The sequence below is a fragment of the Arachis ipaensis genome, chromosome B7 (genome assembly GCF_059453495.1).
Source record: "Arachis ipaensis isolate K30076 ecotype BB chromosome B7, ASM5945349v1, whole genome shotgun sequence".
Taxonomy (NCBI): domain Eukaryota; kingdom Viridiplantae; phylum Streptophyta; class Magnoliopsida; order Fabales; family Fabaceae; genus Arachis; species Arachis ipaensis.
The window spans coordinates 120,787,458-120,859,546 of record NC_142442.1 but is presented as its reverse complement, the minus strand read 5'-3'; the positions used below and the strand labels follow the sequence as shown (position 1 = coordinate 120,859,546).

Below are 72,089 nucleotides of genomic sequence, written 5' to 3'. Positions count from 1 at the left end.
CCTTAAAACCAAAAGGCAAGGGTAATAAAAAGGATCCAAGGCTTTGAGCATCAGTGGATAGGAGGGCCTAAAGGAATCAAATTCTGGCCTAAGCGGCTAAACTAGGATGTCCCTAACCATGTGCTTGTGGCGTGAAGGTGTCAAGTGAAAACTTGAGACTGAGCGGTTAAAGTCAAGGTCCAAAGCAAAAAGAAGAGTGTGCTTAAGAACCCTGGACACCTCTAATTGGAGACTTTAGCAAAGCTGAGTCACAATCTGAAAAGGTTCACTCAATTAGGTATCTGTGGCATTTATGTATCCGGTGGTAATACTGGAAAACAAAGTGCTTAGGGCCACAGCCAAGACTCATAAAGTAGCTGTGTTCAAGAATCAACATACTGAACTAGGAGAATCAATAACACTATCTGAATTCTAAGTTCCTATAGATACCAATCATTCTGAGCTTCAATGGATAAAGTGAGATGCCAAAACTGTTCGGAAGCAAAAAAAGCTACTAGTCCCGCTCATCTAATTAGAATCTGAGCTTCACTCAAAACTCTGAGATATTATTACTTCTTGACTCATTTGTATTCTATTTTATTTGTTTAGTTACTTGGGGACAAGCAACAGTTTAAGTTTGGTGTTGTGATGAGCGGATATTTTATACGCTTTTTGGGGTTAATTTTATGTAGTTTTTAGTATATTTTAGTTAGTTTTTAGTATATTTTCATTAGTTTCTAGGAAAAGATCATATTTCTGGACTTTACTATGAGTTTGTGTGTTTTTCTATAATTTCAGGTATTTTCTGGCTGAAATTGAGGGAGCTGAGCAAAAATCTGATTCAGGATGAAAAAGGACTGCTGATGCTGCTGGATTCTGACCTCCCTGCACTCGGAATGGATTTTTTGGAGTTACAGAAGTCCAATTGGCGCGCTCTCAATTGCGTTGGAAAGTAGACATCCAGAGCTTTCCAGCAATATATAACAGTTCATACTTTACTCAAGGATTGATGACGTAAACTGGCGTTCAACGCCAGTTCCATGTTGCATTCTGGCGTTAAACGCCAGAAACAAGTTACAAGTTGGAGTTGAACGCCAGAAACAGGTTACAACCTGGCGTTCAACTCTGGAAACAGCCTAGGCACGTGTAAAGCTCAAGTCTCAGCTCCAGCACACACCAAGTGGGCTCTAGAAGTGGATTTCTGCACTATCTATCTTAGTTTAGTCATTTTCTGTAAACCTAGGTTACTAGTTTAGTATTTAAACAAATTTTAGAGATTTATTTTGTACCACATGACATTTTTAGATCTGAACTTTGTACTCTTTGACGGCATGAGTCTCTAAACTCCATTGTTGGGGGTGAGGAGCTCTGCTGTGTCTCAATGAATTAATGCAATTATTTCTGTTTTCTATTCAAACACGCTTGTTTCTATCTAAGATGTTCATTCGCACTTCAATATGATGAATGTGATGATCCGTGACACTCATCACCATTCTCAATCTATGAACGCGTGCCTGAAAACCACTCTTGTTCTACCTTCGATTGAATGAGTATCTCTTGGATTCCTTAATCAGGATCTTCGTGGTATAAGCTAGAATCCATTGGTAGCATTCTTGAGAATCCGGAAAGTCTAAACCTTGTCTGTGGTATTCCGAGTAGGATTCAGGGATTGAATGACTATGACGAGCTTCAAACTCACAAGGGTTGGGCGTAGTGACAGACGCAAAAGGATCAATGGATCTTATTCCAGCATGAGTGAGAACCGACAGATGATTAGTCGGGTTGTGACAGCGCACCTGCACCATTTCACTGAGAGGACGGATGGTAGCCATTGACAACGATGATCCACCAACACACAGCTTGCCATAGGAGGAACCTTGCGTGCGTGAAGAAGAAGACAAGGGAAAAGCAGAGATTCAGAAGATAAAGCATCTCCAAAACTCCAACATATTCTCCATTACTGCTTAACAAGTATTTATTTCATGCTCTTTTATTTTTCGCAATTCAAACTGATAATCATAATTAATCTCCTGACTAAGATTTACAAGGTAACCATAGATTGCTTCAAGCCAACAATCTCCATGGGATCGACCCTTACTCACGTAAGGTATTACTTGGACGACCCAGTGCACTTGCTGGTTAGTTGTGCGGGGTTGTGAAAAGTGTGAATCACAATTTCGTGCACCATTAAGACCCGTTGTTGTCGTTGCCATTTCCCTCATCCTTTGTCCCGTCATCTCCATGGCCACATTGTCCACCACTCCGATAGCTTCCTTCATTTTATTCTCCGAACCAATGTTCAGTAATCGCTTCAGTTTTCATATGGGTAGCGACAACGACATTACTCGTTGTACTAATAGCTTTGATGCAAGGTCAAAACTGTCTGCTAGCTTGGATTCTAGGAGAGATAGAATGAAGCACTCGGGATCCATTGCAAATGAGAATTTGCATATGATGTCAAAGGAGAATTTTCTCATGATGTTCTAATATCCAACAATCTATATTGCTTGCCGAAGAGTGGAGAAAGGCGTGCCCTTGGGATAGTTATAGAACTTGGTCTTGAGGATGTGGTGGACGTTGTTAGGGTTGGAGGTGATACTGTTATTGAGGACGTGAAGGTAGATTCTTATGGTGGGTGAAGTGCGAAGGAAGTGGGTGTGCCAATCACAAAGATTTGGGAAGTATGTTGTCCATGACATGTTGAGATAGGTGCGACACACGTGACAATTACACCATGGCTTGATCTTGGAGCTGAAGAGGAGGAAGGAGAAGATGAAGAAGAAGACTGTGAAGGTGAAGAAGGAGAGTATGAATGTTAGGGTTATGCAAGATATGATGGAAATTGGGGGAGAATGGTGTCATTTTCGAACAGAGGGGCAGGGACCATTTTGTCCCCCGTTAGAGTTGGTAGGGACTATTTTGTCCTCCGTAAGAGTTGATGGGGCAAAGGACCTAAGTGACTGACGGATGTAGTTTGAAGGTTGTAGAAGGCTTAGAGAAGGGGGGTTGAATCTATGACCTTCTTTTATGTTACTGAATTAACCCTTTAAAACAAACTTTCAATTCTGATTCTGTTTGAACTCAGCAGCAAAAATTTATGAGACAATTTCATTTTGTCTCATGAATATCAAAAAATAGAATAGAGCAGAGAAGAGAAAAGCTAACACCATCATGTATCCTGGATTCGGTTGCCCTTGTGCAATGCAACCTACGTCCAGTCTCCACCACAACAGTGGTGGAATTTCCACTATAGTTAAAGTATTACATACACCAATTCCACAGGATTGACACAATCCTTTCACACTCAAGTTCTTACCTAACTTAAGATTTGGCTATGCTAATACCTAACTCTTCACTCTTAGTGCTCACCTAACTAAGAAAGGGGTACCTCACAGGTACAAGATACAAGACACAGACTTACCTAAAGAAATCTGAAATAACTCTAGGCTTTTCTCTCAAGTGTATCACTCAGACTCTTTCCACTCCTTGGCTTTTACTTGAGCTCTCTCAATATGCCTTTTCACTCAAGAAATTACAGAAAGATAAAAATTGAAAAGTAAATTACAATTTGTAAAACATGAAGGAGATTGACTTCATCAACAGCCTCTTTGCTATGTGATAAACCAGATTTGCATGTCTCTGATTCAGTTCTTCATTTTTGGCGGAATGCTTCTTTGAAAGAAAGTACTGTCCAAGTATATGAACTTCTTCAGAGAGCTTCTTCACAGAACAAAAACCTCAATACACTGGGTTATCTCTCCTTGTCTTCTGAATGAACAAAAATCTTCTTTTATCTCCTTGTATGTTGCTCGGTTGCTCTCCCTAGGTCAACTTCTTGAGCCTTGTGCTTCACTAACCCACTATCTCATTTTTTCCCATTTATCCTCAGAATAGAAACTTTTGCTCTGACCTTCTTTTGTTGACCGAAAGCCATAGGAAGGCAAACAGAAAAGGTCTTTCAATGGTAAACCCAGATCTTGGCCATTGAGAAGCTATTTGGTCCCCAAGACTTACTTGTGACCGTGGATACACAGCAGTGAAGAATAGACAACATCTTTCCCATGTATCCCAATATGGACTTGGCAGAGAGTTGAAGATGAAGAGAAGAAATGAGATGCATGTAGAAGGAAATAAAATCACCTTTAGCTTCTGACTTCTTCTTAATACTGATTGATGTGGGTGATTAGACTTCTACCATTTGCTTAACTTTCTCTTTCTTGCTTCTTTGGTGAATAGCTTAGGAAGAAGCTCTCTCTCTCTTTTTCTAAATTCTGACCATAAGGGAACATGTGAACGTTGCTTTTGGATGAGAGCAAATTAGAAAGATTTGAATGAGAGAGGCAACCGGGTTTGGATCGAATCTTTTTCATTCAGCCCGTTGCCTTCTATTCTTTGTTTCTTTTGGGCTTCCTTTGCATTATACCCTACCAGCCTTGTTCTAATTTCATCCAATTGTGCTGCTGAATTGATTTGTGGCCTGCAATGCTTAATTTTAAGTAATTAACATTAGTTAGATAATTTCCTAAAAATAATGTTTGTCATCATTAATTAATTTAGTTAATTTCTTAACTCAACATAATTGTTAGGGACCAATTGAGTAATTAATTTTAGTTGAGGACTAAAGTGTCTGATTCGAAATTCTTTTATAATTATGTAAAATTTAATTATTTTAATTTATTTATAAGGTATATTTTAATAAAAATTAAAGACAATGGCTATAAATACAATGACTATTAAATGTATTTTCTCTCATGAATTTAATGACTATATTAAATGCATTGTTTGTATATTATTTGTTTAGACTGGCATTTGAACCACATATTTCATTATCTTGTTCAATTTCTTGAGTCCAGAGACTAGAGCAACCAATTCGTATTCATAATCAGCAAGACCAATTCATAAACCAATTCAACAATTAACAAAATCAGCATATTCATAGTCAGCAAAACTAATCCCTAACCTAATTCAACAATAAAATTAACAACAATAACATTTAAACCATTTTAACATTTTAAGTTCAACCTCTTCCATATTCTAATCAAATTCATAAATCATATCTTAATTAATGAATCAAATATTAAAAATTAATATAGAATTTAGAATAACTAAAAAAACTTACATGTTGATTGTTGTTGTAGCTGCAAAATCGAGCAGTGCAGTGCATGCAGCAACACCCGCAGAAGAGAGGCAAGGGAAGGATGGGGACGCGGCGAGACACGAGCACTCACCAGGTGTTGGGTGTAGTGATGGTGGATGAGCAAAATATGAGACAAAGGGAGCAAGACAGCTAGCGACAAGCACGTGAAGGATGACGAGCACGCGAGGGCTGACAAGCGAAGGAGACGCGATTCACGAGCACATAATGTGGTGGATCTGGCAAGAGGAGCGGCGATGGAGGCGAGCGTATGGTGGCGGTGAACTGAGGCAAGAGTGAGAGAGCTAGGGGAGAGGTGCTGGGGGCGGGGCTGTGCCTCTGTGTGTGGGAGTGGGAGTGGGAGTGAGAGAGAGTAATGCAAAAATGAAGGGGGAGGGTTTGCGATTTGAATTTAGGGTAAGATTACCGTCGGATTTACTATTGGATAAATCCGTCGGTAATTGACGAACGGATTTTTGCTAGTAAAGAATTTCACAAAAAACTCTCGTTGCTAGTATAGTTTCTAAACCAACAAAGAATCCTTTCATACAAAAAATTGTTTATCACTAAAGCAAACCCAATAAAATAAAACTGAAGTATTTAAACCTCGGGTTGTCTCTCAAGGAATTGCAGGGAGGTGTATTTATTATTGGTTATGGAAGATTATCTTTTTGGGGTTTTTGAATAAGGAACAAGAAAAATAAATTGCAAGAAAGTAAATTAATAATTAAGAAAACTCTTGGTAAGGTATGAGAACTGGACGTCCTATCCTAGTTATCCTTATCAATTATGATGAGAATTTTTCACTGCTCTCACTTAGTTAACCCTTACTAAATAAAGGAAAGTCAAGTGGACTAATCAATTTGATTCCTCAAGTTCTAGTCAACTCCTAAGGAAAGACTAGCTTTAAAGGGATCCAAATCAACCAGCAAATTTCAATTATCAATCAACAAAGGAGTTTGATAACTCAAGAGTCTCCAATTACTCAGTTCAAGCTAAGAATGTAAAAAGTTAAATTAAAATTATAAATATGACATACCTCAAATTGCATTAAATAAAGAAATCAAATCTAACACGGAGTTCATAAACCAAATTGGGAAAATAAATAAACTAGAATGCTAGAATAAATAAAAGTAGAAGAGAAACTAAATTAAAGGAACATTGAACCTGGAATTGAGAAGAAATAAACCTAAAACTAAGAGAAATCCTAAAACCTAGAGAGAGGAGAGAGCCTCTCTCTCTAGAAAACTACATCTAAAACCTAAATTATTGTGAATTGATGAATGAATGTTGTGTATCAATCCCTCTTGAGTCTCTGCTTGTACCCTGGCTTTAGTCTGCATTTCAGGGCCGAAAACTGGGTCCAAACTCAGCCCAAAATTGCTTCCAGCATTTTCTGCGATTTCTGCAGGTAGCGCATGTCACGCGTACGCGTCAGGCGCGCGCACGCGTTGCCGTGCGACTTTGTTTTTCACGCGTACTCATCAGGTATGCGCACGCGTCGTTTCTTGCTGGTCAACTCCTTGGTTTCTTGTGTTCCTTCCATTTTTGCAAGCTTCCTTTCCATCCTATAAGCCATTCCTACCCTATAAAACCTGAAAATACTTAACGCATAGATCACGGCATCAAATGGAATAAAGGAGAGTTAAAAATATACAGTTTAAAGGCTCAGAAAGCAAGTTTTCAATCATATAACAAAATTGGAAAGGAATTGTAAAATCATGCAAATTGTATGAATAAGTGTGCAAAGACTTGATAAAACCACTCAATTGAGCACAAGATAAACCATAAAATAGTGGTTTATCAATCTTCCCACACTTAAACATTAGCATGTCCTCATGCTAAGCTCAAGGAGATAAAAGAAATGAATGGGGGAAAGTAAGACTCATGAGATGCAACCTATGAATGCAACTATATGCTAAGATGATTCTATTTACTTGGTTAAAAGTAAACATGTTCTTCAAGACAAAAATAGACCAGATTCCACTAATTTAAATCATACAGTAAAAGACAAGTAAACTTGTAAAAAGATAGCTCATGAAAGCAGGGAACATAGAATCAAGCATTGAACCCTCACTGGTAGTGTATATGCACTCTAATCTCTCAAGTGTCTAGGGTTAATTCACTCTACTCTTCTCTAGTCATGCTTTCTAGACTTTGTTCTTTATCTAACCAATCAACAAAAATTTAGTATACTAATGTAAACATCATGAGGTCTTTTCAAGGTTGTAATGGGGCTAAGGTAAGGGTGAGGATATAAGTATGGCCAAATGAGCTGAAATATGAATCTTTGACTAACTTAAGCTCTTACCTAACACACACACACTCTAACTAACTCTAAAATCATGCCTAGCTACCCAAAATTTCCACTTTTGCATCACATACTCATGTGCATTGATCTTTTCATTAACTTAACATTGGGGTAATTTTGTCCCCTTATTTATTTGAATATTTTTGGTTTTTTTTAAATCATAAAAGCAACACATAACATATCAATGCACATGAGTCTTTAATTTTTTTTTCTGGTCTCACATGAGTATACACCCAAATTCCCAATATTTTGTCAATAGAACATTGTACACTTTCATCAACCCAAGTTCCCACAGTTCCCCACACTTAATTGATATATAATTTCTATCTTAAGCTAACCAAAGATTCAATTGGGGTAATTAATTATTTTTCCGCTTAAGGCTAGTGATGTGGTAAAATATAGAACAAAGGGGGATTAAAAGGCTCAAGGTGGCAAACAAAGGTGATTGAAAGGGTAAGCTATTTGGAATAAGTGAGCTAAAATCAAGTGATGGCCTCAATCATATGCAAGCATGTAAATACACTAAACAATGGACATATAGACTGGAACAAAATATAGATTACAATTATAGAGAAGGAAACACACAAGAATAAAATATTATGGTTAAATAATGTAACCATGTAATTAAGCTCAAATCTCACAGGTTATGTGTTCTTAGCTATAACATATGTTCCAAATTACAATCCTCAAACAAGTTTAACAAAAATTTTCAATTTAAATTAGTGAAATACTATAAAACAGGGTCTTGAAAAGAAAATATTACTTCAATCAAGTAGTGGTAAAATATGCACAAAATCAAACAAATATGCAATCAAGCATGCAAATGCAACAACTAACAAATTAACATTGGTGTTTGAAAAAGGAAGTAACTAACCCACGGAAGTCGGTATCGACCTCCCCACACTTAAAGATTGCACCGTCCTCAGTGCATGCTAAGATGTGCAAGTGGACGGGTTGCTCCAACTGACGCTTTTCTACATAGATTGTGCAGATGGACTTGTCTGTCGCCCCATTGAGAAGCTTCTCGTTTCCCTTCTCGGTGGCCATCCTGAAAGAAGAGGAAAAAAAAGAAAAGTAACTCAGAAATAAAGATAAGAAAATAAATAAAGTGTGGGTGGGTTAATGCCAAATAATGAGGGTCTCAATTATATGGTAGCTACAACATGCATGTGAGAAAACAGTAAAAGCAAATGGCAGATCAGTAGTGCGAAAATTGCAACAATGGGAGAGAGGGTGTGGGTAATGCAAGATAGTATAAATATATATCAATGCAAATGAAATGCAAGTATCATAAAAGAATAGCATTGACTTATGAATAATAATACCCAGTCAAAATAAAATAAGTCATGAAGCACCAGAATAATTCAAGAAAAGATGTAACAGTTAAATAAGAAAATTTAATACCAATGGAAAAATAAAAACATGCACACAATTGAAATACAATGAATGAAAGTATGCAGATAAATTAAGTAAAATAGAATGGAAAAGGATAGGGATGAGAAGTTGAAGAAATGAAGAAGAAGAATGTAGGAAAAGAGGAGGGAAGAAGGAGAAAGGAGAGAAGAAAGAAGTAAGAATTTAAAAATACGGCACGACGCGCACGCGTACGTCACGCGTGCGCGTGAAAACTGAACCAGCCATGCGACGCGTAAGCGTTGCCCACGCGTACGCGTGGGTGGTCTGAAAGTGAAATGACGCGCACTCGTCAGGGGCGCGTACGCGTGGATGATTTTGTGCTTCTAGCACAGTTTCATCGCAAGGGTAGCACAACTCTCGGGTCAAACACCCATTTACACCGATTGTCTTATCCACACGTGCGCGTGCATAACGCGTACGCATGGATTTCCTAGGTTGCATGTGACGCACACCAGCCACACGATTCCATCACAACTTTCTGTTCGTTGGATGGGATAGCAAAATGTGGAATCGACGCCCACGCGTGGCCTACGCGCACGCGTGGGTTGCCTCCTTTTTTTATGCTGTATGCAGAATGCAAAATGCAGATGCTGATACAGACATTATGAATGAACACTAAAAAAAATAGAATAAAATAAAACTAAGAATAAAACAAAACAAAATAAAACCAAGACTGAAAAAAAGGATCATACCATGGTGGGTTGTCTCCCACCTAGCACTTTTAGTTAAAGTCCTTAAGTTGGACGTTTGGTGAGCTCCTTGTTATGGAGGCTTGTGCTTGAACTCATCCAGGAATCCCTACCAGTGTTTGTAATTCCAATAGCCTCTGGGATCCCACACTAGTTGCATACAACCTTCAAGCAAGTTAAAGCAAGTGACAAGGCTCCAAGAGTGTTGATTGTTAGAATGAATTCCGGGGTCCCAAACCTTACTTTTGCACCCGTCTTCTTGTTGATCATCATTTTTCCACTTGGTTGGTGAGCAATTGGAATTCTCATGGAGACATCCGAACAACCTCCTAGACCCATTCAATTGAGACTTATACCAACCATTGCACTTAGACTTGGAGCGTGCAACTGTATATAACCTTGCATGACAACTCCTACCACTAACCATCTCCCTCTTACTCTTATAGCCACAAAGAGCTCTAAGTTGCCCATCCGTCTCAAGCAAAGCATATTCAAGTGGGCTAATTAAGCTTAGAGATGAAAGATTTACCCACTTGAATGAAGGAATGGATGGTGAAGGCTTTGGGAGGCGAGGCCTCCAACAACTTTGGCAGGTGATTTCAAGCTCCATTCCCTTGTGCTCTCCCTTGACATCTTCCACCTCTTTGCAAGCTTCTTCAACTTCAACCGCAACCTCATCAAATTATTCTAATTCTTCCTCGTCACTCAAATCATAAGTTGGGGGTTGAGAAAAGTCTACCTCCACGTCATTTTCAGATTCACTTGGAGAAGGTTCTTCAAACTCAAGGGGTTCAATTGCGGATGCAAGTTCATCACTAGGATGGCTTGATTCATGCTCATCATCACCAAGGGAACTCACCTCTTGATTTATTCCGTCCAATTCTTTATAAGGAACATGCCTTGGAGGTTGTGCACCATCCTCCTCAACATCAATTTCGATCTTATTGGAGGAATATTCTACAATCCTGGATTCCCATGGAGGTTCAGCATCTCCTAAGTCCTCAACCACTTCCTTTTCTTCTATATTTTCGGCTTTCTCCACTTGCTCTAGTACAAAATCCAGCTCCTCCTTGATGCCTTCCCTCACCAATTCTTCAGTTACTCCTTCATCCTCAAGCCGGTCCCTTCTCTCTTGTTCCGTATCAATAGCATAGGGTCATGTTGCTCTTGGATTGATGCATCCACACAGGATATAAGAGCTTGGATAGTAGAGGTTAGACTGGTGAGAGCAGAGGTAAGTGTGGTTTGAAGCTCTATTTCCCTTTGGCAAATAACATTAAGGATGTTGTCATCCAGTGGAGGTTGGGGTGGATAGGGGAGTTCATTATTTTGAAGAAAGGGTTCATAATAGGAAGGTGGTTCTTCTTGGTAAGGGTATGGAGATGGTGAATATTGAGGTGGTGGTTCTTGGGGGTAATTGCGTTGGAATAGGGGTGGGTCTATGTATGGTTCATACGGTTCATGTGGTGGTTGGTTGGGTGGAAAACGGTTAGGGTCATAAGGAGGTGAATGGTTGTAGGTGGTGATGACAAGTCATCTTAGCCTATTTTAACTAGTCTTTTTCTCTTGTTTTCATTAGAATTATGCACTTTCTTGAGCTACAAGGAAGCCAATTAGGTAGATTTTCATGTTTCCCTTGATTGAATCAACCATGTATGAATTCATGCCATTTCATGAGGTTTTATGCTAAAATTGTTGCATATTATGATAGAATGAATATCTCATGATTATGAGCATAGCTTTGATGAGTTTGGTTGATTAATTATAGGTGAAGAAAGCTTGGAGAAAGGTTGAAGCAAGAAGGAATAGCTAGGAGTAAAGAGAAGACAATGGAATAAGTGAAATTGAACCAGGAAGCAAAAAGCTGGACCTAAAGTTAGCATCAAACTTTTGCACAAACTTTTGATTGAAAAGTTAGCCCCAACGTTAGCCCCATAACTTGGAGGCTAACGTTGGAACTTAAAAATCATTCCCTGGGTACCAAAAGTTTGCGCCAACGTTAGCCCCCTAACTTTGAGGCTAACGTTGGCACATGAAATTTACCCCTGGGCACCAAAAGTTTGCGCCAACGTTAGCCCCCTAACTTTGAGGCTAACGTTGGCATGAAGAAATCCTCCCTGGGCACCAAAAGTTTGCGCCAACGTTAGCCCCCTAACTTTGAGGCTAACGTTGGCACATGAAAATCACAAAGAGGAGCAAAAGTTTGCGCCAACGTTAGCCCCCTAACTTGGTGGCTAACGTTGGCGCCACAAGCACACAAGGCAAGGCCAACGTTAGGGTCAAAGTTAGACCCCTAACGTTGTCACCAACGTTCATATCAGCAAATTTTGTGGGCTGCTATGAAAAGTTGGAGCAAAAGTTAGACCCCTAACTTTTGCTCAAACTTTTGGTCCAACTTTTGCAAAACTCAAACCTGGTTCAATTGGTTCACTTTGGTTCTTCTCCAAACTTCAAGAGCAACCAACCAAGGCCTCTTTCAACCCAATTCCACCAAGAGCAAAGGCCCAACTCAAGGCTTGAAGATCATTTGAAGAAAGTGTATAAATAGGATAGAATTCAAGTTCTTCGGGGAGCTTTCCTTTTAAATTTTCATAATAGTTTTCGGAGAGCTTTGGATATTGAGTGATCTTTAATTTCTTTGTCTTGGGGAAGGAGAATTCACTTCTCTTCCTCTTCATTTTATTGGTTTCTATTTCAATTGCAATTGTCTTGGATCTTGGGTTGGAGAATTGAAGAAATTCTGTTTCAATCTCATCCTTGGATCTCTCTGTTTATTTACTGCTTAATTGAATTTCCATTTTTGTTACTTGCTTCTCATCTAATTTCTTTGCAATTTACAATTTCCTTGCAATTGTTCTTGTTGGATCTAGGAAGGCATTGAGATCTAGACTTGATTTTCTAGTCTCTGGGTCCTGAGATCTGATTTCCTATTTCAATTCTCTGTTTACTGCTTTCCATGTTCATCTACTTTGCTGTTTCGGATCCGATTCAATCCCAATTCCCTTTTTCTCTTCTGTTTAATGCAATTTAACTTTTCCTTGTTTAATTTCTGCAAATCCAAGTCCCAATCCCCTTTACAATTCAAGTCATTTACATTCCTTGCACTTTAAGATTCCGCAATTTACATTTCTTGCACTCTAAGTTCCTGCCATTTAATTTCTTGTTCTTTAAGATTCAGCAATTTAATTTCCTGCTCTCTTTAATTCCATGCAATTTAAATTCTGCAAATCACCAATCAATCAACCAAATCTTGATTCGCTTGACTAAATCAACCACTAAACTAAAATTGCTCAATCCTTCAATCCCTGTGGGATCGACCTCACTCCCGTGAGTTTTTATTACTTGATGCGACCCGGTGCACTTGCCGGTTAGATTTGGGTGTTTTTGGGAGAGATTCATTTCTCCACCAAAATATCTCATCAAGTTTTTGGCGCCGTTGCCGGGGATTGATTAGATTGACAATGATTAAGTGAAGTGGTGATCTAGATCAAGCACTTTTTCTTTAATTTTCAACTAGCCCACTAACTGTTTGAAGTTTTGCCTGAGCTAATAGAAACCTCACTCTAGCAATAGAGTGAAATTTCCTTGGCTCATCCTGCTAAATATGATTTTCATAGCTTGAAAAAACAAACGAGAGGAGTGGTTTTCGTTCATTACTCTCTCAAGTTTGCCAACTGTTTGATACTTTGTGTCAACTGATCCTTCAATCATATCCTGGCCTGAATATGCTCTATCTTCACTTGAATTGGTCGTGACTGTGCAGATCATGGAAGGGAACTCAACAAATTCTAGCAATCATGAGAGTAATACCCCCACCTTGGATGATAATGTAACCCATAGTTCGAAGTAACTATCCATAGCCATGAATGATGTTGCCCAATGGTTTGAAGCTTTTCCACAAGGAAGCATTATCGGATGGGAAGAACTGATGAATGGACTCCTAGTCAAATTTAACCCATCACAAAAAGTTGTTAAGCAAGAGGCAGAAGTGCATCCATTAGAGAAAGAAATTGAAGGTGCTCGTGCAGTAATAAGCCAAAACAAGCAGATGCATCAGCAGACTCTACAACAATTAGATATGATGGCTAGAAAAATCACTGAGTTGAGACATGCTGTAGTACATACATACAACCTGACTCAAAGCTCATATGGGTGTAATCAAGCTGAACACAGCTTTGTGGCCATTAACCATGAGCAACAAAGCTATGAGCAACTACAAGCTCCAAGCAATCACTCTAGCATGCTCCAGAACAGGCATCAGAATGATGTGTACAATCCACCTTGGAGAACTCATTCTAATGGGAGGGGGATTGAGAACCAAAACCAAAGACCAAGGGACTTCAACTGCAACAATCCCAACTTCAAAAATCAACTTAAAACACACCCCCACAACAACAATCACACACACTTCCAACCCCGTCCTACCTCACCATTCACTCAAAATGACCTTCATCAACCACCACAATTGCCACAACCACTTCCACCCTTTCAAAGGATCTATATTCTAGAAATGCTGATGGAGAGGTCCATAAAAATTCAAGAAATGATGGCAATAGAGCGGGAAGAAATAAAGAAACATCAAGAGATGATAAGCAAGAACCAGGAGGCTTCACTCAGAAGACTTGAAAGGCAGATGGAACAACTTGTTCAAAACCTTGCTGAATTGAGAGAGAAGGAGGGGAATCTGAACCCAAAGAGCCATGAAAAGGATGCTGTGTTGAAAAAGAAGGGAGTCATGGAGGAAAGTAAGAGGGCTGTGGAAAGAGAAACAGAGGGAAGGAAGCCCATAGCAAGAGGAGGAAACCTAAGGCAACAGAAGCCTCAACTTCCATGAGCACAGAGTGAAGGATGTCAAGCTAGTGACAATAAAAGAGCGCTTGTTGGGAGGCAACCCAACCGGAGGTAACTATCTTTTCATATCTATTTCAATAAAAGGGTTAATTAGTTTTATCTATATTGCAAGAAGCTAAGTTTGGTGTACACACCAAAACAATATAAAGGAGAATGAAGGATTCTAAGTTTGGTGTTTCACCAAAATCCCATTATAAAACACATTCTCACTCTCTGCATAATGATGGCTTCAAGCATGATGGATGAACTAGTTAACTATTCTGCTATTTCCTAGTTTTCAGTTTTATTGCTTTTGAAAAAGAAGAAGAAAAGAAAAAGAGTTATTACACATGGTTAATTTGATGCATGAAACCCATTGGCAAGGTACTAAGTTTGGTGTTCTCACACCAAAGTAAGTTCAAAAGCCCACAAATAAATCATGAAGACTAACCATTGTTCTAAGTGCTAGGGGAACAAGCAACTTTCAATATCATTGCAGAATATCATACAAGCCTTTGGAGGGATTGAGCATCATCAACCAAAGAAGCAAAAGATGAACATAAAGGACAGCAATGATGATGATGAGAAGAAGGAAAGCAAATGAACTCCAACAGGTTGTATTGTTAAGTGATTGTTTTACATCAAATATTGCTGTGATTGAAAGTTGGATTGTATCCTGATCTCCCCTGCCTGCCTGCATAGCATAGTCTTTCTTTATAATTCAATAAGCAAGGTGTCTGAACATTCACAACATTCTTATCTTCAAAACTTTTTTGCACTCAATTTTCAAGAAATGCATCACATGAAAGTTCTTTGAAAAGAAGGATTGAGGAATCAAACAATTTTGAGGCAAGCAAAAGATTAGGAGAAAGTGGTGGTTCTAGTTGTATGATTTTGTATTGAGGTTGCATGCTTGTGAAAACTTGCATGGGAGCTCATAGGCGGGACATGAAGTTCAAAGAAGTATTGTGGAGATTCTCAAAAATTTATTGATCTAAGAAGCAGCAAACATAACAAAAGAAAGAAAAGAAAATACAAAAACAAAAAGAACATGGCCCAAGGCTTTGAGCATCAATTACTAGGCATAAAAAGAAAGAAAGAAACAAAAACTCAAAGAGTTGTTATCCTAGTAAATGCTTGTGGTTGAAGTGTGTCAAGGAAAGAGGCTTGAGCAAGTAAATCCTTAGGGGTGCTTTAACACCTAATACCTTAAAACCAACTGGTTTAGGAGTATTGATTGAAAGCTTATCTAAAGAGCCGCTTTGAGACATGATACTTAGAGTCGAGGCCAAAGCACAGAAATTATAAGATGCTTCAAGGTGATTACATATAAAGAGATCTCCATGATACCATTTGGATGAAAATCCTAAGACCTACGACTCCCAATATGTAAGGACTAGTGAGCACTGAAGCCCTTGCATAAGCATATGATTTAGAGTTCACCCCACTGATACTTGATCACTTCACTCACTGCACTTTACAAATGTTCCTCAATCCATCTCAATTGAAAGAACCTTGGAGCAGAAATCTATTTCTTGCTTGAGGACAAGCAAGCTTTAAGTTTGGTGTTGTGATGACAAGTCATCTTAGCCTATTTTAACTAGTCTTTTTCTCTTGTTTTCATTAGAATTATGCACTTTCTTAAGCTACAAGCAAGCCAATTAGGTAGATTTTCATGTTTCCCTTGATTGAATCAACCATGTATGAATTCATGCCATTTCATGAGGTTTTATGCTAAAATTGTTGCATATTATGATAGAATGAATATCTCATGATTATGAGCATAGCTTTGATGAGTTTGGTTGATTAATTATAGGTGAAGAAAGCTTGGAGAAAGGTTGAAGCAAGAAGGAATAGCTAGGAGTAAAGAGAAGACAATGGAATAAGTGAAATTGAACCAGGAAGCAAAAAGCTGGACCTAAAGTTAGCATCAAACTTTTGCACAAACTTTTGATTGAAAAGTTAGCCCCAACGTTAGCCCCCTAACTTGGAGGCTAACGTTGGAACTTGAAAATCATTCCCTGGGTACCAAAAGTTTGCGCCAACGTTAGCCCCCTAACTTTGAGGCTAACGTTGGCACATGAAATTTACCCCTGGGCACCAAAAGTTTGCGCCAACGTTAGCCCCCTAACTTTGAGGCTAACGTTGGCATGAAGAAATCCTCCCTGGGCACCAAAAGTTTGCGCCAATGTTAGCCCCCTAACTTTGAGGCTAACGTTGGCACATGAAAATCACAAGGAGGAGCAAAAGTTTGCGCCAACGTTAGCCCCCTAACTTGGTGGCTAACGTTGGCGCCACAAGCACACAAGGCAAGGCCAACGTTAGGGTCAAAGTTAGACCCCTAACGTTGGCACCAACATTCATATCAGCAACCAACCAAGGCCTCTTTCAACCCAATTCCACCAAGAGCAAAGGCCCAACTCAAGGCTTGAAGATCATTTGAAGAAAGTGTATAAATTGGATAGAATTCAAGTTCTTCGGGGAGCTTTCCTTTTAAATTTTCATAATAGTTTTCGGAGAGCTTTGGATATTGAGTGATCTTTAATTTCTTTGTCTTGGGGAAGGAGAATTCACTTCTCTTCCTCTTCATTTTATTGCTTTCTATTTCAATTGCAATTGTCTTGGATCTTGGGTTGGAGAATTGAAGAAATTCTGTTTCAATCTCATCCTTGGATCTCTCTGTTTATTTACTGCTTAATTGAATTTCCGTTTCTGTTACTTGCTTCTCATCTAATTTCTTTGCAATTTACAATTTCCTTGCAATTGTTCTTGTTGGATCTAGGAAGGCATTGAGATCTAGACTTGGTTTTCTAGTCTCTGGGTCCTGAGATCTGATTTCCTATTTCAATTCTCTGTTTACTGCTTTCCATGTTCATCTACTTTGCTGTTTCGGATCCGATTCAATCCCAATTCCCTTTTTCTCTTCTGTTTAATGCAATTTAACTTTTCCTTGTTTAATTTCTGCAAATCCAAGTCCCAATCCCCTTTACAATTCAAGTCATTTACATTCCTTGCACTTTAAGATTCCGCAATTTACATTTCTTGCACTCTAAGTTCCTGCCATTTAATTTCTTGTTCTTTAAGATTCAGCAATTTAATTTCCTGCTCTCTTTAATTCCATGCAATTTAAATTCTGCAAATCACCAATCAATCAACCAAATCTTGATTCGCTTGACTAAATCAACCACTAAACTAAAATTGCTCAATCCTTCAATCCTTGTGGGATTGACCTCACTCCCGTGAGTTTTTATTACTTGATGCGACCCGGTGCACTTGCCGGTTAGATTTGGGTGTTTTTGGGAGAGATTTATTTCTCCACCAAAATATCTCATCAGGTGGCTTGTGAGTATGGTGGTTCAAAGTTATGGTGAGGGGGTGGTTCATAAGCATATGGTGGGGCTTGTTGGTAACTACAAGGGAGTCCACCATATTCATCATCTTGGTACCCACCCTGGAACGGCTCTTGACCATAGTAATTTGGTGGAGGTTGGTTGTCACGAAAGGGTCCACCATAACTATTGTCTTGGGATGCATCGTAGAATGGCCGTTGCCCATGGCACCTTGGAGGAGGTTGTTGCCGAAAGGGTTGATCAAATCCTCGTGGCTCCTCCCATCTTTGATTATTCCGACCTTGATGCATGTTCTCATTATAGCATCCATTTCCTGCAACATAATTTGAACTAAACTCATAGCCAAAGGGGTGAGAATTCATAGTAGCAAGTAAAAACAAAAACTAATAAAAATTAATGAAAATAAACTCCTAAAACTAGAAATACTAACAAAGAAACGAAAAAGCAAATATTTACAATAGCCAATAATAAGGCACACGTTTGCAATTCCCCGGAAACGGCGCCATTTTGACGAACGGATTTTTGCTAGTAAAGAATTTCACAATAAACTCTCGTTACTAGTATAGTATCTAAACCAACAAAGAATCCTTTCGTACAAAAAATTGTTTGTCACTAAAGCAAACCCAATAAAATTAAACCGAAGTATTTAAACCTCGGGTCGTCTCTTAAGGAATTGCAGGGAGGTGTATTTATTATTGGTTATGGAAGATTATCTTTTTAGGGTTTTTGAATAAGCACTACAAGAAAAAAGGCCTGTCGGTACACTTTCTTCTTGCCACGCTTTTAAAGCGTGCCCAAAAGTGGTCTATGGCCATGCTTTTGTGAGGGTGGCCACTGATTTATGATTTGGCCACGCTTTTTTCGCCACGCTTGAAAAGCGTGGCCATAGAGGGAAATCGGCACGCTTTACGAGGGTGCCCACTTACTTGAAATTTGGCCACGCTTTTTTACTGCCACGCTTGAAAAGCGTGGCGATAGAGGAAAATGGGCACGCTTTTACGAGGGTGCCCACTAATTAAAAATTTGGCCACCCTTTTTTTGTCACGCTTAAAAAGCATGGCCATAGAGGGAGACCGACACTCTTGTAAAGCGTGGCTAGTTTGTGTTTCAATGGTCACCTTTTTAAAGCGTGCCCATATTCTGTTTATTTTGGCACCCCACAAAAAAAACTTACCGATAGAGTTCCTTCCCCCAAAATTTAGTTTCCCACTCAATTTTTTTCCACACTTAACATTTTTTTTCTTGGTTTTCAATTTTAACCCAAACAATATCACACACTAGTTTTAACCCTAAAAGTGACCCAGTCACAAAAAAAAACCCTAAAAGTTACCCGCGCCATCATCATCCTCAAACAACATCTCCGCCTTCATTGTTCATCATTCATCACCCATGCCTTTCCTCTAACCCTCTCTCTGTCGAACACTCGTTCATCTGTCGAACCCTAAATCTAAAATCACCCTCCCCTCACTGGAACCCTAACTCCCTAAGTCTCTTCTCTCGCTCTCTTATCTACCTTTTAGTTTTATCTTCCGTCACTCTCTTCTCTCCCTTGCACACGCCAGAACTGCCGTCGCACAGAATCCCCTTCGCACATGCCATCGCAGACTCGCACGTCTCGCGGTCTCGGTCCAAGGCGTGTTCTCCTCGTCGTGTCGTCTCCGTCCCGTGAACGTCTGCGTCCTATTCTCCCATCCTGTGAGCGTCGCTGTCCTCCATGTCCCGTGAACGTTGCTGTCCTCCCCGTCCCATGAACGCCGCTGTCGTTCTTCCTGATTCCTGGGTTTGTGAAATTCTCCTTTTAACTACTCTATTTTTTAAATCTTCTAGACCTCTCTTCTCTCTGTTAATCTTCTATTTGTTCTAGTTCTGTTATTAAATTGGTTTTGCTGTGTTTAATTTGCTATTAATATTCTATTTGTTCCCCAACTAGTCGCTCATCCCTCACGTCGTTGGCTTCAGTGGCGCCATTTTGTTGTGCGTAGCTTTGGCCTACTTCATCTCCGACCACCGTTGGACGAAGAAGAAACCGATTATGAAGAAAAACAGAGGAGTGGTTGCTCTTCAAATTATCCAAGAGGTACAAATCCTACTATTTTTTAGAGTTTTAATTTATCATATTCATATTTTAAGTCTGAATGAATAAATTTTTTAGATAAATTCATAGTTTGTGACAAATTACACTACAAGAAAAAAATCCTGTCTTCAGTGGGATCTGTATGGAAAACTATCAAGTCACTACTGGTATATGAATTGTATTGATTTTTTATATTGGAGTATATGAAATTTATTTCAACTTGGATAATGAGATTCATTCACTAGTATTCTTTTAATCTTAGTATATGAATTATACTTTATTATGACACACATGCATTTGTTCGAATAGTACAGATACTTGATACAAGGTTTGAGTGATATGATCGTTTGTTATTTTGTTTGGTTATGATGTAAATTGCTTATTGAAATGGTTTCTGATTTTTGTCTTTAATTTTTTTGGTAAAGAAATACTAAATGGGGTTTCTTGAGGGTGTGAGTGTGTCTGGTGCACCGCCACCTAGAACGGTCTTGGTGCAGCAGTGTATCTGTGATAAAGGTGTATTGGAAGTTCTATGCAACTATGATGCTATCAGTCTACTAAAATTAAGGTCTCTTCTATAGTGCCTAACATTTACTGATAGACTTAAAAAATAAAGAGGTGAGTCATACTTTACTCTATCTCTACTTTAGATAACAATGTGTTTTTCGAATTTTATGCGTCCTCAAAAATCAAATTGCTGACGTATAAAAATGAATTAAAATGCACTGTTCTTTTAATATGCATTCTTGTTATATGCTAATACGAAACACCCGTTTTCAAGGTTTTTCCCTTTATTTTTTTTGAAAAATCCATTTTGTCCATATTGTTAAATTTTCGGAGTTACTGTGTTTATGACTTAATATTATAAAAATGTATTAAGTAAACACACTAAAGTTTATTTAATATATTGGTTACTATGAACCTTTCATTTCTATGCATATACAAATTAGACAAATTAAACCAAAGTTTTCTAAACTATAATTGGAAGTTTCTAACCAAGTAGTTTGGATGATCATTGAAAGTACAAAACAGAGAAAGAATAGGACTCGAGAACTTGTGCAGGAAACAGAGTTTTCAACCTTAGCATGATGGGGTTTTAGTGGTCATTTTTAAATAGGAGTCTAGATTTTCAGTGGTCATTTTTAAATTGGAGTCTAGATTGAGTGTTCAGTCTTACAGCAACATTAGAAAACTCTAACTACAAAATACTAAAGTTGAGATAGCTGAGTTGTTCCTTTCATAATTTTAGTTGTAGGTCATGGATTGAGGCCAGGCATTTTTTACAATTGAAAATGTGTTATCTCAGGTGTCTAAGGAGGTGCTCCTTCAAGGAATACTTAAACAAGATCTATATGTTTTTGAGAACATGTATATACCTAGACAGATTAATGAATCCAAAGTATTTCAATCTTTTCTTGCTATGTATAAATCTAATTTAGAACTTGGCATAGAAGATTAGGACATCCATCACTTATTATTTTTGAGATTATTCTTAGACACTGTAATATATTCAAATAAAATTGAGTTTGATTATGTTGTGTGTGAAGCTTGTGCAAAAGGCAAAATGCATACCTTATCTTTCTCTTTGTCTAATATTGTTTTTATTTCTCCTCTTGAATTAATTTACATTGATGTATGGATTCCTATCCCAATTGTTTTCAGATCAGAATTACTATATGAGCATTGTAGATGTTTACTCAAGATACACTTGTTTATACTTACTTAATTCAAAAGCTCAAGTTCTGTAAATTTTACAACAAGTTACTTATGAAAAACTAAACTGGAAATTCTGTTAAAGTTGTGCAGATAGATAATGCTAAAGAATTCTTGTGTTAGCCAGCTCGCCATTCCTCGCTAGTTCGCCGTTCTGGTTGTCGTGCTGCTCGCCCCTCTCTCTCGCGGTTCTGCTCGCTTCTCTGTCGCGGTTCTGCTCACGGTGCTGCTCGAAGGTTAGTTCTCTCTCCCTCGCTCACACAAACCATAAGCTGCCATCCATTACCAACTTGTCAAGTATTTTTCTTTTTATCTTCCATGAAATATTTTCATAAAAGGGTCCAAGAAATCAAAGCCAAAATCTAATTTTTGCAGCTATAAAATTCCACCTACTGAATTCGAATCTCTGTTTCTTAAGAAATCAGTCCTGTTCAGTACATAGAAGTGATCAGGTATATAGTTTGAATTTTTTTCTGCACCTTTTTTTAATAATTTGGGTTTTCTTCCATTTCAGTTCTTAGTATCTGTGTTGATTCCTGAACTGCTTTTTTTAAGGAAAAAATATCTGGTGTGAATCTGATATTTTTTTAAAGATATTTGAGCATTAGTTTTCTCTGAATTTGATTTTCATTTTTTTTTACCAAATTATGGAAAATTAGATGAATAGTTTGATACAAAAGAAACTGAATGATAAACCTTGAAAGTTTCGGTCTCATTAATGCTCTATTTTGTTTGGCATTACTCTGTTTCAGAATTTTCTCTAGACTTTCATTATTTTAATCTCTCATTCAATTTGTTACTCCACCTAGGTAGCAAGCATAATCTAACTTATGAAAAATGAGGTGTTTGAAGGATGCTGCTGAACCACCTTTGAACAAGATGCATCCCCATGGGAACTCATCATGTCACTAATGGTAAGATTTTTATCCTCACCTGCTAGAAGCACATAACCTCCCTCTTTGTACACCTTATATTGATCATTCAGCATATAGCTAGAGCTTCTCCAATATTCCTGATGGTTTCCCTGTTTATCCCTGCTTTTATTAATAACCTATTCTGCTGCTGTTTTTTATGAGAGTTAGGCTTAGCTAGAGTTTCTTGTTGTTTTCCTTTTTGATTAATTGGAGCATTCCTCTTGGTTTGATTAGTGGAGATAGCGCCTTTTTTATTTGAGACAGAGCTTTGCAATTTGGTTTTTTGCATGTTAGGTTTGGGATTCTGAGTAGTAACTATTTTTTGCCCCTGACTTTTAGGGATTTTCTTGCCTTTGATGGCTTGATTATTTCCTTTCTGGGAGTTGCCAGCATGATGAATAATTTATTAATATTATTTTTTGGGGAGATTCGGTTTTTTGTAGGAATCTTAAGTTTTAAGATGCAAAGTATATATAATTTCTTAATGAGTGGAAGGTCAAATTTTGGATATTGCATTGCAAAGTTGTTTAATCAGCTTTTTTGTTGGCGAGCGAAGACGCTATGTTTTGTGAACATGTTCCTTTATTTTACCCTTTTATCAGGAACTATCTGGCTCCGTTTCTAGATTAATAATGGACCGAAGCTCCATTGATTATGGTTATAGGGATGGAGAAGGTGATGCTGAATGAACTCTAAAGATGGTAGACACAGGAGTAATTGGTAGCGAGATTGCCATGGCCGAAGCAAGTCTTAAATCCCCTCTGTAGTATATGTTGTGTTTAGAGATGTCTATTCTTTTTCATTTATAAAGTTTGCATTTTCATTCAGGAGTCAGGCATCTGGTCTAAACCCAACAGTGACAATTTCACACAATGCATAGAACTGCCAAGAAATCATAAGGGTATGACTCAAGTACCCTCTTATCTCATATTATGCAGTGGGTTATTCTGTGATTTCTCTCTTCTCACTCTTCTTTTTTCTTTCTTTTTTCATCAGGAATAGATGCAAAGACCAATGGCTATATCCTCATAAACACTAACGGTGGCTTGAACCAGAAGAGATTTGGGGTCTAGCAACATTGATTTCTGATGGTATATTATGAAAAGTTAGGTAGCGAAAGGTACCATCTTAATAATTATTACTCCACCTAGTAATTGAATTGTTCATTAGACACTATTAATACCGAATTGTAATTGTCTCAATATGTGACTCACACTACTGTTTTGTGATTAAATTTAATCTTAGTAATTCTTATCTGATTGAGAAACAGTTGTGATTGGCTTTTTTGTAGTATATATAACTATATAGCTCTCAATTCTATGGATTAATTTGGTTGTTGGAGAAATACTAGGTGTTAATTCTAGACGTTTCACATTAGATTATTTTGGGAGTGAAGTGTTTATGGGTTGACTTTAGCTCTGTAGAGTGCATGGCTGTAAAAGCATAGTTAGAGAATAAATTGAGATATGGATTATGAACATCAATTTCCATAACTGATGCATGAGTTACAGTGTCACAAAATGGTTATATTTTTGTAAAATGTCAGAAAATTCAATGATGCACATACATATTTTCTTGGAAAATTGTAATGGAAACCTGTGTTTTATTTTGTCATATGATGACTTATTAGGATTGTATGTTTTGCTGACACAGATTTATGGTGAAGATGAATGGTCATTTGGATTCTGGGAGCAAGGTACTGAAGTGTTTAGTTGCCCTTCTAGAAAAAATATGATAAAGAAGAAGATGCGGCCAGTGAAGACGAGGAGTTTTAAAGCAAATGGTAGCAGGAGTTCTTCCCACATCAACTTTTTGTTAATCATAGTTTTGCTGTATATCACTTTTAGGTTTTCCATCCTTCATATCTTTGGGAGCATTATAGTTTTAATTTAAATTATTATTATAACATGTAAATAATTCATATAAATCAATAAAAAATTTAATTCTTATGCCTTCTAATTTTCTCTTTTTAGTTATTATTATAGAATTGTAATTTTTTAATATTATTATGCATTTTAATTTTTTTCTTTTTTTTAATTTGACAAAGAAATAGGCCACGCTTTGAAAGCGTGGCAAAAGGCTTTAGTAGGAAAGCCACGCTTTTAAAAGCGTGGCTGTATGTGCTCTATTGGCATGCTTTCAAAGCGTAGCCAAAACCAACTTTCTTGGCACGTTTCAAGAGCGTGGCGATATGTGAACTTTTCTGTACGTTTTTAAAGCGTACCGATAGATTAACACCTATAGCCACACTTTTAAGTGTGGCAAGAGTTGAAAGCGTGGCTAAAAAGAAAGCGTGCCGATAAATCCACAAAAGCGTGGCGATAGAGCAACCGGCACGCTAGCGGATGTGACCCTTTCAAAAGCGTGCCGATAGCTCAAAAAGCGTGGTGAAAAGCTCTCGGTACGCTTTTTAGCACTTTTTGACACGCTTTAAAAGCGTGGCAGAAAGCTTATTTTCTTGTAGTGAAGGAACAAGAAAAATAAATTGCAAGAAAGTAAATTAATAATTAAGAAAAATCTTGGCAAGGTATGAGAACTGGACGTCCTATCCTAGTTATCCTTATCAATTGTGATGAGAATTGTTCATTGCTCCCACTTAGTTAACCCTTACTAAATAAAGGAAAGTCAAGTGGACTAATCAATTTGATTCCTCAAGTCCTAGTCAACTCCTAAGGAAAGAATAGCTTTAGAGGGATCCAAATCAACCAGCAAATTTCAATTATCAATCAACAAAGGAGTTTGATAACTCAAGAGTCTCCAATTACTCAGTTCAAGCTAAGAATGTAAGAAGCTAAATTAAAATTATAAATATGAAATACCTCAAATTGCATTAAATAAAGAAATCAAATCTAACATGGAGTTCATAAACCAAATTGGGAAAATAAATAAACTAGAATGCTAGAATAAATAAAAGTAGAAGAGAAACTAAATTAAAGGAACATTGAACCTGGAATTGAGAAGAAATAAACCTAAAACTAAGAGAAATCCTAAAACCTAGAGAGAGGAGAGAGCATCTCTCTCTAGAAAACTACATCTAAAACCTAAATTATTGTGAATTGATGAATGAATGTTGTGTATCAATCCCTCTTGAGTCTCTGCTTGTCCCCTGGCTTTAGTCTGCGTTTCTGGGCCGAAAACTGGGTCCAAACTCAGCCCAAAATCGCCCCCAGCGTTTTATGCGATTTCTGCAGGTAGCGCATGTCACGCGTACGCGTCAGTCACGCGTGCGCGTCGTTTGGCGATATTCCTTGTCATGCGTATGCACACGCGTCGTTCCTCGCTGGTCAGCTCCTTGGTTTCTTATGTTCCTTCTATTTTTGCAAGCTTCCTTTCCATCCTCTAAGCCATTCATGCCCTATAAAACCTGAAAACACTTACCACACAGATCACGGTATCGAATGGTATAAAGGGGAGTTAAAAATATACAGTTTAAAGGCTCATAAAGCAAGTTTTCAATCATATAACAAAATTGGAAAGGAATTGTAAAATCATGCAAATTGTATGAATAAGTGTGCAAAGATTTGATAAAACCACTTAATTGAGCACAAGATAAACCATAAAATAGTGGTTTATCAGTAATGCTTTGCGAGTGACCAAAGTGCAGCGTTGCACTAATCAAGGTTACCAATGGATAAATCCGCTGGTAAATCTGACGGTAATGCTGACGCCAATTTTTTCCTTTTTTCTTCATTTGTTACCGGGGATTTATCCTTGGAAAATCAAATCTGATGATAATTATTTTACCCGATGAATTTATTATCAAATTTTTCGGTAAATCTATCAGTAAATTTGCTACTAATTTCCAACACTAAATATGACGGTATTCAGTATTTTTTTATAGTGCATGCTTTCCAATTCAAGAAAGTATTATTTTGACTCATCACATATCATAGAATATGATCGATACAATAAAAATAAGAAATGATTTGATATGTAAAACTATACTGCTAAAAATTATTTATAGATCTGTTAAAAATTTAAGAGGAAAAAAATTTCTTTAGTTAAAGTGGTGTAAATTGTGAAAAGGATTAACAAAAGAAATAACATGAGAATTAGAATATAAAATGAAAAAGTTTTATCTAAAATATTCTAAAATAGGTCAATAAATTTTGGGGATAAAATTTATAAAAGATGAGGAGAATTCTAACATGTTTATTTGATATAATATATTTGATTTTATTTTTTTATGCAAACATAAGGTAATAAGATAGATATTAATTTTTATTAATTATAATATATAGTTAAAGTTATTTTTAGTCACTATATGATTAGAAAATAATATATGCAATAAATTTTAATGTAACAAAGTTTTTTTAAAAAAAGACAATGGGTTGGCAATGCTCATTGCCACCCATGTCTTTTTCTTCTCCTCATTTAATATATGTACTGTTAATTTTTTTCTTGTATTTAATTATTTTATGTGAAATGGAGTTTCATCAAAGTTATTATTATTGTTATTATTATATTATTTTTTATTTTCTCGGTTCAGTGTGGATTATCGTTGTTCCGATTGCTTTATAAATATTTACTACAACAATATAGATTATTTTTGAGGGTTATAATGTGTAAAATAAAATTAAAATTTGTCAAAAAAATAAATTTTGATACTATTTTAACTATGAAAATATGTTAATAAAAGTTTTGTCAAAAATAGTATTTTTAACATATAAGTGATTGTGAAAAAAATTTAAATTTTATTTTGATAAATATTGACTGTCAAAAATAATTTGTTAGAAAATTTTGAGAACATATTTTCTGTGATACTTATTAATTGTCAAAAATACTATTTATTTTGACACTTATTGACTATAAAATATTCTCAACAAAAAATTTTAACAAAGAATGAGATGAGATCTTGAAACTAAAGAATAACTTGAGATTTTGAAGATAAAGAATGAGTAGTATAATCCTAAACTGAGAGCAGTGTGATGTCAAAATTAACAGAGCAAAAGAAGAAAAAAATAATGGAGTAAATTGAAAACAAATGAGTGTCAAAATTGATGAGTAATTTTCTACGGTCAAATTATTCATCAAAAAAACATAAAAAATTTGACATTTATAATATTTGTCAAAAATATATATTAATTTTGACATTTAATTATGGTATTAAAAAATAAAGTGTTAAAATAACTCTATTTTCTTGTAGTAATTAATGTAACACCCTAACTACCAAAGCTCACGCTTCCGGCTGCGCGACTCTGATAGCTCGGACATTACGACGACACTTATATTATTTAATACTAAAATATGAGCCTGTTTGAAACTTTAAACCGCAATACCACTCCCAAAGATATTTTCGTTCGATAACGTACATCCATAAATACCATTCAACTTACAACAACTCATAAAGAGTACATCCATATATATACATAAATATATATAAATAATATTACAAACATAATCCAATACAATTCCTATCCCTCTTACAGATTATATCAAGATAAAGGCGAGGGTGCAGTAAATCATAACTAAAACAATACAGAGCATCACAACAACAATTAAATAAGCTCTTTATAACTTCTGCGCCCATATCCTGAAAGGGGAAAAATGTAGGGGGGGTGAGAACATCATCCTCGAAAGAGTTCTCAGTAGAGGGTTTTTGGGAATTATTGTAATAGGATACATGAAGATAACCGCACCAGTGATTCATAACCGTCTTATGCCTCTTTTCAAAAACAACGGTTTACAATGAAAGTAAAATCGGAAATCTTTTCGGAAATAAGAACCATTCAATTCTCAAAAACTCAAAAGCCTTTCAAAACGGTTTATCTATGCGGAACCAAAATAGCCTTTCATAATTTTATTCCAAACCAGAAACACAAAACCGAAATCAACCATCAGTTCATCTTTTTCCAACCACGGCCCGAGGTCCAAACAATCCAACCAACAACTAATCACCACAATCCAACAGAGTCCCAGATGCAAACACAGATAGGAAGTTCAAGCACAAACAAACAGTTATTACAAGTAGAACAGTTAACAATTAATCACATAGGCAAACCAAGTATAATATGCACACCCAACCAATGTCACACAAATGCATATGATGCATGCCTGTCCCTAGTGGCTGATGATATCATCTGTCGGTTATAGAGCCAACTCGACAAGTCCTGGTAGCTAACCATTGGACTGTCCCTCTGTCGTGCATCCCCAACTCGAGTTATACTCATCATAAACTTGATCATAATCATGATCCATATCCATCACCCTCACTGGTGAATATTTATGGGGGCGAGCTCATCCGGCCCTTTCACAGTGCCCGGCCACACTTACGACATAGGGTCAACAGAGTATCAAGTCTCAACCTGGAGCACGTGGTGGCTAGCCACTGCTACTACCCAGGGAAACTCGTATCTCAGATAGTGGAAGTGCAACATTCACATTTATCAATGATTCAGCATAAACATGCATTCAATCTCATCCATGGATCAACATCCATCTCAGCCATCCGGCTCACGGTTCAGTCCAGAACCAGCCAATATGTATAATCATACACAGCCATTCCGGCTCACAACAAAACAGCACTTCCACCATTCAACATCATCAAATTCATGAAATCGGCATTTAAGCCATAAATCATTTTCTCAATTCATTTCACTTTGAAATCAAGTTTCAACTCTTTTCAGCCTTGGCTTTAAAGATCTCATTTCTCAAATTATCTCAGGCTCATAAGCCAATTTTACTCAAAGAAAATTCCCTTTTTGAAATAAGCCACTCTCGGCTTCCTCTTTCCAAAACTTCCAAAACCATGGAAAGTTAAAGATTCCTTTTGAATCATTCAAAATCACCCATCCAACAATGGGATTTTTGTAACAAAAGTTCCTCGGCAGAGTCCCAAGTCCTTAGGGGAGAATAGCATAACTCATTTCGCCAAATTCATTTAAAATCATTAAAACCTTGACTTTCCGATTTGAGTAATAAAATAAGATCTAAGCCAAACCGAGTCACGTAATCATTTACTTCCTTCAAAGCCGTTTCCTTTACTTAGGCAAAACCAGCTTTAACCCCCATGACAAATTCTAAAACGTTTTAACTGTAAAAAAATTGTTTTAGTCTTGCAAGAATTCAGAATTCAAAGAGTACTCAAAACCTTTCTCAAAACATTTCAAAATGAAACTTGTCAATAGACATTCAGGTTCTTTCAAAGCCATTGAAACTTCTTTAATTGAAACCCCCAAGTCAAATTCAAAGGCATAAATCCTTTTCACATCCAAACAGCTTAAAAACACAAGTTTCATCTAATTAACCTTCTCCTGAAAGAGATACAATGCCTTTCTTAAGAAGCAAGACTAAATCACAATTTCCTCTTTATTAATTCATTTCGAAAGCATGAATCATCATTTTCTCGATAATTCAAATAAAATAGTAGAAGTCTTTAACTCATCATTTTCCAGACAACATTTCAATAAAGACTCGGATTTTATAGAAATTTCGGCAGCACCTCCCCTAAAACTTGGACTTTGCCACCCGGTTCGGGTCCCAACTAAACCGTTCCACAATCCTTTTCAACAGCCCAAAATCCAAAATCAGTTCAAGGCAAGCCAAAACCAACAACCATCTCAATTCCATATTCCAAGAAAACCGTTTCAAAAACCAAATCATTATCAGCCGAATAAACTCATTTCTAAAGTTTCAAAGAAACGGTTCAGCAATAGTCATTTATCAAACCAGATCATTAAAGCAAGCCAGGCTGAATTCAAGAGTGTATTCTATTTTTTTCACATTCTCAAAAAAAATCCATTCAACTCAAATCAATTTCCAACGGATTCAACTCGATCTCAAAGCTTTAAAAGAATCAATTTCAAAAGCATTTCGTTTCACAAAGCCACACAACAGTCGAGTTAAACCAACACCCATAATCATACAAAACAACCAAACAATACATAGGACTGATACAATCACCAAATACACATCCTCACATCAGTACCCATATGTAATAATTCCAATATACAAAATATAGTTTTCGGAAAGCGCCCCTACCTCAAAACGTAATTCCATAACCCAAACGCGTCACAGGAACCTCCTCTCTTAAACCGAAATCACCAACAACCGCAACCTCGGCTCCAAGCCACTCCCGCGGTAACCACAACAACACTAATCGCGACATATAACAATAGAAACTCAATCTTATAGCAATTGATGCCGCAAAACCTTAGTGTATGAAGCCAGAATAGTAACTAGAGAGCTTTCAAATTGAAAACGCTTACCGAATAAAGAAGGAACAGCAAAACCGGAACAGCGGCGGTCTCTGAACCGGTTCAACGGCAGCAGCCCGGCAGCCACCTCAAGCAGTAAGCAGTGACCGGACTCTGGCAATGGCGCCTGGAACCCACATACAAAGACGTTAAAGCTTCCAGAATCTTAAACGAGTGAAGACCGAATCAAAAACCCTTACCGGCAGAGTTTTCCGGCGACGGCAGCGGTAGCCAGAAGCTCCAGCGGTGGTCTCGGAAGTCACAGAACCACTCCTGGCGGCCAGAACCCTTTTTTGACGGCGGCAGTTCTGACGGAGGCGGCGCCGGCAACGAGAACGGCGGCCGGGCGCGGTGGCTGAACTCCCAGCACACCTTCAGATCTCTCTCGTCTGCTCTGCTCCCGAACTCTCTCTCTCTCTGGCTCTGCCATAGAGGACGGCGACTGACACTGCGGCAAGGTTGACAGCGGTGCAGCTCAGCAACGGCGGTGACAGCAGCGTCGCCCTTCTCCTGCGCGTGCACGCACGCTCCCTCTTCCTCGCGTCGGGCTCCTGCATCGCACCCCTCACGTTCGCAGTTCTGGGTCCGGCGCGGTTCAATGGCGATCGGCGGCGACTGGACGCAGCTCCTCCAGCTCGCGTCTCCTTCTCTCCCAGCGTCGCCCAGTCTCAGCCTTCCTCCTCCTTCGAGTTCGACGGAAAGGGACCCACGGCGGCATCAAACGGCGGCAGCAAACCCCAGTGCCACCGGCGCAAATCCTTGTCTCATCTTCAGATCTCGCTCCTCTCGTCTCTGCGCGACGCGACGGCGCGGCGGCAGTGACGCCCGCCGGCGCCGTCCTCCTCCTCTCCTCTCCTTCCCGTTCCTCTTCTCCCACTTTCTGCTCCTCTTTTCTTTCCTTCATGGAAACAGAAGGAAGCTGTGTGTCGTGAATGAAAGAAGGAAGGAAAATGGGTCAAGTGTGGCGGCTGGGTTTGGGAGCTGAGTGGGGTTGAGAGAGAACCGGGTCGGGTAATGGGTTACCGGGTTAGGGTTTTCCTTATGTGAAAATTAAGGTTAAGGGCATTATGGTAATTTCACATAAAATTAGGAATAATATGGTAATTGAAATCCAATGTAAATCCAACACTTATTGTATATGGAAAAACCCTATTTGTTCATCTACTTTTACAGATTATTTTCAACAAAATGCCCAAATCTAAAGATTAGAAATAATATAATTAATTTCTCTATTTTCCAAAATAGCAGTATTAATATTTAAAATATTAATTATTTAATCCAAATCATGTAAAACCCCTCTTATTTCATAACTACCAAATTCATAATCTTAATATAGAAAATAACCCAATAATTATAAAATTGGATAAAAATCATAACTCGTCTCAAATTCAATAAATCAAAACTTGCCTTAATTATCTTTAATAAAATGATTTCCAAAATTAAGGCTACAAATAACTATATGATTTGAGACTTGATCATAATAAGACTTTTCAAAAGTTCTGGTCTTACATCCTACCCACCTTATAAAAATTTTCGCCCTCGAAAATTGATACAAAATAAAAGAAATTCCATAACAGTTCACCCTTGAACACATTTAAGGAAGAAGCAAAAATATCTCAAAATATAATCATATATATATGATTTTCAAATACTTTTAATCATCATATGCATAAGGGTGTAAAGGTAGGAGTGTGATTGCAAAGCAAACATTACAAGGTAGGCTCGATACAAAAGATAACATGGGTCAATCATGTGATAGTAGGGCAAAGCATCAAAGGCTATAAAACAGGATGGAGTTAAAACGATGTGCTCAATATTCGCACACTAATCTCATATCAACCTCAAGGTTTCAACTCTCCAACTCCATCAAGCACTTTACAATCCCATACTCGATCACAAGCCTTACAACCGCAAACCCGTTCGCAAGGAACAAAACGCCCACAACTCATAACGTTGCACACCTACCGCTTCAACTTCCGTATACACACATCACGTCTTAAAGAACTAACGCATCGCGTTACTATGTCTACAAGTCGCACGTGATATCAAAACAATTCTCGAGTCTACTCAGAAGGATACCAGATTTAGAACGGAGAGACAATTGTCAAGGGTAATACTCAAAGATTTGAGAGAATGTATCCAATTCCAAATAAACAAGGACACTCAAGCAATGAAGTTTGCTAGACTCAATTCAATTGACAACTTCAAGATAATCCTTGGATCAAGGAAATTCAATAGGATCAATAGGAAGGAGAATCAGCGCATTAGTTTGAAACAATTTCAAGATGAGTCGAAGAAGTAAGAGGTTACAGAAATGAATATCTCAGACCCAAGCCAAGCTCACGGAACTCAAGAGCATAATTACAATACTTTCGAATACATTATTCTTAAAAGAATCGAAAACTTGTAAAAATATCACTTCGCAGTCTGAAAGAGAAGTTAAACAACAAACATCCTTCAAGAGAGTAACAAAAGCATAAACGTGGCTTTACTTCAATACAATTTCATGTTGAAGTAGATTATGTAGAGTTTCCAAAAACAAAATGCACACAACTTTGGCTAAGAGCTAAAATATTTCCATCAAATATTTTAGAAAGATAGTTAGGTGCATAACTTAACCAAAAGTAATTCATAAAACTCGGAAGAAATCAAATGCTTATTCAAAAATTCTAAAAATTCATATTCAAACAAGCGTGTATAACATTTATAGCAAGTACGAAAGAGGAAGTTAAACTCTTTTTAGAAAAGAAATTTCGAGCTAAAAATTTGCTTTCAATTTGGTAAAGAAAATAAGTGGTGCATTAGAACAAACCAATTTCCACTAAACAAGGGAGCTCTCCAAAACCTCATTTAAAATAGTGCATGCCAACTTTTAAATTAACTTCGTCAAAATCGAACAATGGTTTCAATCTAAATCAAGCAACAGAAAATAAATTCCGTTTAAAACTTCTTACAAGAGAATTCAAAACTTCTTTAAAAAGTTCAGAACAAGACTCCCAAAAGTGTCCTTAAAATCACCATCTCAGAAGAACATTCAAGAAGTTTAAGATGTACTAAAAAGGAGTCAAGCCATACTAGAGAGGATCTTAATCTAAAGTAGTTCAAACAAGAGCCACTAGACATGAAACATCAAACAAGTTTTAAATTGATCCAAAAGAATACAAAAGTCATAGAAAAAGACAACTCAACCATTAGTAATTTCTCAAGGATAAATCTTTGACTAAAAACTCTTGCAGAGATAATGAGAGAATAAACGATGTACTAATTTGAAACGAATCAAACTTACTCATATACGAATGAGATTCACAAAAAGGAAAAACCAAGATCAATGGCAATATTCACAAGATGCAGAAGATCAGTTAAAAACAAGCTCAAACATGACATTCATGGAGATGGAAGATTTTATAGAGAATTTAGTCCGTTCATAGAAAGAAAGCTATGAGTTCAAAATTTTCAAAAGAACAACAATGGCATAACTCATGTGGTATGCTAAATCAAACTCAAATAAAAATGAATTAAGTAAAGTTTATCAAACAAAACTCAACCGGGACAAAAGCGAGAAATCCCCTTTCTTTCCAGAATTTCGGAAAATATCCAAATACACAATTAAATAAAGATGTCCATTAGAACTATAATAAAATTACTAGAAAGTCAAATTTACTTTTAAGTTAAGTGCAATTCCGCAAACCAGTAAAAGTACAGTCGAGGTATTAGGAGTAAATAGTTGTTAAACTGTATAAGAAATCTTCAAAGTTCATATATAGATAATTATACATCTATTCAACAGCAATTTTTGTAAAAATCTCAAAATTGGCTATAATCACTGTTAAATAAGAGGAAAATTGAATCAACAATTTTTCTATTAATGGACTCGGAATCAGGAGTTAAAAATGCACAGCGCTTTAAGATAAGTTCAAGGCTATATCAATGAATACAGGAATAAAAAAGAACTCAAACAGAGGAAGGTAGATGCAACAAGGATCTCAAACAAGCATATGCACTTAAGATCAAACAAGAATGCCTGTGGATAGAGGAATAAAGTTTAAAAATCAAACTACTCCTCAAAAGGATCAGCAATCAAGAACTTCAAGTTAGGACATGAAAGAACAGGTCGACTCAAATGAAATTCAAGACACAAAACTGAATAGCCTCGAGAAATAGTTTCTAGCGTTCTCAAAACCCGCGATTCGCTTTACTCAAGACTCGTCTATCATCTATGATAACCCATTAGCGCTTTCATATACAAAATTCACTAGTATTAAGCCGGCCAAACTTAATACAAAGAATTTTGCAATACAAGACTACCATCGTTAATCAATAGACCGTCATGTGCATCAAGCTCTAATTCTCGTCATTCGACAAGACCTAATACATGACAAACGCTCAGAGTATGCAATTGAAGCATAGTTGGTCCATTCCTCAGGCTCTACAGGAAGGACTGCTCTGATACCATAATGTAACACCCTAACTACCAAAGCTCACGCTTCCGGCTGCGCGACTCTGATAGCTCAGACATTACGACGACACTTATATTATTTAATACTAAAATATGAGCCTGTTTGAAACTTTAAACCGCAATACCGCTCCCAAAGATATTTTCGTTCGATAACGTACATCCATAAATACCATTCAACTTACAACAACTCATAAAGAGTACATCCATATATATACATAAATATATATAAATAATATTACAAACATAATCCAATACAATTCCTATCCCTCTTACAGATTATATCAAGATAAAGGCGAGGGTGCAGTAAATCATAACTAAAACAATACAGAGCATCACAACAACAATTAAATAAGCTCTTCATAACTTCTGCGCCCATATCCTGAAAGGGGAAAATGTAGGGGGGGTGAGAACATCATCCTCGAAAGGGTTCTCAATAGAGGGTTTTTGGGAATTATTGTAATAGGATACATGAAGATAACCGCACCAGTGATTCATAACCGTCTTATGCCTCTTTTCAAAAACAACGGTTTACAATGAAAGTAAAATCGGAAATCTTTTCGAAAATAAGAACCATTCAATTCTCAAAAACTCAAAAGCCTTTCAAAACGGTTTATCTATGCGGAACCAAAATAGCCTTTCATAATTTTATTCCAAACCAGAAACACAAAACCGAAATCAACCATCAGTTCATCTCTTTCCAACCACGGCCCTAGGCCCAAACAATCCAACCAACAACTAATCACCACAATCCAACAGAGTCCCAGATGCAAACACAGATAGGAAGTTCAAGCACAAACAAACAGTTATTACAAGTAGAACAGTTAACAATTAATCACATAGGCAAACCAAGTATAATATGCACACCCAACCAATGTCACACAAATGCATATGATGCATGCCTGTCCCTAGTGGCTGATGATATCATCTGTCGGTTATAGAGCCAACCCGACAAGTCCTGGTAGCTAACCATTGGACTGTCCCTCTGTCGTGCATCCCCAACTCGAGTTATACTCATCATAAACTTGATCATAATCATGATCCATATCCATCACCCTCACTGGTGAATATTTATGGGGGCGAGCTCATCCGGGCCTTTCACAGTGCCCGGCCACACTTACGACATAGGGTCAACAGAGTATCAAGTCTCGACCTGGAGCACGTGGTGGCTAGCCACTGCTACTACCCAGGGAAACTCGTATCTCAGATAGTGGAAGTGCAACATTCACATTTATCAATGATTCAGCATAAACATGCATTCAATCTCATCCATGGATCAACATCCATCTCAGCCATCCGGCTCACGGTTCAGTCCAGAACCAGCCAATATGTATAATCATACACAGCCATTCCGGCTCACAACAAAACAGCACTTCCACCATTCAACATCATCAAATTCATGAAATCGGCATTTAATCCATAAATCATTTTCTCAATTCATTTCACTTTGAAATCAAGTTTCAACTCTTTTCAGCCTTGGCTTTAAAGATCTCATTTCTCAAATTATCTCAGGCTCATAAGCCAATTTTACTCAAGGAAAATTTCCTTTTTGAAATAAGCCACTCTCGGCTTCCTCTTTCCAAAACTTCCAAAACCATGGAAAGTTAAAGATTCCTTTTGAATCATTCAAAATCACCCATCCAACAATGGAATTTTTGTAACAAAAGTTCCTCGGCAGAGTCCCAAGTCCTTAGGGGAGAATAGCATAACTCATTTCGCCAAATTCATTTAAAATCATTAAAACCTTGACTTTCCGATTTGAGTAATAAAATAAGATCTAAGCCAAACCGAGTCACGTAATCATTTACTTCCTTCAAAGCCGTTTTCTTTACTTAGGCAAAACCAGCTTTAACCCCCATGACAAATTCTAAAACGTTTTAACTGTAAAAGAATTGTTTTAGTCTTGCAAGAATTCAGAATTCAAAGAGTACTCAAAACCTTTCTCAAAACATTTCAAAATGAAACTTGTCAATAGACATTCAGGTTCTTTCAAAGCCATTGAAACTTCTTTAATTGAAACCCCCAAGTCAAATTCAAAGGCATAAATCCTTTTCACATCCAAACAGCTTTAAAACACAAGTTTCATCTAATTAACCTTCTCCTGAAAGAGATACAATGCCTTTCTTAAGAAGCAAGACTAAATCACAATTTCCTCTTTATTAATTCATTTCGAAAGCATGAATCATCATTTTCTCGATAATTCAAATAAAATAGTAGAAGTCTTTAACTCATCATTTTCCAGACAACATTTCAATAAAGACTCGGATTTTATAGAAATTTCGGCAGCACCTCCCCTAAAACTTGGACTTTGCCACCCGGTTCGGGTCCCAACTAAACCGTTCCACAATCCTTTTCAACAGCCCAAAATCCAAAATCAGTTCAAGGCAAGCCAAAACCAACAACCATCTCAATTCCATATTCCAAGAAAACCATTTCAAAAACCAAATCATTATCAGCCGAATAAACTCATTTCTAAAGTTTCAAAGAAACGGTTCAGCAATAGTCATTTATCAAACCAGATCATTAAAGCAAGCCAGGCTGAATTCAAGAGTGTATTCTATTTTTTTCACATTCTCAAAAAAAATCCATTCAACTCAAATCAATTTCCAACGGATTCAACTCGATCTCAAAGCTTTAAAAGAATCAATTTCAAAAGTATTTCGTTTCACAAAGCCACACAACAGTCGAGTTAAACCAACACCCATAATCATACAAAACAACCAAACAATACATAGGACTGATACAATCACCAAATACACATCCTCACATCAGTACCCATATGTAATAATTCCAATATACAAAATATAGTTTTCGGAAAGCGCCCCTACCTCAAAACGTAATTCCATAACCCAAATGCGTCACAGGAACCTCCTCTCTTAAACCGAAATCACCAACAACCGCAACCTCGGCTCCAAGCCACTCCCGCGGTAACCACAGCAACACTAATCGCGACATATAACAATAGAAACTCAATCTTATAGCAATTGATGCCGCAAAACCTTAGTGTATGAAGCCAGAATAGTAACTAGAGAGCTTTCAAATTGAAAACGCTTACCGAATAAAGAAGGAACAGCTAAACCGGAACAGCGGCGGTCTCTGAACCGGTTCAACGGCAGCAGCCCGGCAGCCACCTCAAGCAGTAAGCAGTGACCGGACTCCGGCAATGGCGCCTGGAACCCACATACAAAGACGTTAAAGCTTCCAGAATCTTAAACGAGTGAAGACCGAATCAAAAACCCTTACCGGCAGAGTTTTCCGGCGACGGCAGCGGTAGCCAGAAGCTCCGGCGGTGGTCTCGGAAGTCACAGAACCACTCCTGGCGGCCAGAACCCTTTTCTGACGGCGGCAGTTCCGACGGAGGCGGCGCCGGCAACGAGAACGGCGGCCGGGCGCGGTGGCTGAACTCCCAGCACACCTTCATATCTCTCTCGTCTGCTCTGCTCCCGAACTCTCTCTCTGGCTCTGCCATAGAGGACGGCGACTGACACTACGGCAAGGTTGACGGCGGCGCAGCTCAGCAACGGCGGTGACAGCAGCGTCGCCCTTCTCCTGCGCGTGCACGCACGCTCCCACTTCCTCGCGTCGGGCTCCTGCATCGCACCCCTCACGTTCGCAGTTCTGGGTCCGGCGCGGTTCAATGGCGATCGGCGGCGACTGGACGCAGCTCCTCCAGCTCGCGTCTCTTTCTCTCCCAGCGTCGCCCAGTCTCAGCCTTCCTCCTCCTTCGAGTTCGACGGAAAGGGACCCACGGCGGCATCAAATGGCGGCAGCAAACCCCAGTGCCACCGGCGCAAATCCTTGTCTCATCTTCAGATCTCGCTCCTCTCGTCTCTGCGCGACGCGACGGCACGGCGGCAATGACGCCCGCCGGCGCCGTCCTCCTCCTCTCCTCTCCTTCCCGTTCCTCTTCTCCCACTTTCTGCTCCTCTTTTCTTTCCTTCATGGAAACAGAAGGAAGCTGTGTGTCGTGAATGAAAGAAGGAAGGAAAATGGGTCAAGTGTGGCGGCTGGGTTTGGGAGCTGAGTGGGGTTGAGAGAGAACCGGGTCGGGTAATGGGTTACCGGGTTAGGGTTTTCCTTATGTGAAAATTAGGGTTAAGGGCCTTATGGTAATTTCACATAAAATTAGGAATAATATGGTAATTGAAATCCAATGTAAATCCAACACTTATTGTATATGGAAAAACACTATTTGTTCATCTACTTTTACAAATTATTTTCAACAAAATGCCCAAATCTAAAGATTAGAAATAATATAATTAATTTCTCTATTTTCCAAAAATAGCAGTATTAATATTTAAAATATTAATTATTTAATCCAAATCATGTAAAATCCCTCTTATTTCATAACTGCCAAATTCATAATCTGAATATAGAAAATAACCCAATAATTATAAAATTGGATAAAAATCATAACTCGTCTCAAATTCAATAAATCAAAACTTGCCTTAATTATCTTTAATAAAATGATTTCCGAAATTAAGGCTACAAATAACTATATGATTTGAGACTTGATCATAATAAGACTTTTCAAAAGTTCTGGGTCTTACAATTAATATTATTACTATTATTAACATTATCTCTTCTCGGGCTAATGTGGATTGTCGTCGCTCCGATTTTTTTTTTTGTTTATCTTTATGTTATTTAATTTATTATATATTTACTTTATTAATTTTTTACAATTATTTATCAATACTAATATATTGCCAAACTATTATTATATTATTATTAATTATTTTAGTACTATAATTGTTCATTAATTATTATTATTATTATTATTGTTGTTGTTAAGGATGTTCGCAGTGCGGTTTAGTTTAGTTTTTTAGAGAAAAGTCATTCGATCTAATTGTTTAATTAAACTGCGATTCGGTTTGGTTCGGTTTTTTAATCGAAACCATTCGAATCAAACCAAACTAATTGAAATCGATTTGGTTTGGTTCGATTTGTTCGATTTTTTTAATCAATTCAAAGAAAAACCTGTCATACAATTTCACAAAATCATAACATTAAAATCATAGAAGACAAATACGCAATGACTAACAAAAGTCTTGATCCAATAAAATTCAATGACAAAATTAAAACACGACAATTAGAGAAGTTTAAAAATTCAATAGTCAACATAATAAAAATAAATTTCCAGCACCATTGAGACCCTCCTCCTCGCCAGTATTGAATAAAGAATATAACACCCTCTCTTCAATTCATGAGCCCACTGAGAAATTCTAAAAGCAAGTTCTAGCATGACACCTACACATGAGCTACAATCTCGAGCTCCCTTTCCTGTAAAAATAATGCTATATATTTAGTGAAAAATGATAAGATTGTAAAAAATATTAAAGATCTCATATGTCATATACTCAAAGTTGACCCTTCACAGGTTTTTGTAGAATTTCAGAAACAAAGCATCAAGTAAAACAATAAATGACAGTTGAATAATATTCCAATAAAGTGATCTTCCTATAAAAGTATTGGTATTTCATCATTAATCTTTCAATTGTCCTACTCTTGTACATTGGTTTCAAATCATTATGATAGCAGGAAGTAGTATCTTAATGTTTCTTGGTTATAGATCAAAGAACTACATATTCCACTGTTTAAAGTGACTAATGTGTTAACAATTCAGCAAAACACAAACACATATAAAAATATGTGTAACAAAACTCACACATTAGCTTAAGACTAAATTGGATTATAAACTAACCATTATTATTTATTTATTAAAAGACCATATATATATATATAATGACAGTTGAATAATATTCCAATAAAGTGATCTTCCTGTAAAAGTATTAGTATTTCATCATTAATCTTTCAATTGTCCTACTCTTGTACATTGGTTTCAAATCATTATGATAGCAGGAAGTAGTATCTTAATGTTTCTTGGTTATAGATCAAAGAACTACATATTCCACTGTTTAAAGTGACTAATGTGTTAACAATTCAGCAAAACACAAACACATATAAAAATATGTGTAACAAAACTCACACATTAGCTTAAGACTAAATTGGATTATAAACTAACCATTATTATTTATTTATTAAAAGACCATATATATATATATATATATATATATATGCATAACAGGGTAATTTGTGGCACCAAATGAATTTCTTATGGCAACTAGCCAGCTACAACAGCATAACAAATACCGCAGTGTGTGATCTAAAAAAAATGTAACAAATAAGTAATGAATCCGCACATAGGTCATAAGAGCTAAAATGCTAGAATCAAATTCAGTAAATCATCTCAACTAGAGAAAACAGCACGTGGTTTATAAGGTATTAGTTAATGACAATATATAACACTAATAAGTAATGAAGAAGAACACATGGTTCATGGAATTAATAAACAAACATAAATTACAGCTGAAGCAAGTTTGGCCATCAAAACCAGTGCATTCAATTTTATAGCACACAAATCTCAAATCTGACATTTAATTATATATAAAATGCAATTAAATATACTTTCTCTAACAATTAGAACCTAGAAGAACCCTAACAATCAGAAACATACCTTCTCTAACAATCAGAAACAAGACACATTCAGAAGCTAAAACCCCCAAAATTAGAAAACCTATAATCGCAGAACCTCCCCAATTCATAGAACCAAATTTAGGAAAAACGAAACATACCTTCTCTATCTCGTTTGGCCATTGTTGTTCATCATCATCATCATCACAGCCACATGCACCTTCTTCGACACTAAAACGAGAGAGGGAGTGAGGTAATCAGCGAGAAAGAGAAGATAGAGAGTGAGCCAGAGAATGATTACCTAGTGAGCGGACGATGGTGAGCGACGATGGGAGGAAGGGGTTCGGCGCTGGTGGGAGGGGCTGGGTTCAGCGCTGCTGGGAGCCTGGGCTGGGAGGGTTTTCTTTTAGCGCCGCTAGGTTAGAGTTTCTTTGAGTGCATCTGATTTGGGGGTGGGGTAATGGCAAGGGGTTGGTGGTCTAATGGATTTTTTAGGATTTTTAGTTGACCGTTTCGGTTAAAGTTTTCAGTGTCAAAACTGAAAATTGAACCGAACCACAGAAAAAATAGCAAAACATGAATTTTTTAGTTTTTTCGGTTTTCGGTTTATTCGATTTTTAGTTTTTTTGGTTCGGTTGGTCGATTTTGTTTGGTCTGGATCAGTTTTGAACACCCCTAGTTGTTGTTGATGATGTTATTTTATCATTGTTACGTCATAATTCATACTTTGTTGTCACAATATTATTATGAAACACACCAAAAGATGAGAATTTTTTAAAAAAAAAGGTTTTTTATGTGTGAAACAAGCAGATGAAAAAAAGCAAAAAAAAAAAACTACAAAAAACATATTGAATACCGTTGCATTTAGTGGCGATCATTACCGTTTGATTTAGTGGCATTTTTTGCATTAGATACAAGTAAGATTTAGTTCCCCGAATTAGTTATCGTTGGATTTTATGCTCTGCCACTAAATCCGATAGTAATCAGTGGCGTAAAATCTTATCTCAGTAGCGCCAATTTTACTTGCGGATCTTCCATCAGATTCGGCCGCCGATATATAGGTTTAGTGAAATACTGCGTTTAAGCAATTTACCGTTGAAAAGTTCGTCAGTATATCTGATGGTATTCACGGCGTAAAATTCAAATGCAAACCTCCTTCCCTCACTTTTATGAACTCACTCTCTCTCTTCTATCATCTTTTCTCTTTGGCCCTAAAGTTGCCGGTGTCGCCCCACTAGCTGGAGCCTCCGCTGCTGCCGCCACTGCATGTTGTCACCGTTGAAGTTGTCGGACACTACTGGAGCTATAGGGACACCACCGTTGTTCGCATTTATGGTCACTATCGTCAGTGATGGTGATGTTGTCGCTGTCACTGCCGCCTCCTGTCACTACCACGACTCCACCATCTTGCAACTACTATCAGAGGTAATTTTGGTATAATTTTTTTATTTTTTTAAGATTTTTTTGTGAGTTTAGAATTTTGTTAAGTAGTTTATTAAATTTTTGATTAAATTAGTATAATGAAGTTTGTGATTAGGAACTGGTATAATTTTTTATTTTTTATGATTGAGGTATTTTATCAAATTATTGATTAAATTAGTGTATTAAAGTTTGTGATTAGAATTTGGTATAGTTTTTTTTATTTTTTTCAGATTTTTTTTGTGAATTTAGGGTTTTCTTAGGTATTTTATTAAATTATTGATTAAATTAGTGTAACGAAGTTTGTGATTAGGGTTTGTTTTTTTTTCAAATTTTTTATGAGTTTAATTTAGGATTTTGTTAGATATTTTATTATCAAATTATTAATTAAATTAATGTAATGAAGTTTGTGATTAGAATTTTTTATTTTAAATTAAGTTAAGGTAGGTTAAGTAAGGTGAGATTAAGGGTGCTCGAGCTATTGGAAGAATTTGTTTGTTTTGTTGAATTAGTTTCACCTTGTGAATTTAATAAGTTTTATTTTTTATTAGGACGGTGCTATTTCTCTGAGATCAATTGGAGTTCGCTTCTTCCGTATTCTATGCATCTACATTCTAGGTAGGTTTTCTATCTCTAAATATATTAATTGTTTAAGTTTTATGCTGGACATACTTTTTCTAGGATAGTGTTTTAAGACAGAAGTTGGAGAAGGTCACGTAGAGGCGCCTTCTTGAAACTATTGTTTGCTGAAAAATTGTAGAGTTATAAGGGGTTGTGCTCTAGAACGGTTAAGATTTGATGTGTTATTGAATTCGTGTTTGTTCTAATTTATGCCTGCAGTTATTTTTCTGTGAAACGGTTAAATTTATTTGGTGAATGTCTCTGAATTAAGAGAAAGTTCTGCCAAAATTTCGTTTAAATTGTTTAAAACATGTTTGGTTTGTGAGAAAATGATAATCATCGTATTTGGTTGGAGATTCTAATTATATGAGACCTGTTGCTGAATTTTCTAAAATTTTAATAAGTTGTGTTATTGGATGAATTCTAGGGTGTTTATTGCAAGATGATTCTAAGTCATTATCTGTGGATTTATGATAAGAACAACAGTGCACAGGGGGGTTAAAAATTGAATTTTTTGAGGGAGTTGATGCGTTTGTTACGTATGTCTTCAACATGGAACTGTTTAGGTCTCAAGGGGTATCTAGGTGTTCGTGCTATTGGTTGACTAAGTGGTTAGGACATTCGAATATAACACTTCACCTCTACTATAATGGATTCAAGGATGGGTATTGGATGTAGATGGAACACGGAGAAGTGGATGAGCAGGGAATTAACTAGTGTGCCTCGAATTTCAATATGGTTGGGGGTCAATCGACGATGGTTCGGGTAGTTAGAGAACCAAACATGGAAGAAATAAATTGGGAGGGTAACCAAGAGAGATACAACGAGATGATGTTTGATGCAATAGATGCTACTGATACGGAAGATGCTGAACAAGAGCCTAGCCCGGAGGTAAAGAGCTTTTATCATCTATTAGAATCTATCGTGAAACCCTTGTATGAGGGGTCTGCTCATTCAAAATTGTTTGCATGTGTTAGAATGAGTATTAAATTTGAGTCAAATCACATCTAAGAGTCTTTTGATAAGTGGACTACCTTTTGCAATGACTCAGTACCTGCCGAGACTAGTGGCATCCCCCAGAACCACTACAAAGCAAAGAAGTTAGTTTCAAAATTAGTTCTAAATTCGATAAAAATTGATTGTTGTTTGAATAATTGTATACTGTATTACAAGGGGAACGTAGATCTAACTGCTTGTAGATTTTGTGATGCACTGATATTTCAAGTCAAGAAAGAACAGATTGATAAACGGCGGTTAAAGAGAATTCCAAACAAACAGATGCACTACTTGCCCTTAATCCCTAAGCTAAAATAGTTGTATGCATCGATAAGTTCGGACCCTCACATGAACTAGCATAGTAACAAGAGAGATGATGGTTTTATGACATACCCGTCACATGGAGATGCTTGGAAGCACTTTGATAGGGTCCACCCTATATTTGTGAGCGAGCCCAGAACGTTAGATTAGTTTTGTTCTTTGATAGGTTTGCACCAAATTCTAATTTCGGTAATGCGTACTCTTGTTGGCCTGTAGTGGTGACTCCTTATAACCTACCTCCCTAAATATGCATGAAAGACCCCTACATATTTTTAACTTGTATCATACTTGATCCAAGAAATTCAAAGGCCAAAATAGATGTCTTTTTGCAACCCTTGATGGATGAGTTGATGGAGTTGTGGATTAATAGTGTAGAAATGTATGATATTTCAACCAAGACAAACTTTCAACTGCATGTTATGTTGATATGTACCATTAACAACTTTTCTGCGTATAGAATGTTATCAAGTTAGTCCACTCAAGGCAGAATGTCGTGTCCCATTTGTATAGAAGATACAAAGGCATTTTGGCTGACAAATAGGGGTAAGAATTTGTGGTTTGATTGTCTTCAAAAGATCCTCGATATTGATCATCCTTTTCTATGCAACAAAGACTCATCGAGGAAGAATAGAACTAAAGAAGAAGAAGAACTCATGAGATTGAGTGGTTTGCAAAATTTGACATCACATTAGTAGAATCCCAAGGATCGTTGATAACAGGGCAGGTGTGAGACCTCTGGGATATGGTAAGGAGAATAACTGAACCAAGCAGAGTGTATTTTGGGACTTGTCTTATTGGAAAGACAATTTGGTTCGACATTGTCTTGACGTGATGCACATTGAAAATAACGTATTTGATAATATCATGCACACAAATGGACGATAAGAGGACAAAGAATAACAATAAGGCAAGGTTAGACATGATACACATTTGAAGACGGCCATAGCTAAACTTAACGAGACTTGATAAAAACTAAAGGTGGTATTCGTTCTAACGAAGGACCAGAGGAAAAATATTTGTAGGTGGATTAGAGGACTAAGGTTTTCCAATGGTTACGCGTCTAAATTGGGTAGGTATGCAAATGTCTCACAAGGTAGATTTGCTGGGTTGAAGAGTCACGATTGTCATGTATTTATCGACTCATTGCTTCCTGCTGCGTTCCGAAAACTTCCTACCAACATCTGAAAACCCCTTACAGAAATAAGTAAGTTTTTAGGGATTTATGTGCTACAAAACTTAACGTAAATGATCTCACAATCATGGACAAGAACATTCTGATCATACTTTATAATTTAGAGAGAATATTTCCTCTCGAATTTTTTGACGTCATGGAACACTTATCAATCCACCTGTAGTACAAAGCAAGAGTATGGGGCCAATCCAATTTAGGTGGATGTACCCGTTTGAGAGGATGATTGGATTATTCAAATGCACCGTGAAAAACAGAGCTCAGATCGAGGGTAGTATCTATAAAACATTCCTAGCTAAAGAAACATCTGCATTTTGATCCTTCTATTTTGAGCCTTATGTTGAGTCACATAGAACAAGAGTTGGAAGGAATGACAAGAAGGGAGAAACCTTGTCAGGATCGGAGGACCAACGTATCAATATTTTTTTCGAAAGGAGTTGCAATGAGCACGGGTAGTGAATATTGGTTAGAGAAAAAGGAAATCAATGTCGCACATCTGCATGTGTTGCTTAATTATGACCAGGTTTTATCCTACCTTATGTGAGTTCTAAGCCTTCATAACTATTGTATTTAGTAGGATACTATCTTCGTCGTCTAATCAAAACTTCATTACACTTGATGCCAGGGCATCTTGGCCAGTTTCACTGACCTTTTCTTTACTGTTTTTAGGTTAGTTTCATGCATTTCTTTAGGAAATAAGCTAGTTTTGGGTAAATATTCACTTATGCCTTGACTCAAGCATACATTGTGCATTTTACATGATTTCATGAGGATTTTGCATAAGTTTAGTGACAAATATTATGTTGCATTACTCATGACTTGGACTAGAGCTTTGATGCACTTTGTTGCTTGATTTCAGGACCAAAAAGAAGCAAGAAAAGGGGAGGTAACTTGCAAAGATTAATGAGAAAAGTGATTGCCAATAACACTCTCAAAAAGCCATCAATGCCCACGTTAGAGAGTCACATTAACCAAGTTAACGTGAACTCTAACGTGGAGAAAAGAAGTTGAGCCAACGTTAGTGACACTCAACATTGTCACTAACATTGGCAATTACTCATAAGTGGCCACGTTAGAAGCCACGTTAACCTAGTTAATGTAGCCTCTAACGTTAAGGGGGAGGGAGAGAAGCCAACGTTAGGGACACTCAACATTGTCACTAACGTTGGCCTATGGTGCTAAGTACCACGTTAACTCCCACGTTAACTTGGTTAACGTGGGAACTAACGTAGAAGATGAAGAGTTGTCGACAACGTTAGTGACACTCAACATTGTCACTAACATTGAAGCAACCACATAACCCCCAAGAGTCACGTTAACTTCCACGTTAACTTGGTTAACGTGGAAGCTAACGATGAGAAATGAAGGATGAGCCAACGTTAGTGACACTCAACATTGTCACTAACGTTGGGATGGCTAAAAGATGGCCACGTTAGAAGCCACGTTAACCTAGTTAACGTGGACTCTAACGTGAGACCTAGGGGTACATTGGAACGTTAGTGACAATGTTAAATGTCACTAACGTTCTCGAAGGATGGCAAAGGCCACGTTAGAAGCCACGTTAACCTAGTTAACGTGAGCTTTAACGTGAAGCAAGAAGGGGCACACTGGAATGTTAGTGACAATGTTGAGTGTCACTAACGTTCTCGAAGGTTGACAAGGCAACGTTAAAAGCCACGTTAACCTAGTTAACGTGGGTTTTAACGTAAGGCAAAGGGGTGCATTGGAACGTTAGTGACAATGTTAAGTGTCACTAACGTTCCCGAACTTAGACTTTCACTAAATGATTAACACTCCTTACGCCCTGAGCTTAAGTCTCTGCCCACTCCGCACTTTCTCTCTGCAAGTAAAGCCAAGCCCAAATAAAGAAAGGAACTGCTTCAAACTCAAGATCCAAAGGCCCAAGACTTGAAGAGTGAACTAGAAGCTGAGAAGAGTAGTATATATAGGAGTAGCTTTGAATTGTAAAATAGTTCTGGAGGCTGAAGAACCACTCTCTGTATTTTACTTTCTTTGCAATTTCTAGTTTTATGATGTATTCTCCATCTTTGTTTTCATCTTCAAGAGCTATGAACAACTAAACCCCTTTCATTGGGTGAGGGAGCTCTGTTGTAATTTGATGGATCAATACTAATTTTCATTGTTCTTCTTCTATCTTTCCTCTTGATTTTACTTGAAAGCTTTCGGTCTTCATCCAATTGAGTAGTTATATTGGAAGAGAAGCTATTCAAACTTGGATCTCTTTTGAACCTTGGAAGAGGAATGAAGAGATCAAGCTAGAAATGCTTTCTCATGTTGGACCAAATTAGGTTTGGATGGGTATGTGACTGTAACCCTCTCAATACTTGGTTTGGGAAATGCATGTGGTATAATCAGTGACCATACTTCATCTCTTCTCATGAGCAATTGACCAAGGAATTGGCTATTGATCAAGATTTGAGAGATTGAATTGCAAGAAATTGCAATTCAATCACTTAAGATTGCCAAGGAGATCAATGAGTGCATTGATTGAGGAAGAGATGAAAATGAACTTGATCCGGAGAATTGCAACATCTCCTAAGCCTAATGAACTCCCCATTTCTAATCTTACCCATTCTCTTTAATTTTTGCCATTTACTTTTATGAGCAAATCCCCCATTCCCATTTACAATTCTGTAATTTATTTTCAGTTATTTACTTCCAGTCCTTTAATTCTAGCATTTACTTTTCTGTTATTTACATTCCCGCCATTTTATTTTCTACAACTCTCAACCCAAATTCTGGATTCGCTCAACTAGAACATTCTTCTAATTAAAGTTGCTTGATCAATCAATCCCTGTGGGATTCGACCTCATTCTATTGTGAGTTTTTACTTGACGACAACTTTGGTACACTTGCCGAAGGGAGATTTGTTGAGAGACAAGTTTTCCGTGCATCAAGTTTATGGCACCGTTGCCGGGGATTGATTGTGCATCAACAATGATTAGATTGGAAGATCACTAGATTGAGCATTTTATTTTGTGAATTTCATTTTTCTGTTTGAGTGATTTACTTTTTGTTTTAGTTAAACTTCTTCCCTTCTCCATCGACTCTTTTGTTTTTCTTTGTTATTTTCAATTCTGTTTGCTAACCCACTAACTGTTTGATATATTGCATCACCCACAACTAACATCAATTCTGACACAAATACTGTCTGCACCTATTTTCTCTGCTTGTACTTGTTGGTTGTATGACAGGGAGAAGAAGCGGGGCTTCAACTTCCTTTGATTCTGAACCAGAGAGAACCTTCCTTAGACTAAGGAGGGAGGCAAAAGAAAAACGAGTAGTTGGTGCTGAAGAAGAGGAGGAACAGTTTGAGGAATACTTTGAACCAAACATGGAAGAAAACATGGAAAATCATCATGAAGAAGAGATTCACAACCATGGCAGAGGAGGTGGAGCAAATCATGCTGGGGAGGATAGAAGAGTTTTGGGCTCTTACATTAATCCAAACGCAGGCAATTATGGAAGTAGCATCCAAAAGCTAACAATCCATGCCAACAACTTTGAACTTAAACCACAGCTCATCACCCTTGTTCAGCACAACTGTTCATTTGGAGGAGGTGTTCAAGAAGATCCCAACCAACATTTGACCACCTTCCTAAGAATATGTGACACAGTGAAATCTAATGGTGTTCATCCTGACGCCTATAGATTGCTCTTATTTCCCTTCTCACTCAGAGACAAGGCAGCCAAGTGGCTGGAATCCTTCCCAAGGAAGAGCTTGACAACTTGGGAGGATATGGTGAACAAATTCTTAGCAAGATTCTACCCTCCTCAACGAATCAATAGGCTGAGAGCTGATGTTCAAACCTTCAGGCAACAGGATGGTGAGACTCTGTATGAAGCATGGGAGAGGTTCAAAGACTTAACAAGGAGGTGTCCACCTGACATGTTCAACGAATGGGTCCAGCTGCACATTTTCTATGAAGGGCTCTCTTATGAGTCAAAGAAGGCAGTATACCATTCATCTGGAGGGTCCTTGAATAAGAAGAAGACCATTGAGGAAGCCATAGATGTTATTGAAACTGTAGCAGAAAACGACTACTTCTATGCTTCCGAAAGAGGGAACACAAGAGGAGTGATGGAGCTAAACAATGTGGATGCTCTGTTGGCCCAAAACAAGCTCATTACCCAGCAGCTGGCTGACCTCACCAAGAAGATGGAAATGAACCAAGTAGCAGCAATCTCCACTTTATCAACAACACAAGAAGTTGTAAACCAAGAAGCAGAAGGGAGTCAGGAGCAAGCCAACTACATTGGGAATTCACCAAGGAAAAACTATGATCCATACTCTAAGACCTACAACCCTGGATAGAGAAATCACCCAAACTTTGGGTGGGGAAGTGAGCAAGATCAAAACCAAGACCAGAGACATTACAACTCCAACAACAATGCAGCTCACCAACAATTCACCCAGAGGACATCTCAACACCCCCACAACAACACTTCTCCATATACTTATCAAAACCAAAATAGCACATCTGCTCCGAACCACTCATCAATTGATGACAGGCTCTCTAAGATTGAAGCCTTACTTGAAGGAATATGCTAAGAGATTCAAGAAAATAAGGTGTTCAAAGAGGAGGTGCGAGCTAATATTAAGAACCAGGGAGAAACCATTAGGAAGATGGAATTCCAGGTGGGATATTTAGCTGAGAAGATTCCCAAACCTACTGATAGCTTCCCAAGTGACACTGAGAAAAACCCCAAGGGAGAAGCAAAGAAAGTAAGATGGGAAGATTGCAAAATGGTCACTACAAGTGATCAAGAGATTGAAGACAAGCAAGGCAAAATGTGCAAACAACCTGAAGACAACTCAATAAAGGAGGAGGATAGAGATCACAAAGAACCAGAAATCTCACAACAAGAGCTGCTGAAGCTCTATGCACCATTCCCTCAACTGCTCAATGGTGCTGTGGGAAAAAGAATATACTCAAGGTTCCTAGACTTGTTTGCATCTCTGCATGTGAACATACCATTCATCAAGGTAATTCAACAAATGCCTGTATTCATCAAGTATATGAAGGAACTTCTTCCGAGGAAAAGCTCACTCAAGGGAGGGCAGACTATAGTGATGAACAAGGAATGTAGTGCACTTATTCAGCCTGAGCTGCCTACAAAAAGAAGAGACCCAGGAAGCTTTCATATCCCTTGTGCCATAGGTGAGACTATGTTCGAAGGAGCACTATGTGATTTGGGGGCTAGCATCAACTTACTACCTTTATCCCTGGCGAAGAGGCTGCAGATTAATGAGATAATGCCCACAGATGTCATTATCAGACTGGCTGACAAAACTCAAAAGCAAGCAATAGGAGTGGTGGAAAATGTGCTGCTAAAGGTTGGGAAGTACTTTCTCCCAACAGACTTTGTCATTCTAGACATGGAAGAGAGTCATACTCACCCAATCATATTGGGCAGACCATTCCTAGCTACGGCCAGAGCACTTATCGATGTAGAGAAAGGGGAGCTAATATTGAGAATTCATGATGAACGACTCAGCTTCAATGTCTTCAACTTCTCACAAGAAACAGATCAAGAGGACAAGGAACTAAGCACAAACGATAAGGAGACACTGAAGGAGAAGACAAGCACAGCTAGTTCATTCTGAAACCCCCCTCAACTGATAAACAAGGAAAACAGCAACTGCCACAGCTCAAAGAAAATTTGGAGGAACCCAAACCTCTAGAGGCAGGTGAAGACAGCATCACAACTCCTTGGAGAAAAGAGGTCACCAAGGGGAAGGCAACCTCAAAAGAAACAAAGAAGAAGGTACCAAGGAAATGGAGGAACAAGAAGATCCCTACGGAAGATTTCTCTCCAGGGGATAGAGTTGTCTCATCTTACTTCCCAGATATTCCTCCTAATCTCCCTACTGTACCATCTCAGTTACCTAAGGTCTTCACTATCAACAGAGTTCTTTCCTTGGAACATATGGAGATCATTGATCCAACCAATGGATACAAATCCACAGCAAGAGGGGAGGACTTTAAGCACTACCAACCACCATGATGAAAGAAAAACGTCAAGCTAGTGACGCTAAAGAAGCGCTTCATGGGAGGCAACCCATGTTTTATATGCTTTCAGATGATAATGAATAAGTCAATCTTTATGAGCTTCAATCCAAACTTAACAAACAATTGGTGAAAATCTTCTTATGCAGAATATAGTGAGGAACAAGTTTGGTGTTCAAAGCAAACCAAGTTGCATGCTAGTCTTGGGAGCTTTGAACACAAAACTTTCATCATAGTGCTTCAAACTAAGTTTGGTGTCACCCCATGGTGCCACCAAAATGCATATAAGGAACCACCAATAGTTAGTTAGTTAGTTGAAATTCATAAACAAACAATCAAATCCTTTCTTTCAATTTATTCTAGCCGTAGAGTTTTAATTTTCTTATATATTAATTCCCTTATTTCAAATCTTTATAGGAAAGGAAAAGAAGCATAAAAAGGGATTGATTGGACAATTAAATGGGGGAGATTTCGCCACTTAATGAAGAGCACTACACACATGTCTCAAGAGGGAACGCATGGGGAAACGTTGCCATGCAACATTGGAAAAAGAAGACCCTTGAAGAACGAACCAATCACTCTCATTAAAGTGATGATCCTTGTCTTTCCTTCATACACAACCCCATCCGTTCATCTAGTAAACATTCATGCAATCCACACCCTTCATCCACTCATGATTTTCTTATATAAGTGAACCTGAGTGCATGCTCACTCCTCACATTCAAATTCCCACTCTCCACACTTCTATTGGCACACTAAACCCTTCATCACAAATTGCTTTAACCAACCCACTCTTCATCTATCCGAAACCTCAAATCTCCTCAAACAACAACTCAAGTCATGGCATCATCAAGCTCAAAGAGGCAAAAGAGGAAGGAACCTATGGTGAGTGCTCCCTTTGATGACAAGAGATTCAAGACTGCCTTTCATGAGCATGAATTTGAGCGGATAAGTGCTAGAAAGATATTGCCAGAGTTAATCTTCCAAATCAATGCCAATGAATCACCACAGATTTGGAGAAAAATCGAACAGAGGGGGTGGCAATTGCTCACCAGTCCAGAGGAGAAGATCAATGGAAACCTCATCAAAGAATTCTATGCAAATGCAGTTAGAGAGGATAAGACCAAAGCCCCAACCTTCAAAAGCTATGTGAGAGGAAAGGAGGTGGATTTCAGCCCAAGTGCCATAACAAGAGCTCTTCATTTGAAATCACCTCATTTTGATGAGGAGAGTTATCAGGCAAGGATAAGTAGAAGTCCCGATAAGGATGAGCTCTCAGAGATAGCATCAGATATCTGTGTCATAGCCGCTGACTGGGAGAGGTACTCAGATGGGAGACCAAAATTCATAAAAAGGGGAGACCTTCACCCTGAAGCCAAAGGGTGGTTTGAGCTTGTAAGGAGGTCCATCCTACCAGCTGCTAATAATTCAGAGGTCAATATCAATCGAGCCACTATGGTACAATGCTTAGTACAAGGTGGGGAAATCAAAGTGCATGAGCTCATTGCCGAAGGGATTCAAGAGTCAGCTGAGAAAGCTGACTCAGGTGCCAGACTTTGGTACCCCAGCACCATTCTCCGCTTGTGCAACAAGGCCACGGTAATATTTGAGGACAGCAGCCCAGACTGGGTGAACCCAGGGAGGCCAGTCACACTCGAGCGAATGGTCTATACCACACCGGCTCAGCAACTAAGAAGGCCACATATAGGAAGGCAAAGGGCCCAGGAAGGAGCTCACCAAGAAGAATACCATCAGGAAGAATATCAACAAGAAGAGCATCATGACCCAGCCAACTTGAATATGACTCACCTTCTAAGAGCCATTGAAGATTTAGGACAGAGACATATGGAAGGACAAGAGCAAATACTGAACCGGCTGAGTCAACAGGAAGCATGGCAAAAAACAACAAATGGAGCAGCAGCAGGAACGCTACTCCCAGCTCACTCAAGCCATCAACCAAGTGAATGAGAGGCAAGAGCTTCAAGAGAAGCACTTGCAAGAGCTCAACCAGCGGCAGATAGCCCAAATAAAAACTTTCAATGAGTTCAGTGTACTCAATGAAGGAAGGCAACTACATAGGGAGGAGTTCTATGTAAACACTCAAGCCGAGTTAAACTACATGACCAGTAATATGCATCATCTACACTATGCCATCCCCACATATGATGAAGTCCAAAAAGAATTTGTAGAACAAGAAGAGAGGAAAGTGAAACAGCAAAAGGAGACACTCAAGAAGAAGATGGAAGATAGTGGTTTCTGGAAGAAGCTGCTTGGAAAAGGCAAAGGAAGTGGGAGCACAAGCACTCAAGAGAGACACAATGAGGACAAGCAAGGAGGGGAGCATGGGCATCCACATGAATGAAAGGTGGTGGAGTTCCTTTTAGTCCATCGTTTTCTATGCTTTAAATAAGGAAGATCTTGTATGAAATAGAACCTGCTTCCATGTCATGTTAAAAAAATTTTTCTGTCTTTTAAGTTTTCTTTCTGAATAGGTCCATGATTTTTGGTTTAAATGTCACTGCATCATTCCCTTATTTACTTGTAAGCTTGTCCATTTTAAATCAAATGAAGAAGAGAATGATTGTTTTCAAAAGACCAGGGTAGAGTTCATATTGTTGAAGTGCATTCATGAATCTTTGGGGTAGTCATAAGTTAGCTAAGTTGGTTCAACCACAAGGCTAGGATGACAACTATCTATCCTGAATACTTGACTTTGGATATACTCATGAGACTAAGATAATAACAAGATCCTAGAGTAAGCAATAAGGCTAGGCATCAATAGTTTTAATCTTGAGGCAAGTGTCTGTGGTGCTCCTGTGTGAGGGATCTACTTGGATGAATAAGCTCTTAGGGGTGCTTTATCACTTGGTAACTTGGGTTAACTAACCCAGGATTATCAGCTGAAAATCCACTATCAAGAGTAACCCTCACTACAGAGCATTTAGTAACCCAAAGAGGTGCTGGACACCAAGGTCTCAAGAAAAGAAAATAAATAAACTATATGCCTGTGGTGTGTATGTATGGGGGAGAGACTTGAGGGAGTAAGTCCTTAGGGGTGCTTCAACACCTAGCACCTTGAACCAACTGGTTCGGGAGTGTTGGCTGAAAGCTTATCTTAAAGAGTTGCCCCCTTACAGAGCACTTAGCCTAAATAACACAAACAACCCTTGTAATAACAATAAAAGGATCAATGAATAAAAGTCTCATGAGATATAAACAAAGTAAGTGTTTAGGGATATGATAAAGGTCCAAAAGCCAGTAATGGAATGAACCTAAGTTGCTATGCATGAAACCACCATAAAATCAGTAATATGACTTCCACAAGAATGACTCATTCCTCTGGATATTCCATTCATCATTCTCTTGTTCCAGTACTTGCTTAGGGACAAGCAAGCTTTAAGTTTGGTATTGTGATGCCAGGGCATCTTGGCCAGTTTCACTGACCTTTTCTTTACTGTTTTTAGGTTAGTTTCATGCATTTCTTTAGGAAATAAGCTAGTTTTGGGTAAATATTCACTTATGCCTTGACTCAAACATACATTGTGCATTTTACATGATTTCATGAGGATTTTGCATAAGTTTAGTGACAAATATTATGTTGCATTACTCATGACTTGGACTAGAGCTTTGATGCACTTTGTTGCTTGATTTCAGGACCAAAAAGAAGCAAGAAAAGGGGAGGTAACTTGCAAAGATTAATGAGAAAAGTGATTGCCAATAACACTCTCAAAAAGCCATCAATGCCCACGTTAGAGAGTCACGTTAACCAAGTTAACGTGAACTCTAACGTGGAGAAAAGAAGTTGAGCCAACGTTAGTGACACTCAACATTGTCACTAACGTTGGCAATTACTCATAAGTGGCCACGTTAGAAGCCACGTTAACCTAGTTAACGTGGCCTCTAACGTTAAGGGGGAGGGAGAGAAGCCAACGTTAGTGACACTCAACATTGTCACTAACGTTGGCCTATGGTGCTAAGTACCACGTTAACTCCCACGTTAACTTGGTTAACGTGGGAACTAACGTAGAAGATGAAGAGTTGTCGACAACGTTAGTGACACTCAACATTGTCACTAACGTTGAAGCAACCACACAACCCCCAAGAGTCACGTTAACTTTCACGTTAACTTGGTTAACGTGAAAGCTAACGATGAGAAATGAAGGATGAGCCAACGTTAGTGACACTCAACATTGTCACTAACGTTGGGATGGCTAAAAGATGGCCACGTTAGAAGCCACGTTAACCTAGTTAACGTGGACTCTAACGTGAGACCTAGGGGCACATTGGAACGTTAGTGACAATGTTGAATGTCACTAATGTTCTCGAAGGATGGCAAAGGCCACGTTAGAAGCCACGTTAACCTAGTTAACGTGAGCTTTAACGTGAAGCAAGAAGGGGCACACTGGAACGTTAGTGACAATGTTGAGTGTCACTAACGTTCTCGAAGGTTGACAAGGCAACGTTAAAAGCCACGTTAACCTAGTTAACGTGGGTTTTAACGTAAGGCAAAGGGGTGCATTGGAACGTTAGTGACAATGTTAAGTGTCACTAACGTTCCCGAACTTGGACTTTCACTAAATTATTAACACTCCTTACGCCCTGAGCTTAAGTCTCTGCCCACTCCGCACTTTCTCTCTGCAAGTAAAGCCAAGCCCAAATAAAGAAAGGAACTGCTTCAAACTCAAGATCCAAAGGCCCAAGACTTGAAGAGTGAACTAGAAGCTGAGAAGAGTAGTATATATAGGAGTAGCTTTGAATTGTAAAATAGTTCTGGAGGCTGAAGAACCACTCTCTGTATTTTACTTTCTTTGCAATTTCTAGTTTTATGATGTATTCTCCATCTTTGTTTTCATCTTCAAGAGCTATGAACAACTAAACCCCTTTCATTGGGTGAGGGAGCTCTGTTGTAATTTGATGGATCAATACTAATTTTCATTGTTCTTCTTCTATCTTTCCTCTTGATTTTACTTGAAAGCTTTCGGTCTTCATCCAATTGAGTAGTTATCTTGGAAGAGAAGCTATTCAAACTTGGATCTCTTTTGAACCTTGGAAGAGGAATGAAGAGATCAAGCTAGAAATGCTTTCTCATGCTGGACCAAATTGGGTTTGGATGGGTATGTGACTGTAACCCTCTCAATACTTGGTTTGGGAAATGCATGTGGTATAATTAGTGACCATACTTCATCTCTTCTCATGAGCAATTGACCAAGGAATTGGCTATTGATCAAGATTTGAGAGATTGAATTGCAAGAAATTGCAATTCAATCACTTAAGATTGCCAAGGAGATCAATGAGTGCATTGATTGAGGAATAGATGAAAATGAACTTGATCCGGAAAATTGCAACATCTCCTAAGCCCAATGAACTCCCCATCTCTAATCTTATCCATTCTCTTTAATTTCTGCCATTTACTTTTATGAGCAAATCCCCCATTCCCATTTACAATTCTGCAATTTATTTTCAGTCATTTACTTCCAGTCCTTTAATTCTAGCATTTACTTTTCTGTTATTTACATTCCCGCCATTTTATTTTCTGCAACTCTCAACCCAAATTCTGGATTCGCTCAACTAGAACATTCTTCTAATTAAAGTTGCTTGATCAATCAATCCCTGTGGGATTCGACCTCACTCTATTGTGAGTTTTTACTTGACGACAACTTCGGTACACTTGCCGAAGGGAGATTTGTTGAGAGACAAGTTTTCTGTGCATCAACACTGAAGTTTTCTTATTTATCCTATTGTATCATAGGTTATTTCAAGAAACAGATCCTGATACATCACTGAATAATTTTTCCAATTAGTTCAGAGAATACGTCAGAGTGTATCTAGCTGACACAACAGATTCGAAACTAGTTGCACTTAGTTGGGGTCCAATGAATAAGGGCACAAGCTACCCGATATACAATGTTAATGGATATCGGTTCCATTCTTTACAATGGTCGGTTGAAAAGAAAACAGATAACAACGGGGTCTAAGTTCGTGGGGATTCAGGCGGTGGTCATTCTAATTGGTATGGTGTATTGCACAATATAATTCAATTAGAGTATTTTGGTTACATTACGTACAAGGTATTTGTGTTTAAATGTCAATGGTATGATCAAAGTTCGCGACAAGGAACACGAAATCACAAGGACAACAATATCACTGAAGTAAATGTGATTAGGAAATATAGGCACTACAATCCTTTTATTCTACCTCAAAATGCACGACAGCTATACTATTTGCCTTCGGGGTCATACAAGTCTAGTTGGGTGATTGTGGTTAAGGCTAAGCCAAGAGATCGCATAGAGTCTGATGGGACATATGGTCAGGAACCTTTCTAAATTCATGACCCAACTCCTTCGAAAATGATGGTTGATACTGGTGATCCGATCACCCTTAGATCGGCTGTTATGGATGATAACATCATTGACCTTAGGGTAGATGATGACACACTACCATTGGATGACGATGATCTTCAAGAAGAAGACGGGGTTGATGGAGACGAAGAAGAAGAAGATGAGTTCGATGATAAGAAAATAACCTTAGAAGAGGATGATGATGAATCTGAATAAGATTAATATCAATATAGTTTTATCTTATGTATTTCATTATCAAACTTTTGTTTCATATTTACATTCTGTATATTTGATGTTTTACATCATATATAAATCATTATTTTTAGAAGGCTCAATTTATGACGCCAACGTTATCATTGGATTTTTTTTTTCCGATAACGTTCATAAGATTTTTTATCGGTGGAAATTCTCGTTGCAAGTTACTGGTGGACATCAAAATCCGACGATAAATATTTACAGGCGAGGTTTATAACGTCAAATTTAATTAGGCGAAAAATCCACCGGTAAACATAGTACCGGCAAAAACTTTTTTATTTTTCCACCAATAAATCTGATGGTACTCAACGTTTTTCTTATAGTGAAAAAACTAATGATATCATATAAGATATATTTGCATCGCATTAAAATTATTTTTATATAACTGTAATAGTCACAATATTTTTCGTGACGAATGGCTAATATCAACATAAATGAAAAAAATTGTCATATCTGCTGAGAATTTTAAATTTTTACTGTATTTTTGTATATGTATATGATTTCAGATCAAAGTTAGTAAAAATTTGTAGGAGGCAAATTATTTTAAGTGTGTATTTACTAAATCGTGTATAAATAATTTATAGATTTTTATAACTATTTTTGTAAAGTATGATATATTCATGACCTAAAATTAATCGTGTTGTATTTAATTTAATGATGATATTTGTATAATTATGATATCTCATTGTAAATTTATATAATGAGTTTCTATTCTAAAAAGGAGTGTTACATATTCTATATATATATAAAGAGCTCATTTGACTAGAGTCTTGTATAACGAGTGAAACATATTTGTGTTTAACTCTTCTCCCATTCACTAATATTTATTTTTCAAATTCAATATGATGGGCTCTTCAATTCTTAAACCATTTACTTGACAACTCTTCTCCCAAAAAGGTTCTTCATCATCATAATCATAATTGGTTTATTTTTTAATGATATTTTAAATTTCATTGGTTTCTTAAGAAAACAAGATGGAAGAATATTTTTTATGGATAATTTACTTATTTATACTATAAAAAATATCAAAAATATTTTTTAATTTAATTATTAAAAATTTTAAATTATTTACAGTTTGAAGAGTATTATTCTAAAATATTTTATAATATTTAACTTTAAAATAATTCATTTATTGTCATACTAAATTACTAATGACGAAATATTAAAAAATAGATATATTTATAAATTTTGTTGTTATATAATACTATTATATTTTTTAAAGTTAAAATTGTTTTCCCATCAAAAGAATTTTTCAAGTTCTCCACTGGGCCCGAGGAAACAAAATAATCATACATCTTTAGGCCTTGCATTTCCACACACATTTATTTTACTATTATTAGGCCGCCCCTTCTTCAAGTTGGCACATTCTCTCACTCTCGAGTGTCCCTGTCGTCTTCTTCCTTTCAATCATGCTCCATTTTTCTTCCATTTTTTATTGGGGGGTTTTACCAACTAATGTTGTACGGTATTGGCAAGAGTTAAAGAAATACATTTATTTAACTTGTTTATATATAAAAAGCTTAAAAAGTCGTCTACTCTTGTTAATTATTTCCTTTATTTTTAATGTATTCTTTTGGCCGTTCTGCATGCAATTTGACTATTTGTTGATTCTTCATATATTTTTAAAGATAAAATTTATAGTTTCAATCTACTCAATTTAATTATAGAACAATTATTAATGGTATATAAAAAAAATTTCTAATGTTTTTATACTTCTAGAATTTGGACATGCTATTTTCATCGTAAAAAAAAAAGTGCTACTATTTATCATGTTATTATCTGTAATAAATGCATATACAATACGATGCTTAATTAGCTTGAATGAATTAGGGTTGCGCCAGTTACTGGACGGAATTAAAATGACACCCTGGGGTCTCAATCTTTGATGGTACAGTTCCTGAAAATAAAGTGTTGTGCAGGTCAACAAGGCCGACAACATTAAACAATATATGAAATAATGTATCCTCAAAACGAACTAGTTTAGATAAATATTATCATCATAAGCATCGATGATTAGACTTAATTAAGGTGAATGAATGGTTATCCATAGATATTGGCTAATGTAGTTGAAGCTTATAGTAATAATTAAGAGATCTTGAGTAAGCCATATTGTCCACATATATGGCATTATTGCTGGTAACAGTGGAGTTAAAAGGTTTGAGAGGACGTAACTAATGATCTCTTTTCAGCGGTCTTTTTCTATGCTACATTTTCCACTGCTCAATAATTCTCCATCGCATTCTAACACCAACAACCCCAATCCCTAATTCGGCTCTAGCTATAGCTTAATTACTTAAGTACCCATGCATCGTTATTATTATTGTGCTTGTTTTTTCTTTTTTTCTTTTTTTCTCTTATATATATAAACGAACTTCTAAGTAATTCTCATGCGGTTGTAGAGTACACAAAAAAAAAAAGGTGTTAAATAAAATAGAAAGTAAAAATGCATGGACCAAGATGATCTCAGCAAAATATGAGAATGATTTTTTTCAAAATAGGTCAATGCATGGTTGGACACAGTTTACTCTTGGCCCCGGTGAGGAATCACTATATGCACTTAGATAGGCCCTCTCAGTCTTACTCTATAAAAAGTTGAATGGAAAGTAGCAGCATATATATACATACTAGGAAACCGAATGGAACCTGGATATATAAAAACAGGTTACTTACTTGTGGCTTTTCATGTTTAGAGGGGCCCCGATCCAAGAATTGCGGGTATGAAAATGGGTAGCCCCTGTGATAGCCCCACGATTTTGGTAATAATATATACAGGATAACTAGTATTTTTACCCATAATAATATTAAAGAAATCTTTTAAAATTATATCGGCTTGTTTTATTATGACATTATAAATTATGACATAAAATATTTATAAAATTAAATTATTAGACAAAAATTTCGGTCGACTAAGAAGACCAGAATCTCCGTAAATAAAAAAATCAAATAATAAAATTTTAGTTATTATTTTTATGTGAAAGAGTTTTTTTACTAATAATGAAATTTTAACATTCGTTATCTAAAATTTGAAAGAATTTAATATGTATACTTTTATATTTGATTAGGTGTAAAGTCTGTTGTACAAATATAAATAATTAATTTTTATACTTACTATTTAAAAATAATATATTTTTTCTATGTTTATAAAAATATAATTAGATATTAGCATAAAAAAATTTATATTGATAGTTATAAAATTAACTCAAAATATTTTTTTTTAAATAATTGAATCTTAATTCTAACTTTTAATCACAATATTAGTATTTTTTCAAATTATATGTAATAAATATTTAAAGGAAGATAAGTGAAAATATAAATTAGAAAGATAAGTAGTAAAAATTTAAAACTAAATAAAAAATATGTAAATAATAATAATATTTTTTATTTGAATTATATTATTTTGTTAATTTTTTTTATAAAACAGAAGGATAAAAAAAATAAAAAGAGAGAGAAAAGAGAGAGAAAGATAAAGAAAAAGAATAAGAGAGGAAGTTTACTAATTTTGGAAGAAAAATTTTATTTTTATTGTAATGAAAAATATTTTGTGACAGATTTTGATTTGTCAAATTACTAATATAAAATATAAATTATAAACTATATAGAGTGGGAAAGGTAGAGAAAATAAAAAAAAGGGAGAGAGGTAGATAAGAGAATGTAGGAAGGGAGTTTATTAATTTTAGAGGAAAATATTTTCTCTTAATTTTAATAAGAGAGTGTTATACGACACATTTTGGTTATTAAATTAGTTATTAATATATAATATATAATATATGTATATTCCAATTTCAATTTCAATATTTCAATTTTAGTTTTAATTTAATTTGAATGTAATTAGAGAATGCCATATTGCACATTTTGTTTTGAAATTTGTAATTAGTCATTGATAATGATATATAAAAGAAATAGAGTAGGTAAAGGAACGAGAGAGATAAAGAAAGAAGAAGGAGAAGGGAAAAACTCTCTAATTTTAGAGAAAAAATTTAATTTCAATTGCAATAAAAGAGTAACATGTGACACATTTTAATTGTAAAATTAGTAATATATAATAGATATAAACAAAGTATGTATATAAATATAGTTCGTAATTTAAAAGTTACACACTACACATATAATTTCTTTTTTCCAAAAAAGACCCATTTTCAATTGCCACCAATAAATATTAGCGTTTTTCTGTAATTTTATATATTAATAATTAGTAAAACAAAAATGTTAGTTGTATATTAAAATTATTAGTTAAAATCAACTATTATTTATTTTGTGTATAAAATATAAATACATGTGTAATTTAACTCATTTGTAACATATATTTTGTATTTTAATATGTATTTTATTTTGTCGATTGATTTTAGTATACACCTAACATGGTTATTATTAAAATAACTTATAAATATTTTTAAATTTTTACATGGTTTTTTTTAAGCAGAAATTCCTGTTTGGTGCGTCTTTTTGGGCTTGACATTCTCTGGAGTAAGTTTCGAGACTAGGTGTATAACCAAAAATAAAAACACTTCCTGACCAAAAAAAGAAAACCTACGGTGGGTTTCTCTTGGTCTAAAGCCTATTTTATATATATATATTTTACTCTTAAGCCCATAGTATATTTAACGTCAGAAAAGGTTTTTTTTACGTAACAAAACACTGTCAAAAAGTTTTTTTTAGAAATTTTATAATTAAATAATTATTTTTGTCCACACAAAATTTGGTCACTTACAAAACTAACTATAATAAATGAAAACTAATTTAATATCTATAAAAGATAAACTTTGTTTGACAAAACTAATAAAATTATCACTAATAAATTTTACATTTAATTATTTTACCGATCCCTATAGTTTTACCGAATTTTCAATTAGGCCTCTATACTTTTTTTCTTTTCAATTGGGTTCCTATACCATATTAGATTTTATAATTAAATCCTTATTAACAGTTAACATTAAAAAAACGTTTTTGAAATATAAATTTACTAATTTACCCATATCTTCAACTCAGAGGAACTACCTTGCTCCCTATTTTTCCATTGTTTGGAAACCCAAAGACCAATCTTCGAAGTCACCCTCCTCCATTCAATCCATCATTCTCAGTGGCTTTTCGTCGAACACCTCGCCGCCAACCTCTCCCATTCCCTTCTTTCTTCCACCTTCACCGCCCTCCACCACTACCTCTACCTTGTCCACCATCTATTCACACTCCTCCCCCATTACTACCCTCTCTCTACCAACAATCTCCTTTTTTCCATAACAGAATTCTTGCCATAATCAACACAGATTCAGAACAAAAAATTTTATCATAATTAATTTTTAGCATGATCAGAAAGCAGAATTTTTGTCCTAACATAATCAGTTAATTACAGCAAAACACTTAATCAGAATTTTTTAGCACAATCAAAATTTTTTTTAACACAAGTAAAACCAATTCAAAAGAAGAAAGAGAAGCAAAATGAAGCAAAAACAAAATAAAGTAGAAGCAGAAGCAAGATGAAGCAGAAGCAAAATGAAGCAAAAGTAGAACGAAAGAGAAGAAAAGGCAAAAGCAAATCAAAGCAGAATGGAGGCTGAATCTGAGACCGAATCTGAGACAACAATCAATGAACACCGACAACAGATGGGAAGGGAGCAGCTCATCGGTGAATTCCTCCAACAACGATGGCAGCAGCGGTGTCACCCTCTGCCGCGTCGCTTTTCCGTGGACTCCACCCCTCTCTTTTTGCTCGTAACGTGATCTCCCTTTCGCAGTCTCTCTCTTGTTCTATCTTTCTCTCTCTTCCATCGTTCTGGGTCTCCATCTCTCTTCATGGCAATGGTGGTGACAAAGAACAACTGTGGTAATGGCGCAACGTTCTTGACAACACTTTCATGCCTTCCACCACCTTCACCGGCGGCTACAGAGTTTACGCCTACCTCAACACCAACGAGCCCGCCCACGCCTTACTCAAGAGCTTCTTCATCAGTGTCATCGCCGCCAGGAAGCAACACTTTCAACCGGTGTTAGAGTGTGAGTGCGAGAGAATGATGAGGTTTTTTTTTGTAATTTTAGGAAATAAGATGTGTTATTCTTTAATTTTTTTTTATTTTATACGTGGTATATTCGCTTTATTTAAAGAATATTCCGTTAACATTAACGTTTTTGTCAAAGTATGGGCTTAATTACAAAATCTGATATGATATAGGGACCCAATTGAAAAGAAAAAAATATAGGGACCTAATTGAAAATTCTTTGAAAACCCTATTATTAAAAATCTCCTTAATGCCCTTTACCTTTTCTTTTTCTTTTTCTTCTACATCTTCGTCCTCATCCTCTTCTCAAGGAAATTCCCTAGCAGTCAACACTATTATCAGACCCACCACTCTATCCACTATCACCCAACTTATATATGCAAACCCTTTATTTTCAAATCAAAAATTGTATTGAATTGAAAGTTTGAAATTCTCAAATCTAAACAGTGTTCCAAATATGAACAAAGAGGAATACATGACTACTATGCTAGAAAGATCAAAGGCACTATAATCATCGATCTTCCCAACCTGATGACCCATTGTTTCCTACTTCTACCAAGCGCAAAGTTACAACCACTAACTAGAGAGAAATGAAAGTTTCAGGGTGTGTGAGAGGGAAAATAAAATTTTGGCCTGGAAGAGTTGAGTAATGATGAAAATTGAAGGATAATGAATAAGTATATTGTGTTTATTGAGCTTGTAGTAGGGGTGGTTTGGGAGTGGTAATGTGTGACTGTGTGAAGGCATGGTTGAAGGAATGGTGAGGGAGCGGAGCAGGACCAAGGATAGTGAATAGGAGGTAGGGAAGAGGCAAATTGAGGTGGTTGTGATGGCGATGAGGTGGGATGTGGTGTTGGCTATGGTATTGGAGAGAAAAAAAAGAATTTATAATAATGACAATGACAATGGTAATGGTATTTGGGTTAAAGACATAGTTGATGTGGTCATAGAAGGTTTTGATGAGGGAGATGATGGCTACGTCTCAGAACTGGAGGTTTTGTTGTCGAAGGCGGAGACCAAAAGCGAGAGCTTGAGGAGAAGGCCAAGTAGAGATGCCCCGGCACTCATACTCATCATACTCCATTGCTTTGAAGAGAAAATTCCATTTAGTGTTAGGATTGTGAATTATGATGTAAGATTATGTTTTTTATTTAGATTCAATTGAATTTTTTTAACAACATTGGTGGTAATAATAACAGTGATAGAGTTAGAAAACTTTTATAGAAGGAAGATGAAGAAAAAAGAAAAAGGATATTTATAGATTTTTTTAATGGAGTTAACATTTTGTTAGTTTTGTCAAACGGAGATAAATTTTGATGATTACTAAATCTATTTAAATCTTTTATAGTGAATTTTATTAACGTCTAAATCTTTCATGATTAAAAATATGGTTAAGTGCGATTTTGGTCCTTAAGGTAGGGGCTGACAATTTTTTTCGTCCCCGGCTTTTTTTTGCCTACAAAATGGTCCCGAAGGTTTAACTTAGTTTTAAAATCATCCTTTTTACCAAATTTTTAATTTTTATTCCAAAAATACCACTAACTAAAAAAAATAAAAAATAAAAAAAGAAAGAAAACGTTGAATAAGGGGGAAAGGGGGAAGGGAATCATGCTGGGGGGAGGGGTTGGTTCAGGGAAGAGGGGGAAGGGAAAGTAGGGAAGGGAAGGGGAAGAGCCACCGCCATTGCTCCTCTTCCTTTCGCGCTAACCCCAGAGCAACCGCGACCCTCTCCCACCTTCTCTCCTTCCCTGTCTCGGACCTCCTTGAACCAGAGCTCACCGCCGGCGAGCCTCCCCTACTTCACCACTACGCAGCAACGTCTTTGTTCTTCTCCACCAGCACCGTTCGCGCCATCTCGCCCCTATCTCCCTCAATCACTATCGCAGGAGGAACCAGAGCCACCAAAACACCTGAACTGATGGCAGCTCCAACCCCTTTCCGTCATGCCCAGACTGCCGGCGCTCCACTAGCTGCTGCCTACCCCTGCTTCTCTGTCATTGCTGCTGTGACACCACTGCCTCCCCTGTCCCCTATTTTCTATTTTCTATTTTCATAATTCAGGTTACCATTTTGCTTTCAATTTCTATTTTTAGTTAGTATTACTTCCTTGATTTGATTCTGGATTATTTTAGCTGAATTTTGATTTTCTATTAGTGAATTTTAGGTGGGTATGATAGAATTAGCTTATGTTATTGAATTGCTGAAAGTTGCCGCTGAATTGGTTTGGGCTGAAAGCGTTGAAATTGTTGATTTGCTATAACTACTGTTGGAATTATTTGGAAATGGTTAACTGTATACATGATCCATTGTTGTTGTTGTTGTTTCATTGTTGTTGCTTCTACTTCTATTCTTCAGCTTCAACTTCTGGTTTTGCTTCTGTTTCTATTTTTGGTTGATTTTGGGGAAGAAAGAAGATGGTATTTTCATCCGAAGGACAATTTTAAAACTAAGTTAAACCTTTAGGGACCATTTTGTAGGCAAAAAAAGGCCGGAGACGAAAAAAAATTTCAACCCCTACCTTAGGGACCAAAAATTATACTTAATCCTTAAAAATAGTTATTTAGTCAAATTTTATTTACACTACTTTTGTTATGCAAACATGGCATATGGGATGAAAAGATCACTAGATTATTTTTTTAAGCCTCACATGAATTTCATTCTTAATTCATGATTCTAAGCCTCACTTGGACTGCGAAACATTAGCCATGTGAACTGAAGACCCCTATTACATAAGGACTATATTAGGCTATGAGATATGATCACAAAGACCACATTCAGCATGAAATACCTTTGACAAAATCTTTGATAGCCATGTCTGTATATATGTAATGGTACAATCAGATCATTCGACGTTGCATTGCTCGATTCTCTGCTACTCTTGGTCACGTGGTGAATTAGTTATTACTTTTTATTTTTTTTTTGCACATTTATAGTATGACCATCAATTAACTGATTTGTTTTGACACACTTTGTAAGGCTGATATGGTATGACAGTTGTATATATCGTCTGCTACATACTTAGCAGACTTTACTTTAAATAGTGTGTATCAGATTACAAAATATATTTTGGAGACATTGGAGGAGCATGATTGAACCATGCACCACTATTATTTTTGCTTGCCAGCATATCCTACATGAACAATAATTCATCTACCACCTGACAATAATACACAGATAGAACTCGAAGGTGGCGAATTGGCCTAATGGCTATGGTCAGCATTCTATCACACTCTCTATCATCGAGTATGTCGTCACCTCATCTACCACCACATCATTTCCCCAATCTTTTTTGTCTTTAGTATGCATGATATTTCATACTTTTCATCCTTCTTTCTCAGGATGGGAAAGTGAATAGTTCTTTTAGTACCATTACCAAACCGCCATTCCTATTCTCATTCCCATACCTATAGCCTTCGTATCGATTCTCCCACTTCCTTCACCCTCTTGATGTTATCACAGTTATATATTTTTGTTATATCTTATTTTAGAACTCCTTTTATATGGAAGATATTCTTACATTAAGTTTTTAATCATCAATATTTATTTTTGTTATTAAAGCTTAGTTAAATTGATAAATATATTTAGAATTAACATTATATTTATATTAGAATTACTTAATTATTGATTATTAATTATTAATAGTTAGTTATTTGTTATGTTATATAAATTAGTATATTTTTATTTACATGCATGGAAAAGTTGCTAAGCTGACTAGCGATGTTAAGAAGAATTTTACTTTCTACATTCATCTTTTTCATAAGGAAAACATTGAGTAAATGGTCAAATTAGTCCCTAAAAAATCACTCATTCTCCAAATTGTACTCTAGAGATTTAATATTAATCACGTTAGTCCCTCCGTCTATTTTGTCGCTAACAATGTTAATATTTGTTGAGGTGACACCTTAACAATAGCTAAACGGCGTCGTTCTCTCTCAAGTATTTACACCTCTTCAGTTCCTCACATTCGTTCAATTCCATTCTTCTTTCTCTCAAAAGAAAACCTATCCTATGTTTCCATCTTCATCTCCACAAAAAAGAAGAAGCGTTGAACGACAACCTGTAGTGCAGTTTGACGACGACATTTGTAACACCCTAACTACTAGAATGTCACACTTCTAGCTGTGCCACTCTGATAGCAAGGATATTATGATCACTTCCATATATATAATAATAATTAGGAGGCTTTACCTGAAATCCTTATTGACTTTTCTTTTAAAACCTGTATATTTTATTTTTTTGTACACTTTATTTCCTTCTAAAAACAAATCACATATATATACATTCAAAATATCATAGCATTCTTTATTTACAACCCTAGTCTATACAGATAATATACAAACATATATTATGATTACGAATTCCCATCCCTCTTTATAAAAGCATAACCAATAACAAGGGGAGGAAAAACAATAACTAGATACAAATTAATCCTCAAAATCAACTATTGCACGTCCAATGTTCAGTAAGCTTTTCAAAGGCTTTCTCGTCCATTTTCTGAAAAATATAAGGCTGTAGGGGGTGAAAACCTAACCCGAAAGTCCTCCGTAGAAGAAGAAAATGCCACAAACTTAATAGAAATAAATGCATCTGGTCAACACACATCTCAAAAAAATTTATCTTTATCAAAGCTTGCATTCTTTACTTATTTGTTTTGAAATTATTTTCACTTAGCTATATAACATTTTATATCCAAAAATCTCTTAGTCACATATGCTTTGAGAAAAATCAAAGTAAATATTTAGATCTTTTCTTTAGGAATCAAAGTTATGCCTAAGGACTTTCTATCCAACAAACTACCATAACTCATTCTTATCCATCTGACACATAAACCAGAGTCTAAGGGCAATCTGAAGCCAATCTGCCTCAACCTCCATCACCTCCATATGCCAGCAAAATACAATCAAATCAAACAATTCAAACACACAAAAGCAAACACATATAAAGCACATAATAAAATAAATAACATAAATACAACACAACACAACAATAAAATGTACACCCAAGCAAATCAAACAAATGCATGCCTGTCCTACTGGCCGTGAACTCACGTATCGGTTCAATTGCCAGACCTGACACATCCGGTAGCTAATCTAGACATTATCTCTCTGTCGTGTATCCCCAGGAGGAACATCCCAAGCTTATCACAAGCTGGACTTAGAGGGAGAGTGCTCTGTCACCTTTTCACTAGAGGCAGCAGCACTATCTGGGATATAGTGCCGCCACACTTCACAATTAGAGAGAGATTGTGGTGCAACCATAGGAAAGACTCAATCTAACTCGTTCACACTACAATAAAAAACTAAATCGAATGGAATCCTCAACCTTCTATCCAATCCCCCGATGTAACAAGAAAGGGAATCATTAACACCACTTGTCCACCGTAACACAAGAGAGGGAATCCTCAAACCCACATCCTTACTAATCAATAATCATCATCAATCAAAACCATCATAATCAAATTCACCCAAAACCATCGTCTTAATCATAAACATATTTCATAGTCAAGCAAGCAAGACAAAACCTCTCCAATAATCATCATCAAATTCATCATTAATCATAGTTGCTAGCATAAATCTCAATAATAATTTTCATCATAAACCTCATAAAAATTCTCACTTTTGTCATAAGCCTCAAGTCAAGTCTCATTTCTCATTGGTGATCTTATAACAACATAATCTTCATCATAACCATCAACTCAACTCCACTTTCTACTCTGCACACTTTAATATTCACCGAGTTGGCTTAGGCCGTTAAATACGGCTTGCAGGTATGAGACGTCTAACATAATACCCTATACTCGAGGTCAAGGTTGCAAATAAACTAACTCATACACATAATCATTTATAATCAACCTCAAGCTAACTCAAACACATCATTGATAATCAACCCTAATCTTTTTTCATTCAATCTCGTTATATCTTTCTTTAATTAGTTGCTTTAGGGGCTAACATACCAACTTTCATTATTCTCAAATTCAATTTAAAATAAATTTTAAGATCCTTAACATTTACCTCATGGTTCTTGAAAATTATAACTTCATCATCATTTTCTTCAAATATCTCTTTTTTCCTCAACTCGTAAGTTTAATCCTATCAAAATCTTAAATTCACATTTCCTATTCCCAACCCTTAAGTTGATAATTAATTACCTTTTTAAAACTTTAATTAGTTAAACCTCTTTTTCAAGTTAACTCTAATTATTCATTTATTCTCTTCATTGTTAGTCAAATAAAAGAAGTTTATTCATCAAACAACTTCTCAAATTAACACAACCATAAAAACCCATTTTTCTTTAACCAAGTTATCAAACTAACTTCATTTCTATTTTAAATTCAAAACTCTCCCAAAGAGACTCAAAATCACCCCATCTTTTGATCAAAATATTAATTGCAACATCATAGTCGTTTATTCTTAAAACAATCACTTCCATTGCTTTAAATTCACTAAAGAGCCTCAAAATAAAATTCTTTAATAAGAATTAATCAAATAAAACTCATTTTGTTTAATCAAGTTCTCAAAACTACTTTTAACTTCATTTTTAAGTTTAAAACTTTTTCAACAAGACTCAAAAATATTTTCATTCCACCAATCAAATTAAAATACTTTAAATTCACCAAAATTTTTCAGAACAAATTAACCAAATAAAACTTCAAAATAAAGTCTCTAGTTTTTATGAAAATAGCACCAGTTTCCATTATTCTTATTATTCAATTTCACTTAAACTCTTATAAAAATTTTGGGAGAACCTCCGATAAAACTCGAACTTTTAATCCTTCAAGGGTTCCATCCAAAACAAACATCTCTCAAACCCTTCTCAACCTTTTTAATACCCAATAATTTCTCAATATAAGTATTTTTGGCTTGTTATATTTAATTGTCTTTAAGTTATTAAACTTTCACACATTAGGACAACTAATAATTTGTTCAAATCCTAATCTTCCCGGTTCAGTCCATGTTGAAAAACTGCCATTCTAAAAACTACCAGAAAATCGCTAAACCGGTCGAAAACCAGACGGTCAGACCAAACCGGGACTAGGCCAATTTTCACAAAAAGGGTCAGACACGGTGAAAACCTAATTGCTTCGTTTCTTCTCCCCCAGCCCCTTTCTCCCTTTGATTCAGAAACAAATTGAGCAAAAAATGCTAGCCATCATCACCACTGCAAGTAATGGCACATTGCCGCCGTCCGTCCCACTCAAAGCTGTTATCCGTCCGTCCGTCTATCTAGCTTCCCTCGTGCTCCAAGTCTCCAACCCCTGTTCGTGTTCACCGATTGCAGCTTCTTCCTCGAGGTCAGCTCGGTGTCTGTCGTCTTCATCTGCTCAGCCGCGCTTCCGTCGCCCGAGCCATTGAATCCCTTTTTCTTTGCAGATTGAAGTTTTTCTCCTTGCTTCTCATTC

General features: G+C 36.7%; 2 long non-coding RNA genes and 1 other non-coding gene across 3 annotated transcripts in view; 1 reads left to right on the top strand and 2 right to left on the bottom strand.

The window, feature by feature from the left end:
- Window positions 1-40,202: 40,202 nt before the first annotated feature.
- LOC107608409 (uncharacterized) lies at window positions 40,203-41,961 on the bottom strand. Its single transcript, XR_001612851.3, has 3 exons — window positions 41,831-41,961; window positions 41,691-41,760; window positions 40,203-40,338 (listed from the first exon to the last, which is right to left on the bottom strand). It is a non-coding gene; the product is annotated as an uncharacterized LOC107608409 (long non-coding RNA).
- A 7,922-nt stretch (window positions 41,962-49,883) lies between these two features.
- LOC148553922 (small nucleolar RNA R71) lies at window positions 49,884-49,987 on the bottom strand. The gene has a single exon (XR_015892890.1). It is a non-coding gene; the product is annotated as a small nucleolar RNA R71 (small nucleolar RNA).
- Window positions 49,988-71,780: 21,793 nt separating this feature from the next.
- Window positions 71,781-72,089, top strand: part of LOC110264313 (uncharacterized) — a 1,497-nt gene continuing 1,188 nt past the window's right edge. Inside the window, exon 1 of the long non-coding RNA XR_002350243.2 lies at window positions 71,781-72,089. This exon is cut by the window's right edge and continues 164 nt beyond it. This is a non-coding gene — a long non-coding RNA (uncharacterized LOC110264313).